This window comes from Triticum aestivum, chromosome 3D (assembly GCF_018294505.1).
Source record: "Triticum aestivum cultivar Chinese Spring chromosome 3D, IWGSC CS RefSeq v2.1, whole genome shotgun sequence".
Classification (NCBI taxonomy): Eukaryota; Viridiplantae; Streptophyta; class Magnoliopsida; order Poales; family Poaceae; genus Triticum; species Triticum aestivum.
In genome coordinates, this window is record NC_057802.1 from 384,298,280 (window position 1) to 384,370,368 (window position 72,089).

Sequence of the window (72,089 nt, forward strand, 5' to 3'; positions counted from 1 at the left end):
CCTTTACATTCTCGCAAATTGCATGCTTTACTTTCCGCTGCTCATATACTCTTGTCATGCTTGCTTGATATGTATTGTGAATGTTTAAACTTGTGCTAAAACTCCACCTCAACTTGAAGAAAATAAAAACTGCAACTTTTCTTTGCTAAGAGTCTATTCACCCCCCCCCCCTCTAGACACCTCTTCTCGATCCTTTCACATAGGGAATGACTTTAATTCTCTTTCTATTTTCTGCCGTGGTCGTGTTTTGAGTCTTACTCAAATTTACACCTTGCAATACACGCAAGAACTCCTTCTTTGACTGTTCCATTTTGAACTACTTCAAAAATCTTGTCAAGGTATGTACTCATTGTAAAAATCTTATCAAGCGTCTTGATCTATCTCTATAGATCTGGATGCCCAATATGTAAGCAGCTTCACCGAGGTCTTTCTTTGAAAAACTCCTTTCAAACACTACTTTATGCTTTCCAGAAAATTCTACATTATTTTCGATCAACAATATGTCATTCACATATACTTATCAGAAATGTTGTAGTGCTCCCACTCACTTTCTTGTAAATACAGGCTTCACCGCAAATCTGTATAAAACCATATGCTTTGATCACCTTATCAAAGCGTATATTCCAACTCCGAGATGCTTGCACCAGTGCATAGATGGATTGCTGGAGCTTGCACACTTCGTTAGCACCTTTAGGATTGACAAAACCTTCTTGTTGCATCATATACAACTCTTCTTTAAGACATCCATCAAGGAATGTAGTTTTTGACATCCATTTGCTAGATTTCATGAAATGTGGCAATTGCTAATATGATTCGGATAGACTTTAAGCATCGATACGAGTAAGAAAATCTCATCGCAGTTCAACATCTTGAACTTGTCAAAAACCCTTTTTGACAAGTCGAGCTTTGTAGATAGTAATACTACTATGAACGTCCGTCTTCCTCTTGAAGATCCATTTTATTCTCTATGGTTTGCCGATCATCGGGAAAGTCAACCAAAGTCCATACTTTGTTCTCATACATGGATCCTATCTCAGATCCCATGGCCTCAAGCCATTTTGTGGAATCTGGGCTCATCATCGCTTCCTCATAGTTCGTAGGTTCGTCATGGTCAAGTAACATGACCTCCAGAACAGGATTGCCGTACCACTCTGGTGCGGACCTTACTCTGGTTGACCTACGAGGTTCGGTAGTAACTTGATCTGAACTTTCATGATCATCATCATTAGCTTCCTCACCAATTGGTGTAGGCATCACCAGAACTGATTTCTGTGATGAACTACTTTCCAACTCGAGAGATGGTACAATTACCTCATCAAGTTCTACTTCCCCCCCCCCCCACTCACTTCTTTCGGGAGAAACTCCTTCTCTAGAAAGGATCCATTCTTAGCAAAAGATCTTGCCTTCGGATCTGTGATAGAAGCTGTACCCAACAGTCTCCTTTGGGTATCCTATGAAGATGCATTTCTTCGATTTGGGTTTGAGCTTATCAGGTTGAAGCTTTTTCACATAAGCATCGCAGCCCCAAACTTTAAGAAACGACAGCTTAGGTTTCTTGCCAAACCACAGTTCATACGGTGTCGTCTCAACGAATTTTTAGATGGTGCCCTATTTAACATGAATGCAGCTATCTCTAATGCATTACCCCAAAATGATAGTGGTAATTCGGTAAGAGACATCATAGATTGCACCATATCTAATAAAGTACGGTTATGACGTTCGGACACACCATTACGCTGTGGTGTTCAAGGTGGCGTGAGTTTCGAAACTATTCCACATTGTTTCAAATGAAGACCAAACTCGTAACTCAAATATTCGTTTCCGCAATCAGATCGTAGAAACTTTATATTCTTGTTATGATGATTTTCCACTTCACTCTAAAATTCTTTGAACTTTTCAAATGTTTCATCAAGTAGATATACCCATATCTGCTCAAATCATCTATGGAGGTCAGAAAATAACGATACCCGCCACGAGCCTCAACACTTATCGGATCGCATACATCAGTATGTATTATTTCCAATAAGTCGGTTGCTCACTCCATTGTTCCGGAGAACGGAGTCTTAGTCATCGTGCCCATGAGGCATGGTTCGCAAGCATCAAGTGATTCGTAATCAAGTGATTCCAAAAGTCCATCAGCATGAAGTTTCTTCATGCGCTTTACACCAATATGACTTAAACAGCAGTGCCACAAATATGTTGCACTATCATTATCAACTTTGCATCTTTTGGCATCAATATTATGAATATGTGTATCACTATGATCGAGAGTCAATAAACCATTCACCTTGGGTGTATGACCACAGAAGGTTTTATTCATGTAAACAGAATAACAATTATTCTTTGACTTAAATGAATAACCGTATTGCAATAAACATGAGCGACGAAGGGACTGAGGAGTAAAAAGAATCCTACTCTCCGATATATATAATCCTAAGACTCAAAACATTTTTGTTCTAGACTCAACAACGCTAGCGATTCGATCAAGCAGGGGGCTCCTAAGTCGGGGATGGCTCTGATTACCAACTTGTAACGCCCACGATGCGGCTATATCTCCCACGTGTCGAGGCACGACTTAGAGGCATAACCGCATAGTGGTTTTGTCGCAAGAAGGGTCATCTTCACACAATCCCATGTAATGAACAAGAATGGGATAAAGAGTTGGCTTACAATCGCCACTTCACACAATACATAAATATAAATCATACATCATCCAAAATACAAACATATAGACCGACTACGGCCAAAATCCAGATGAAAATAAGACAACCCCAAATGCTAGGTCCCCGATCGTCCCAACTGGGCTCCACTACTGATCATCAGGAGAAGACACATAGTAACGACCACGTTCCTCGTCGAACTCCCACTTGAGATCGACCCCATCATCTGCACTGGCATCGTCGGCACCTGCAACTGTTTTGGTAGAATCTGTGAGTCACGAGGACTCAGCAATCTCACACCCGCGAGATCAAGACTATTTAAGCTTATAGGAAAGGAAGGTGTAATAAGGTGGAGCTGCAGCGGCAATAAGCATATATGGTGGCTAACATACGCAAATGAGAGCGAGAAGAGAAGCAACGGAGCGGTCGTCAACTGGCAATGACCAAGAAGTGATCCTGAACACCTACTTACGTCAATCATAACTCAAACCGTGTTCACTTCCCGGGCTCCGCCGAGAAGAGACCATCACGGCTACACACGCAGTTGATGTATTTTAATTGGGTCAAGAGACAAGTTCTCTACAACCGGACATTAACAAATTTCCAGCTGCCTCATAACCGCGGGCACGGCTTTCGAAAGATAATACCCTGCAGGGGTGTCCCAACTTAGCCCTTCATAAGCTCTCACGGTCAACGAAGGATAAACCTTCTCCCGGAAAGACCCGATCAGTCTCGGAATCCCGATCTACAAGACATCTCGACAATGGTAAAACAAGACCAGCAAAGCCCCCGAATGTGCCGACAAATCCCGATAGGAGCTGCACATATCTCGTTCTCAGGGCACAACGGATGAGCCAGACGTCGGGTTGGCATAGACCCTAGTTGCCCAGGGGGCGCCGGACATCGCTCGGTTTGGGCCAGCACTCGAAGGAGCACTGGTCCGGGGGTTTAAAATAAAGATGACCCTCGGGCTCGCGAAAACCCGGGGGAAAAGGCTTAGGTGGCAAATGGTAAAACCAAGGTTGGGCCTTGCTGGAGGAGTTTTATTCAAGGCGAACTGTCAAGGGGGTCCCATAAATCACCCGACCGCGTAAGGAACGCAAACTCAAGGAACATAATCCCGGTATATCAGTAACTAGGGCGGCAAGAGTGGAACAAAACACCAGGCATAAGGCTGAGCCTTCCACCCTTTACCATATATATATAGATGCATTAATTAAATAAGAGATATTGTGATATCCCAACATATCCATGTTTCGACATGGAACAAACGTCAACTTCACCTGCAACTAGCAACGCTATAAGAGGGGCTGAGCAAAAGCGGTAACATAGCCAAACAACGGTTTGCTAGGAAAGGATGGTTAGGGGCTGACATGGCAAAATGGGTGTCATGATATATCAAATGATAGGTAGCGGAGCATGGCAATAGAGCGAACAACTAGCAAAGCAAAGATAGAAGTGATTTCGAGGGGTGGTCATCTTGCCTGCAAGATTCTCAGAGTTGTCGAAAGCTTGATCCTCGTAAGCGTACTCAACAGGTCCCTCGTTCACGAACTCGTCTCCCGGCTCTACCCAAGACAAGAACACAAACAAACGGAACCACAATCAACCACGAGAAATGCACAAGCAACATGATGCAAAACATGTATGATATGCAAGATATGATATGTGATGCGTATGCGTGCTCCGGAAGGAAAATGATGAACAATGTAGTAACTTGGCAAACCAAGCATGCCACTGGAAAGAGGAGATGATTTCGGTCGAAATCGATATAAAGATCACCGGAAACGGATGCACGGTTTGCAAATGGCAAGCAAAACAAGAATGACACGAATCTGCGATTAACAGCATGATAGCACTTAAAATGCAACAAGCAGCAATGCTACAGCACTCCAACATAGCAACAAAGCATATGACAGTAATCTACAGGAGATGCTTGACAAAAGAGGAACACTGAGCCACGGCTAGATCATAACATATCAAGCTCAAACAAGCATGGCAAAAGTGCAAAAGATAACAGGTTCACAGTCTTAGTGAAAAACTGGACATGGCAGAAAACAGTATCAGGTAGCAATGTTCAGAGCACGAAATCAACATGCTAAAGGAATTTAACATAGCAAAACAAGGCATGGCAGTATTCTAATAAATGCATATGACAAAAGTCCCTTACTGACCATAAGACAAAAAGGATCAGAAGATATGATGGCAAGCATGTAAACATAGCAAGTTTCGTTATCAGGTTTCAGACTTAGCAGAAAACAGAGCATGGCAGAAACAATAATATGTAGGCATGTTTGTGAGCTTGATGCACTCACTACAGAGCAATGCATGACAAACCAAGCACACCTACAGCATGATGACATGTTTATGAAGCTATCCATGGCAAGAACAATTGCATAGCATGTATGGATCAACTACAATAAGCTTGGCAAAATTGCATAGCATGTTAAGAATCTGACAGAAATATTTTATAGCAAAAGTAGAGCAAGATTGAGTCATGCTATGGCACTCCATAATTGAAAAAAAGGGCAGGAATGGATCAATTACAACTATAGCTACAAAACATCCTTACTGAATATCCCCAAAATATGCATGGATCTCTCTGTAGCATCAAGTTTACATGGCAACAAAATAACAGCAGACAAAGACTTGGAGAAATCACCAAGTCCCTGAAATCAGAAACATTACATGGCCTAGTTTGCATGCTTGTGCTAGTCACCACAGAGATCACAAAAATACATGGGCTACACCACTGGAAAGATGGCATGGCATACTTCAAAACACATGTAGAGATCATGCTCATAAGATGCACAGATTTAAAGATACAAAAATGACAAATCCCCAAGTTCAGATGAGAACCAGAGAATAACAGCAACTAGCCCTCTTCCAACAGAGATTTGGGCATCAAGATGACCTCTAATGAACATGGTGTAATTGAACAAAATGAAGAGCATCACGAGGCGAACAATTTGACATATTACACGCGCGAATCGGAGCTACATACAAGAAGTTATGGAGCTGTGAACAGAGGTATATGCTATGAAAAATAAGGACTTAGAGAAATTAGGGGGGAATTAGGGGGGTGTCGTGGAATTGTCACGGCAGATGTCCTTAGTGTGAGGACTTAGTCGCGAGGCCAACGCATCTATGTGGTAGCTTGAGAGGGGTTGGGCGGAATCGAGAGACGCAACACAAGACAAGGATTTAGACAGCTTCGGGCCCGGGAAACATCATCCGGTAATAGCCCTACATGCTGTTTGTGGCTAGGTCTCATTATGATCACGGGAGAGTCGCCGGGAACCGGCTCTCGGTGTCTAGCCATAGAGATTGCTTCTTCTTGCTTGTCCCTCTTTGGGGTGCCCTGCCCCTCCTTATATAAGTTAGAGGGGCGGGTTACATGTGGAGTCCTAGTAGGACTAGGACTAGTCTATCTTTTCTTACAAGTTGAATACAAGTCCGGGTCTCGCTTCCTTGGTAGGAGAATATTCTTTATGCCTTTCTTCATAAACCGGCCCACCATAACATGAGCCGGCCTTCTGGGCTTTGGGCCTACTCTTCTGTCTGACCCGCCGTCGGGGTCATCATTAAGTCGCCAGGCTCGTGAGTCGTCACACCAGTGAACCGCCAGACCTATGAGTCGCCAAACCTCCGGCGGGTCACGATGAAGCGCCAGGTCCAGCCGGGTCATACTTCCGGCCGGGTCATACCGCGGGGTATATCCCCGACATTAGCCCCCAGTTTAATTTGGATTTGTCCATGTTAAACTGATCCTGTAAAATAAACACAAGAACAAACTTGACAGGTTGTGTTCCGGGTTAAATATTTTCGTGAACTGGCACCTGATCATCTTTAAGTCCTTGTCATTTCCTCCTGGATGCATACTCAAGATCTTATAGCAAATCTCTTTTAACAGATATGTCCAAACCTTGCTAATGCAAAAAATCCGAGCACTTCTTTTGAAAAATCCAGGTCAATAGGCCAGCTTCAGAGTCAATTTGCTGGCATTGGTCTCTTGTAGAGAAATATTGTAAGAAATCATCCACTTGAGTCAGCTTCCAAAGCGCCGGCTTAAAAATATAGGTCTTAAAATACTCATCTGGTTTTCAACCGGCTTAAAGATATAGATCTTGCCGAGTTATAATTTCTAAAATCTCCGGGTTATAAAAGACTGATGATGCCGGGTCATAATTGTTGCCAATGCCGGTTCATGTTTATTGATGACGCCGGGTTGTAGTCACAGGGTCATAATGATTGGTGACGCCGGGTCAATCTGGTTTGCTCAAAACAAAGAATTTGAAAATATTTCTTCGATAATAATATAATACCTGTAGCCCCCAAGGGCCGGGTCATTATGCAATAATGAGTAGGGACTTTGTAAATATGATCATTGATAATAACACTATATGATGTAATCTCCACCATGGGGCTTGAACCCACGTCCACAAGGTTAATAGCTCTGTGCTTTACCAACTGAGCAGTGGATCCTTCAATATAATGTAATAAGGCTTGTGTATCTTGAATTTTAACAGGAGCAATTGGTAGCCCCCAAGGGCCGGCTCATTACGATGTGATGAGTCGGGTCTTCAATAAGTTGAGCAAAAAATGTCCTTACATTAGCCCCCAAGTGCCATGGTGCATGCTGGCAGTGACATGGGACTTGCATATTTGATGTGATCTCAATGTAAATAATGTAGCCCCCAAGTGCCGGGTCGTAAGCCTGCAGCGACTCGGGACTATTCTTTCCATTGTAGAATAAATCATATCCATTCATAAAATAATAGCCATTGCGCCAAAGCGACTTTGAATACCTCATCTGCTGATAGGTCAATCCGGAGTTTAAATACCCGGCGGCTCTTGGCCGATGGCGATTTAATACGCCTCCATTGTAAGCCGGAATTTGTACAACCCGGCGGCTTATAGCCTTTGAGAAAATAAAGAATTGATAACCCTTTTGAGACACCAATTTCCATCTGTGATGATGGGCTTGAATTTAATCATTTATGTAAGTCATAGCTCTGTAAATCCTGCAAAGTTTAAACAACATATGCCCTGGCGACTTAACGTCAAAAAACAGGGCGGGTAACCACCCAAATGTAGTCTTATCCTGCACGCAAGTAGATCACAAGAACCCTTGGCGGTTTACAGCAGGGCGGGTCATAATATTTTACATATGACCACTGATGTGTAAAAAAGGAGTCACAGATAAGCCTGTTATGAATCATAACTTTGAAACATAACTATAATATCATACTTGTGATATTGAATTTGCATTTGTCGGTTTATATGACCTGCACGATAAGGGTGACAACCCAATCTTTGATACACGCATGATTCCAATGGCGCAATTCAAAACATACCGGCGGCTTAAAGTCCATAGCCAGGGCTAGTTTAAACATAATCATGTATAAACAATATCATACCTGTGATATTGAATTGTACTGCCGGCTTATGATACCTGTGCAGTAAGTGTGATAACCCAATCCTTAGAAGCCAATGCTTCCACATAGATGATGATTGTCATAAGCCGGCGACTTATCATCGAAAATCAAGCCGGGTTTAAACAAAAACCACTCATATACACTTTAGATGTGTTCAAAAGAGGTTAAAATAAAATCCCAAAAATTATTTGCAAAAAGAGACTTCAATTTTTTTGAGGCTTCTGATTCGAATACGATCAGAAAACTGTCCCAAAGGGGTTAAGCTAAGATTCGGATACGATCATATAGCCCCCAGTGGCTTTGGCGTTGCCGATCAAGAGGGTACCGATAGCTATGTTCTCTTTGGTTCGAATACGACCTATGTTTGAACAGGAAGCCCCCAAATGACCTTGAGAGTTGTTTAACGACGCTGATTCGAATACGATCCACGTCGGTTCCCAAGAGGGGTTGAGCTATGATTCGAATACGATAAAGAAGCCCCCTAGTGAGCTCGGCAGTGTGCCAATCAAGAGGGTACCGACAGCTATGTTCTCTTTGGTTCGAATACGACCTATGTTTGAACAGGAAGCCCCCAAATGACCTTGAGAGTTTTAACGACTCTGATTCGAATACGATCAGCGTCACACCAAAAGGGTTAAGCTAAATTCGAATACGATCAGCTCCCAATGGTCATTAAAGCAGGGTACCTATATTTGAGTTGTGCTTTGTAACAGACTCTCTTTGGTCCCTTTAATTTTTCCTGAGAACTCAAACTTTTGCGAGAGATAAATTCTTTTTGAACCGGAAAAAACCGGATATTGAGAGTTTCAAAGTTTTATGATAAACAAATTTACCTTGAACCGGATTTTGAACCGGATTTGAGAGCTTCAAAACTTTGTGGCAGATAAATTTCCCTTGAACCAGATCTCAAACCGGCTATTTTAAGAGCTTCAGTGCTTTGTGGGAGATATCAAGTCTCTTGAGCCGGATATAAACCGGAATCCTTCTTTTTAAGCCGGAAATTTTCTGACGGCTTTTAAACTTTTTACCAATATGGCGGTAGCCTTCGGGACCGGGTTATTTTTCCCTCCAATGACCCGGAGTTCTTGAATGCATTGAAACCGACCAATGTTGCCGAGTCATATCATTGTAGCCCCCGAGTCTCAAGATGACTCGAGAAGTTGGCTTTGAGATTCTCTATATTGACCATAGCATAAGGTGTATATCATTGGTGTTGATAGCGCGATGTGAATCCACAGAAGGTTGAGGTGACTGTGGCGGGTTATAAATGATCCCATATGAGCCGTGTCAACAACTCGGCCAATGGCTCCTTCCAACTGCTTGTTCGAAGTTAACCAAACTGTAGTGGCGGCGACTCGTGCGCCTGCCCATTGAACCATCCAGTGCAGACGACGGCTGATAATATATGATAATTTGCCTCTAGTTTGTTGGAAGAAAACCGGGCTTCCCAAGTAGTGACTTGCTCATAATCAATAAACAACTCATCCAGACAAGTGCGGCCTGGTATGTTGATGTAGACCAGGCCGCGAGAGACGGCCTCGGCGTTGTAAGTCGGCGTGGTCGCGAGAGACGGCCACGGCGTTGTAAGTCGGCGTGGTCGCGAGAGACGGCCACGGCGTTGCAAGCCGGCGTGATCGCGAGAGACGGCCACGGCGTTGTAAGCCGGCGCAGTCACGAGAGACGGCCACGGCGTTGTAAACCGGCGCAGTTGCGAGAGACGGCCACGGCGTTGTAAGCTGGCGCGGTCGCGAGAGATGGCCACGGCGTTGTAAACCGGCGCGTGCGGGTCAACCATGTTTGTTTTGATGTAGCGAACAATTGTCCTGCATCAACAATAGTGCAGACCAAGGCAAAGATAAACTACTCTTTGACAAAAATAATACGCGTCAATAAAATATATCTTAGATGGATATCACCTGATGTGCCAGGCCGGAAAGTAACCCGCCATGAATTTTATGATCACAACGTGACGTTGAAATCACTCACAGGCGAGTCAGCCGCGGGTGCAGGTAGACGAGTCGGCCGCGGTGTTGCAAGCCGGTGCGGACGAGGAAGTTGTCCTCCGCGTTGTAAGCCGGCGCGGATGCGTGAACCGGCCATCCGTTCATCGGGTAATGCGACACAAAGGAAAACACCATTGTAAAACGTTGCCATTTCGTGCTTTATACCCGCAGTATAACAATAATTTTATCTGTATATAAAAACACCAATAGGGCAGTGTAATAGTGCTCAGAGGAACTAAAATATACTGATAAAATATATAGGAGGGATAACACCTGATGTGTTTAGGCCGGAAGTAATCCGCCATGAAGTTAATCACGGGTGAGTCAACCGCAGCACTGTAAACCGGTGCGGATGAGAGAGTCGGCCGCGGCGTTGTAAGCCGGTGTGGACGCGAGAGACGGCCGCAACATTTTAAACCGGTGTGAACCTCATGTCCATGGCATGACGTCACTTTTGTAGTAGACTTTGTCCTGCGTAAAATATTTTAAAAGACAGAGTAATTGTTCTCAGAAGTATTAATATGTGCTAAAAATACTGAGAACAGATAGCACCTAATTTATTTTCCGGATGAATGCGGATATCAACACTGGATAATGTTGGACGTATTCTGGTGCAGCCTTTAGTATGTAAACAGGACCAACAGACAGCCTCCGTATCAGTATGTTGATGATTTCCTGTTCTGACGTGACTAGACCACTTGAAGAAGCTTCACATGAGATGAATTCTGTTGTCATGATCAACCTAGAAGCTTCATGTGATATTAAAAAACTGATTTGATCTTTCTCCATGCATCCGAGTGCTAGCTGAAGTCTTCGGTCTTCACGCGTGAGGCGTAAATAACATAGCACTAGATGTTGGCTTCGATCTTCTTATATGGAAGTAAATCATAGGCGGAGGAGCAGTAACAACTAGACGGTCAGGCACCCGCATGACACTGTGTACGCCCACAATCACTGTAGCAAAAGAACAGGCCTGCTCAGAGAAACCTGTGATGAGGCGGAGCAAAACGAGCGGCGGGCGGCGGCTCAGGGCCGGCCACAGCGGACGGCGGCTTGGAGTGACTCGGAGTGCGGTAGCAACTTGCGAAGGCAGAGACCTCCGGAGCTAGCCCGGCAGTCGAGGCGCGGTTGGCAAGGCTCCAGTTCGCGTGAGGCGGCTTGGAACGAAGTGAAAGCAGAGTCCGGGTTGTAATTGGCTTGACATCGTCTATTTGCCAAACTAGAAGTACTAGTCCATGGCATTAACTTGTCTGACCCTAGTATGTAGTCCTTGGTAATTCTCTGACCGTAGGAAAATCGGTTTTGATAATTTGTAATTTGATGGCCAGGTGAGCAACGACTACGACAAAAATTTTCTGTAGATCTTCCATTGATGAACAAGAACATGAACCGGCTGGTGGCTGCATCTGAGGCCACTTTGTGTTGACTGTTCCTTATTTTAACCGTGCCTGCATGCGTCATGTGCATCCTCTGACTTATGGGTTGTGATGAGTAGTTTCCTGGCTTGTGGTTCGAGTCCTTCACGTGTACAGGTAGCATCGGGAGCCAAAAAAACTGTAGTTTAGTAGCACTTTGTTTACTCGGCCGTCATCTCTGAGAAGTAGTAACAGCGGCCATAACAACTTGGCAGACTTGATGCATGGGCTGCCAGTTTTGCTTTTGCTGCCGTAATTACCCTCGGGAGAAGCAGTCTCTCCGAGTTTGATCTGAACACGGACGACGGAATCGCCAAATCCTGTCGGTCTTGGCGACTTGAACGTGACGATTTGATCTGGCGTACGTCTTTGACTTGCGGTATCGGCAGTGCCGTACTCGATACACCTCAAATTCTTTTGATCCTTGTACTAACAGCTCCAAAGTAAATCACAATTCCTATTACCAAGAATAAATCTGTCGGCTCTTTTTCCTCCGACGAAATCACGACCTTCTCGAAACCCTAGTTAAGATCCCTTCAAGAACTCATCACCACCATGCGCGGGCCCCACGATGGCCGCCAACTGTCATGGAATTGTCACGGCAGATGTCCTGAGTGTGAGGACTTAGTCGCGAGGCCAACGCATCTATGTGGTAGCTTGAGAGGGGTTGGGCGGAATCGAGAGACGCAACACAAGACAAGGATTTAGACAGCTTCGGGCCCGGGAAACATCATCCGGTAATAGCCCTACATGCTGTTTGTGGCTAGGTCTCATTATGATCACGGGAGAGTCACCGGGAACCGGCTCTCGGTGTCTAGCCCTAGAGATTGCTTCTTCTTGCTTGTCCCTCTTTGGGGTGCCCTGCCCCTCCTTATATAAGTTAGAGGGGCGGGTTACATGTGGAGTCCTAGTAGGACTAGGACTAGTCTATCTTTTCTTACAAGTTGAATACAAGTCCGGGTCTCGCTTCCTTGGTAGGAGAATATTCTTTATGCCTTTCTTCATAAACCGGCCCACCATAACATGAGCCGGCCTTCTGGGCTTTGGGCCTACTCTTCTGTCTGACCCGCCGTCGGGGTCATCATTAAGTCGCCAGGCTCATGAGTCGTCACACCAGTGAACCGCCAGACCTATGAGTCGCCAAACCTCCGGCGGGTCACGATGAAGCGCCAGGTCCTGCCGGGTCATACTTCCGGCCGGGTCATACCGCGGGGTATATCCCCGACAGGGGGCGAGAAAGTCAACGCGAGCTACAGGAACTACCAGATCGGATCGGGCCGGGCTCCTCGAGCTCGTCTCCGGCGACGGGAGGAAGAGGAGGCGGCGAGGTCGGCGGGGCCGGCGCCGGAGGAGGAGAGGGAGGCCGGCCGGGGCTCCGGTGGAGGGGGGCGTGGCCCGAGGCGGCAGTGGCCGCGGCGGCGGCGGCGGCCGGTGGCGATGGCGACGGCGGTGGCCGGAGGCGAGGGCGGCGGCGGCGCGTTGGGCGGCGGCGGCGGCCGGTGGCCGGAGGCGAGGGCGGCGGCGGCGCGTCGACGCGTTGGGCGGCGGCGGTAGGGTTCGGGCCGGCGGGCCCGCGGCGGGTCGGGCGGGCCGGCGCGGTGGAGATCCGGCGGCGACAGGTGGCGGTGCGCGATTCGCCGGGCGGCGCGGGCGGACTTTGTCCGGCGGCGCGAGGTGGACGGAGCTAGGGTTGGACTGAGTTTGTTTTTCGGGATGCTCACATATTTATAGGTAGAGGGAGCTAGGAGGCTCCAAATGAGGTGCGGTTTTCGCCCACACGATCGTGATCGAACGAACTAGAGCATGGAAGAGAGTTTGGTGGGGTTTGGGCTGGTTTTGAGGGGGGGGGGTTTGCTGGACACTCAAATGGACTTTGCGGATGCCCGGTTAACCGTTGGAGTACCAAACGACCTCCAAATGGAACGAAACTTGACCGGTGGACTCCGGGTGGTATAATAGGGCCACTTGACAAGCCTTGGTCCATTCCGAGAAAGTTTGACACCTGCACACGAAAGAAAACAAGAGGGGTGCACCGGAGGAGATAGGAGCGCCGGATTGCAAAACGGACAACGGGGAAAATGCTCGGATGCATGAGGCGAACACGTATGCAAATGCAATGCACATGATGACATGATATGAAATGCATGACATGAGAAAATACAAAACAACAAATAAAACCCGACCACGAAGGGAATATCATAACACATAGCCGAGAATGGCAAGGGTCGGAGTTACAAATATGGCAAGTTACATGCGGGGTGTTACAACACTCCACCACTACGAGAGGATCTCGTCCCGAGATCTAGGACTGAAAGAACTCCGGATATTCGGAACGGAGATGGTCCTCGCGTTCCCAGGTGGCTTCCCAGTCAGAATGGTGCGACCACTTCACTTTCAGGAATTTGATTGACTTGTTGCGAGTCTTGCGCTCAGTTTCTTCAAGAATAGCAACGGTGTGCTCATGATAAGACAAATCTTCTTGGAGGTCAATCTCTTCGAAGTTGATAGTGCGCTCAGGCGTCTTGAAGCACTTGCGGAGCTGTGACACGTGGAACACATCGTGCACGTTCGCGAAGTTGGAAGGAAGCTCAAGTTGATAGGCAAGGTCGCCTCTTTTGCCAATGATCTTGAAAGGACCCACGTATCTAGGGGCAAGCTTCCCTTTGATACCGAAGCGACGAGTGCCTTTCATTGGAGAGACGCGGAGATAGACATGGTCTCCGATCTCGAAAGCCAAATCACGGTGCTTACTATCATAGTAACTCTTCTGGCGCGATTGCGCGGCTTTGAGATTATCACGGATGACTTTACAAATTTCTTCAGCTTCAGTGATTAAGTCATTGCCAAGAAGTTGGCGTTCACCAGTCTCTGATCAATTAAGAGGAGTACGGCACTTTCTGCCATAGAGAATCTCGAATGGGGCCTTGCCCGAACTCGCTTGGAAGCTGTTGTTGTAGGAGAATTCAGCATATGGAAGGCAATCTTCCCATTTCATGCCAAAGGAAATGACACAAGCCCTGAGCATATCTTCAAGAATTTGATTGACTCGCTCGACTTGGGCACTAGTTTGAGGATGGAAAGCTGTGCTGAAGCGAATGTTTGTGCCCATGGCCTTCTGGAAGGAGTCCCAGAACTTAGAGGTAAAGATGCTTCCACGATCTGAAGAAATAAATTGTGGAATGCCATGCAAGGAGACAACTTTTGAGGTGTAAAGCTCTGCCAGCTGAGCTGCTGTGATAGATTCTTTGATTGGAAGGAAATGAGCCACTTTAGAAAGCTTGTCGATGACAACGAAGATAGCATCATTTCCGTGCTTGGACTTTGGAAAACCAGTCACGATGTCCATTTCGATATGATCAAACTTCCACTCTGGGATAGCAAGAGGTTGGAGGAGACTAGCTGGTCGTTGGTGTTCTGATTTCACTCTTCGACAGACATCACATTCATTCACGAATTGAGCAATTTCTCGCTTCATTCGAGTCCACCAATACGACTGCTTGAGGTCATGATACATCTTCGTACTTCCAGGATGGATGGAAAGGAGAGAATTGTGCGCCTTGTTCATTATGACTTTCCTTAGATCACCTTTAGGAACCACAAACCGGTCCTCGAAGAATAAAGTGTCTCTGTCATCAATGCGATAGCACTTGTATTTGGAAAGACCCTTGTCGATACCACGTTTCACCTTCTTCACCATGGCATCAAGGAGTTGTGCCTCACGAATTTGATCTTCCAAAGTAGGAGAGACTATGAGGTTGGCAAGAAAGCCTTGAGGGACAACTTGGAGATTCAGCTTGCGGAAAGCTTCACAAAGATCCGGTTGGAAAGGCTTGAGAATTAAGCTGTTGCAATAAGCCTTCCTGCTTATAGCATCTGCAATGACATTGGCCTTGCCTGGAGTATATTCAATACTCGGATTGTACTCTTGAATCATTTTGACCCATCGAGTCTGCCTGAGGTTGAGGTTGGGCTGAGTGAAGATATACTTGAGACTCTTGTGATCAGTGAAAATGTCCACTTGTCTTCCCAACAAGAGATGTCTCCACGTTATTAATGCATGGACAACTGCCGCCAACTCAAGATCGTGAGTGGGGTAGTTCTTCTCGTTGGGCTTCAACTGACGAGAGGTATAGGCCACAACTTTCTTCTCTTGCATTAACACAGCACCGAGACCTTGGAGAGAAGTATCACAGAAAACTTCATATGGCTTGGATTCATCAGGAGGAGTCAAGACAGGAGCTGTGACTAGTTTCTCTTTGAGAGTGTTGAAAGCAACGTCACACTCAGGAGACCAGACATATTTCACCTGCTTCTGAAGGAGGTTGGAAAGAGGCTTTGCAATCTTGGAGAAATTCTCAACGAATCTTCGGCAATAGCTTGCAAGACCAAGAAAACTGCGGAGCTGCTTGACATTTTGAGGAGGTTCCCAATTCACAATTGCGGACACCTTCTCGGGGTTAACAGCGATGCCCTTGGCAGAGATGATGTGACCAAGGAAAAGAATTTCATCGAGCCAAAACTCACATTTAGAGAACTTCGCATAGAATTGATACTCTCTGAGCTTGTCGAGCACCAATCGCAAATGTTTGGCATGATCCTGCTTATTCTTGGAGAAGACCAAGATATCATCGAGATACACCAGAACGAATTCATTGGTATAGGGGTTGAAGATGAAATTCATCATCCGAGAGAAAACTGGAGGAGCATTGACAAGACCGAAAGACACGACAGTATATTCATAAGAACCAAAGCTTGTTCTGAATGCTGTCTTGGGAATATCTTCTTCACGAATGCGAATCTGATGATAACCCATACGCAGGTCAAGCTTCGAGAATACTTTAGCGCCCTTGAGTTGTTCAAATAGCTCATTGATGTTGGGAAGTGGGTACTTGTACTTGATTGTCTTCTTGTTCAGTGGACGGTAGTCGACACAAAGTCGGTCCGTGCCATCCTTCTTCTTTACAAAAAGAACACCACAACCCCATGGAGAAGAACTCGGTCTGATCAAACCCAGACGCTCTTGTTCATCGAGCTGTTTCTTCAATTCCTTCAGCTCCTTGGGTCCAAGCTTGTATGGACGCTTGCAAACGGGTTCAGTGCCAGGCTCTAGCTCGATAACGAACTCAACTGGCCGATGAGGAGGCATACCCGGAAGCTCTTCTGGAAAGACATCTTGATACTCACAAACGACTGGAATTTGAGAGATGGCATTCAATTCGCCCTTCTCATTGAGAGAGAAAAACCGAATGGTTTCATCACGAGCGGCATAAATAATCACATCCTCAGACGAGTGTGTCAATTGAATTTCCCTGGCAGCACAATCAAGTTGAGCCTTGTGCTTAGAAAGCCAGTCCATCCCGAGAATTAGATCAATATCCGAGTCACCAAGAACAATTGGAGAAGACTGAAATTTATAGTTTCCCATCTTGATGGAAACATTCGGAACCATAGAGCTTGCATTCATGAATTTACCCGGAGAGACTACTGATAACGGTCTAGGCAAATCTTGATAAACCAACTCATGCTTAAATGCAAATGGTCTTGATATGAAAGAAAGCGATGCACCAGTATCAAAAAGAACTTTTGCAGGAATATCATTAACTGAGAGATTACCCGTTATCACATCAGTAGATTCCTCCGCTTGAGCTGCATTCATCATGTTCACCTTTGCAGACTTTGGATTATGCTTGACCACTGCATTGCTGGAAGATCTGACAGGAGGAGGAGGAGGAAGACGCCTTTGGTTGAAGCACTTTGGAGCTTGATTCTGAGACTTGTTCTGATAGCCAGAGTTGGAAGAGTTGGAAGAACCATGGCCACCTTTGTTCTTCTGCTGGTAAGGCTGACGAAACGGAGGAGGAGGAGGCAACCAGAACTTCTGTTGCTTAGCTGTCACAAGTGAGGAAGAAGAAGACTGAACTGCGTCTCTGACTCTCTTATTAGAAGCCTCACACTTGAGCTGAGCAGCCTCTTGCTTCAGTGCCATATTGTAGAATTGATCAAACTGAGTAGGCTCAACAAGAACGAGAGCTAACTGCAGATCCTCTTTAAGGCCACCTCTGAAGTGATAGATCATGCTCTTTTCATCAGGAACGTCTTGTTTAGCAAAGCGAGCAAGTTTCTGAAACTGGATGTTGTATTGATACACAGACATGTTGCCTTGCTTGAGATTGCGGAACTCCTCACGCTTGCTCTCAACAACACTTTGTGGAATGTGGTGCGCTTTGAAGTCCCGACAGAAGTCAGTCCAAGTGATCACACGACCTCCTCTGGAATCTTTGTATTGCTGAAACCAATCAACAGCTTGGTCCTTGAGCTGGAAAGAAGCGAACTTGACATAGTCCTCAGGCCTGACATTGCTACATTCAAAATGCTTGTTGATGTCCACGAGCCAATCATCGGCATCCGTGGCCTCGGCACAGTAGCTGAAAGACTTGGGCTGATTTGCGAGAAACTGGTTGAGAGTGGCAAAGTGAAAACTGATTGTTGCCTTGACCTTGATTGCCTTGCCCTTGAGTACGTTCTTGCAAGAGTTGCAGAATCATCTGAGCATTGGCGTTGGTGGCTGCCATGATAGCTTGCCATGCCTCCGGAGGTGGAGGTGGTGGCGGAGGGTTCGCTTGACTCCCTTCATTGCGATCCGGATTCTGACGCGTTGGCGGAGCCATCCTGAAGAGGGTGACATCCGTTAGCATCTTGATAGACAAATAGATAAGTAGAATCAACGGATAGAAATTGCAACATATAGTCTTCACAATAAACATTCGAATGAAGATGAACGAATGAATTCCGTAGTAAATCATCACACTTCCATTAGTTGAGAAGCCACTTGACAAAGATATGGAATCAACATATGAATTCGAAGCAACTCGAATACCACAATTCAAAACAAAACAAAGTATTGGCTTGCAGAATAAGCCGGAACAAACATATGATAGAGATTTCGTCCGAAGTTTTTGTGGTGGGGCCCACACGGGCTCAATCGTACAGCACCATCATGTACAAGGCTGTGCACATGACATACGAAGCATCCCCGAGTCGGCATAGCCATGGACTCTTTAAGACACTACGAGACCACTGTAAAATCAACCGTGTACAGGCGGACCACTTGACGTCGAACCCCAATCTCATATCATGCGTCTGTCGGAAAGATATCCTAAGGCTACTTGACTTCCCACTTATAAACTCCCGAAACTTTCTGGTTATGCAATCTGGTGTTGGGGTTACAGGGGACACAAAATATATCACCCAAACTAACAATCCCTAGATCCAGCTGTATCCATCCGTCAACACATAACCAAGAAACCTTCGAAAATCGTTTACCTCAACCTTCGAAAAACATCCGTTATACAAGTTATGGCAATACTCCCGAACTCCCGCCCAGTACTGGGTGGCGTCGAGGTGATCTCACCAACAACTGCATAAAAGAGATTTCGATGTCGGCGAAACTCAGGTATTCCAGAACTGCAACGATAAAATTGTGACGACAACACCTCGGAGCTCAACTCCCCGGGACACTGCCACAACCCCTAAATGTCAGGAGGCACCAAGAACAATGTTCTCGTCACAAAACCATCGGAACGATTCCAAGATACCCGCGTGATCCTAAAAATTTTTTAGTGAAATTTGAGGAGAGAATAGTCAAAACTTCTACGTCAGGAGACCTCACCAGAGCGACGAAGGGACTGAGGAGTAAAAAGAATCCTACTCTCCGATATATATAATCCTAAGACTCAAAACATTTTTGTTCTAGACTCAACAACGCCAGCGATTCGATCAAGCAGGGGGCTCCTAAGTCGGGGATGGCTCTGATTACCAACTTGTAACGCCCACGATGCGGCTATATCTCCCACGTGTCGAGGCACGACTTAGAGGCATAACCGCATAGTGGTTTTGTCGCAAGAAGGGTCATCTTCACACAATCCCATGTAATGAACAAGAATGGGATAAAGAGTTGGCTTACAATCGCCACTTCACACAATACATAAATATAATCATACATCATCCAAAATACAAACATATAGACCGACTACGGCCAAAATCCAGATGAAAATAAGACAACCCCAAATGCTAGGTCCCCGATCATCCCAACTAGGCTCCACTACTGATCAACAGGAAAAGACACATAGTAACGACCACGTTCCTCGTCGAACTCCCACTTGAGATCGACCCCATCATCTGCACTGGCATCGTCGGCACCTGCAACTGTTTTGGTAGAATCTGTGAGTCACGAGGACTCAGCAATCTCACACCCGCGAGATCAAGACTATTTAAGCTTATAGGAAAGGAAGGTGTAATAAGGTGGAGCTGCAGCGGCAATAAGCATATATGGTGGCTAACATACGCAAATGAGAGCGAGAAGAGAAGCAACGGAGCGGTCGTCAACTGGCAATGACCAAGAAGTGATCCTGAACACCTACTTACGTCAATCATAACTCAAACCGTGTTCACTTCCCGGGCTCCGCCGAGAAGAGACCATCACGGCTACACACGCAGTTGATGTATTTTAATTGGGTCAAGTGACAAGTTCTCTACAACCGGACATTAACAAATTCCCATCTGCCTCATAACCGCAGGCACGGCTTTCGAAAGATAATACCCTGCAGGGGTGTCCCAACTTAGCCCTTCATAAGCTCTCACGGTCAACGAAGGATAAACCTTCTCCCGAAAAGACCCGATCAGTCTCGGAATCCCGGTCTACAAAACATCTCGACAATGGTAAAACAAGACCAGCAAAGCCCCCGAATGTGCCGACAAATCCCGATAGGAGCTGCACATATCTCGTTCTCAGGGCACAACGGAAGAGCCAGAAGTCGGGTTGGCATAGACCCTGGTTGCCCAGGGCGCGCCGGACATCGCTCGGTTTGGGCCAGCACTCGAAGGAGCACTGGTCCGGGGGTTTAAAATAAAGATGACCCTCGGGCTCGTGAAAATCCGGGGGAAAAGGCTTAGGTGGCAAATGGTAAAACCAAGGTTGGGCCTTGCTGGAGGAGTTTTATTCAAGGCGAACTGTCAAGGGGGTCCCATAAATCACCCGACCGCGTAAGGAACGCAAACTCAAGGAACATAATCCCGGTATATCAGTAACTAGGGCGGCAAGAGTGGAACAAAACACCAGGCATAAGGCCGAGCCTTCCACCCTTTACCAAATATATAGATGCATTAATTAAATAAGAGATATTGTGATATCCCAACATATCCATGTTCCGACATGGAACAAACTTCAACTTCACCTGCAACTAGCAACGCTATAAGAGGGGCTGAGCAAAAGCGGTAACATAGCCAAACAACGGTTTGCTAGGAAAGGATGGTTAGGGCTGACATGGCAAAATGGGAGCATGATATAGCAAGTGATAGGTAGCGGAGCATGGCAATAGAGCGAACAACTAGCAAAGCAAAGATAGAAGTGATTTCGAGGGGTGGTCATCTTGCCTGCAAGGTTCTCAGAGTTGTCGAAAGCTTGATCCTCGTAAGCGTACTCAACAGGTTCCTCGTTCACGAACTCGTCTCCCGGCTCTACCCAAGACAAGAACACAAACAAACGGAACCACAATCAACTACGAGAAATGCACAAGCAACATGATGCAAAACATGTATGATATGCAAGATATGATATGCGATGCGTATGCGTGCTCCGGAAGGAAAATGATGAACAATGTAGTAACTTGGCAAACCAAGCATGCCACTGGAAAGAGGAGATGATTTCGGTCGAAATCGATATAAAGATCACCGGAAACGGATGCACGGTTTGCAAATGGCAAGCAAAACAAGAATGACACGAATCTGCGATTAACAGCATGATAGCACTTAAAATGCAACAAGCAGCAATGCTACAGCACTCCAACATAGCAAAAAAGCATATGACAGTAATCTACAGGAGATGCTTGACAAAAGATGAACACTGAGCCACGGCTAGATCACAACATATCAAGCTCAAACAAGCATGGCAAAAGTGTAAAAGATAACAGGTTCACAGTCTTGGTGAAAAACTGGACATGGCAGAAAACAGTATCAGGTAGCAATGTTCAGAGCACGAAATCAACATGGTACAGGAATTTAACATAGCAAAACAAGGCATGGCAGTATTCTACTAAATGCATATGACAAAAGTCCCTTAGTGACCATAAGACAAAAAGGATCAGAAGATATGATGGCAAGCATGTAAACATAGAAAGTTCCGTTATCAGGTTTCAGACTAAGCAGAAAACAGAGCATGGCAGAAACAATAATATGTAGGCATGTTTGTGAGCTTGATGCACTCACTACAGAGCAATGCATGACAAACCAAGCACACCTACAGCATGATGGCATGTTTATGAAGCTATCCATGACAGGAACAATTGCATAGCATATATGGATCAACTACAATAAGCTTGGCAAAATTGCATAGCATGTTAAGAATCTGACAGAAATATTTTATAGCAAAAGTAGAGCAAGATTGAGTCATGCTATGGCACTTCATAATTGAAAACAAGGGCATGAATGGATCAATTACAACTATAGCTACAAAACATCCTTACTGAATATCCCCAAAATATGCATGGATCTCTCTGTAGCATCAAGTTTACATGGCACCAAAATAACAGCAGAAAAAGACTTGGAGAAATCACTAAGTCCCTGAAATCAGAAACATTACGGGGCCTAGTTTGCATGCTTGTGCTAGTCACCACAGAGATCACAAAAATACATGGACTACACCACTGGAAAGACGGCATGGCATACTTCAAAACACATGTAGAGCTCATGCTTATAAGATGCACAGATTTAAAGATACAAAAATGACAAATCCCCAAGTTCTGATGAGAACCAGAGAATAACAGCAACTAGCCCTCTTCCAACAGAGATTTGGGCATCAAGATGATCTCTAATGAAAATTGTGCAATTGAACAAAATGAAGAGCATCACGAGGCGAACAATTTGACATATTACACGCGCGAATCGGAGCTACATGCAAGAAGTTATGGAGCTGTGAACATAGGCATATGCTGTGAAAAATAAGGACTTAGAGAAATTAGGGGGGGCGAGAAAGTCGACGCGATCTACAGGAACTACCAGATCGGATCGGGCCGGGCTCCTCGAGCTCGTCTCCGGCGACAGGAGGAAGAGGAGGCGGCGAGGTCGGCGGGGCCGGCGCCGGAGGAGGAGAGGGAGGCCGGCCGGGGCTCCGGTGGAGGGGGGCGCGGCCCGAGGCGGCGGTGGCCGCGGCGGCGGCGGCGGCCGGTGGCGATGGCGGCGGCGGTGGCCGGAGGCCGGAGGCGAGGGCGGCGGCGGCGCGTCGACGCGTTGGGCGGCGGCGGTAGGGTTCGGGCCGGCGGGCCCGCGGCGGGTCGGGCGGGCCGGCGCGGTGGAGATCCGGCGGCGACAGGTGGCGGCGCGCAATTCGCCGGGCGGCGCGGGCGGACGTGTCCGGCGCGGGCGGACTTTGTCCGGCGGCGCGAGGTGGACGGAGCTAGGGTTGGACTGAGTTCGTTTTTCGGGATGCTCACATATTTATAGGTAGAGGGAGCTAGGAGGCTCCAAATGAGGTGCGGTTTTTGCCCACACGATCGTGATCGAACGACCTAGAACATGGAAGAGAGTTTGGTGGGTTTTGGGCTGGTTTTGAGGGGTTTTTTGCTGGACACTCAAATGGACTTTGCGGATGCCCGGTTAACCGTTGGAGTACCAAACGACCTTCAAATGGAACGGAACTTGAACGGTGGACTCCGGGTGGTATAATAGGGCCACTTGACAAGCCTCGGTCCATTCCGAGAAAGTTTGACACCCGCACACGAAAGAAAACAAGAGGGGTGCACCGGAGGAGATAGGAGCGCCGGATTGCAAAACGGACAACGGGGAAAATGCTCGGATGCATGAGGCGAACACGTATGCAAATGCAATGTACATGATGACATGATATGAAATGCATGACATGACAAAATACAAAACGACAAATAAAACCCGACCACGGAGGGAATATCATAACACATAGCCGAGAATGGCAAGGGTCGGAGTTACAAATATGGCAAGTTACATGCGGGGTGTTACAACACTCCACCACTACGAGAGGATCTCGTCCCGAGATCTAGGACTGAAAGAACTCCGGATATTCGGAATAGAGATGGTCCTCGCGTTCCCAGGTGGCCTCCCGGTCGGAATGGTGCGACCACTTCACTTTCAGGAATTTGATTGACTTGTTGCGAGTCTTGCGCTCAGTTTCTTCAAGAATAGCAACGGGGTGCTCATGATAAGACAAATCTTCTTGGAGGTCAATCTCTTCGAAGTTGATAGTGCGCTCAGGCGTCTTGAAGAACTTGCAGAGCTGTGACACGTGGAACACATCGTGCACGTTCGCGAAGTTGGAAGGAAGCTCAAGTTGATAGGCAAGGTCGCCTCTTTTGCCAATGATCTTAAAAGGACCCACGTATCTAGGGGCAAGCTTCCCTTTGATACCGAAGCGACGAGTGCCTTTCATTGGAGAGACGCGGAGATAGACATGGTCTCCGACCTCGAAAGCCAAATCACGGTGCTTATTATCATAGTAACTCTTCTGGCGCGATTGCGCGGCTTTGAGATTATCACGGATGACTTTACACATTTCTTCAGCTTCAGTGATTAAGTCATTGCCAAGAAGTTGGCGTTCACCAGTCTCTGACAAATTAAGAGGAGTACGGCACTTTCTGCCATAGAGAATCTCGAATGGGGCCTTGCCCGAACTCGCTTGGAAGCTGTTGTTGTAGGAGAATTCAGCATATGGAAGGCAATCTTCCCATTTCATGCCAAAGGAAATGACACAAGCCCTGAGCATATCTTCAAGAATTTGATTGACTCGCTCGACTTGGCCACTAGTTTGAGGATGGAAAGCTGTGCTGAAGGTCATGTTACTTGACTATGACAAATCTACGAACTATGAGGAAGCGATGATGAGCCCAGATTCCGCAAAATAGCTTGAGGCCATAAAATCTGAGATAGAATCCATGTATGAGAACAAAGTGCATACTTTGGTGGACTCGCTCGTTGATCAGCAAGCCACTGAGAATAAATGGATCTTCAAGAGGAAGACAGACGCTGATACTAGTGTTACTATCTACAAAGCTCGAATCGTCGCAAAAAGTTTTCGACAGGTTCAAGGTGTTGACTATGATGGGATTTTCTCACTCGTAGCGATGCTTAAGTCTATCCAAATCATGTTAGCAATTGCCATATTTTATGAAATCTGGCAAATGGATGTCAAAACTGCATTCCTTAATGGATTTCTTAAAGAAGAGTTGTATATGATACAACAAGAAGGTTTTGTCAATCCTAAAGGTGCTAACAAAGTGTGCAAGCTCCAGCGATCCATCTATGGACTGGTGCAAGCATCTCGGAGTTGGAATATACGCTTTGATATTGTGATCAAATCATATGGTTTTATACAGACTTTTGAGAATCCTGTATTTACAAGAAAGTGAGTGGGAGCACTACAACATTTCTAATAAGTATTTGTGAATGACATATTGTTGATCGGAAATAATATAGAATTTTCTGGAAAGGATAAAGGAGTGTTTGAAAGGAGTTTTTCAAAGAAAGACCTCGGTGAAGCTGCTTACATATTGAGCATCAAGATCTATAGAGATAGAACAAGACGCTTGATAAGTTTTTTCAATGAGTACATACCTTGACAAGATTTTGAAGTAGTTCAAAATGGAACAGTCGAAGAAGGAGTTCTTGCCTTTGTTGCAAGGTGTGAAGTTGAGTCAGACTCAATGCCCGACCACTGCAGAAAATAGAAAGAGAATGAAAATTCATTCCCTATGCTTCAGTCATAGGTTCTATAAAGTATGCCATGATGTGTACCAGTCCTATTGTGAACCTCACCATGAGTTTGGCAAGAGGGTACGATAGTGATCCAGGAGTGGATCACTGGACAGCGGTCAAAATTATCCTTAGTGAAATAAGGAGATATTTCTCGGTTATGGAGGTGATAAAGAGTTTGTCGCAAAGAGTTACGCCGATGCAAGCTTTGACACTGATCCGGATGACTCTAAGTCTTAATCTAGATACATATTGAAAATGGGAGCAATTAGCTAGAGTAGCTCCGTGCAGAGCATTGTAGACATATAAATTTGCAAAATACATACGACTCTGAATGTGACAGACCCATTGGCTAAGCTTCTCTCACAAGCAAAACATGATCACACTCTTTGGGTGTTAATCACATAGCGATGTGAACTAGATTATTGACTCTAGTAAAACCCTTTGTGTTGAGGATATAGACCTTAGAGTCACCAGCCAGGAGGGGCCGGGTTACTCGTATGGTCGTTGCCAGAAGCCCGGAGACAAGCTTGAAGACGATGGGCCAGAGATGGGCTAAGACCCGGATACGGCTTAAAGCCCGTAGTTACAATCATTATTATGGTAGAACTTGTAGTGTAAGGCAAGTACGATTGAGAGTCCGAGCCGGACACTCTTATGAGCCGGCCGGGACTCTAAGGGCTGCTGGGCGTTTTCCTCCCTATATAAAGGGATGACCCGGCAGCGGTTTAGGGACAAGAACAATCTCATCGAGAGCCGGGCATAGCAAGTTTAGCTCCCTGGTGATCGTAACCCTAATCAATACCAACTCAACTGGACGTAGGCTTTTACCTTCACCGTAAGGGGCCGAACCAGTATAAACCCTCGTGTCCCTTGTCCCACATTAACCCTTTCAAACTTCCTAGTTGCGATGGCTCCACGACTAAGTCCTAGCTCGAGGACATCTGCCGTGACAATTCCACGACAGTTGGCGCCCACCGTGGGGCTGGCGCACGGTGGATTTGAGTTCTTGAAGGGCAGCTTCGAAGGGCTCAAGGGATACGCCGTGGGCCGGATGACCAAGAGTCGTCGCGGCAAGCTCTACATCGACGATGCAGACTGGGGCCCCGACGCCGGCTCAATTGAGTACGGGTACCGGGTCCCCTTCGGCGGAATTCATGTTTTCATTGGCAAGATTGGTGAGCCGGGCCCTGAGCCGGATCTCTGCGCCGATCTCATCGAAACGGCTCAGCGCGCACAACCCGCCCGGGCCCGGCCTGCCTTAAGGCGCGCTTTTGTGGGATGCATCCATGGAGGGCCCTCTGATCCATCCGGGTCTGGTGATGAGGCGGCCGCCGGCTCTGACGGCGAGTCGGCCACCGATGAGTCAAACTCGTTGTACCAACTTCAAGATGGCAGGCTCATGGGATATTCCGGACCCGTTTGAGCCGCCGAGTCAGGTTGGAGTCTTTATGGCCGGTGCGCAGCCTGTTCAGAACCCCGCTGCTGGAGCGGGAAACCCGGTGCCTCTCCGGCTCAGGTGCTGATGGATCTCACGGACAAGATGACGGCCCTGCTAACCGCCACGGTTGATCCGGCGGATCAAGCTCAGCACGATGCCGAGGTGGCACAGTTAAAATTGGATCTAATAAAAGCTAAAGAGGATCTTGCGGCGGAAGGGATCAGGCTGGCTGCGGAGCGGGCGGCTCTCGATGCCCAGACTCAGCTGATTCAGGCGCAGTCCTTCCAACTCACGATGGATCAGAACGCGGCCAATGAGGTCATGAGAAGGAGGCATCAAAAGGCCCAATCTCGACTCCCTCCGGTTTACGATCCACGCAACCTCTTCAACACGCCAGGTGCAGGGTCTAGTAACCCGCCAGGGGTCATAGCGCCCGGGTCTGGACCCCTTATTCAGCCACGAGTGATGGGGCCTCCCCAGGTGCCCCCTGCCCCGCCTCAGTACGTGCCAATACCCCCGGGTCATTATAATAACCCGCTGGAGAACATGGTCGCTGCGGCAGCACGGCTGGCGGCTCTACCAGTTGACGGCGACTCTCCGACGGCTATTGAGACCCGCCGGGTCAGGGAACTCCTTCAGACAGCACTGGCGCAGCAAGAGGCGTACTCCTACAGCCGGGACAGGATCCACTCGACCCCTCGTCCAGGCCAGAGCCCGAGTTACAGCCGGCACATGGTCTCAGCAACCGGCTCAAGTAACGTCCGACGCCATGACCCGCCCCCTGGCCATGGCCCGGCTCATAATGGAGCCTTTTACGCAGCAGACCAAGCGCGGCAAGAGGCGGAGCAAGTACCTCAGCTGACGGCTTACCAGACCCCCCCGGCTTATCCGACGACTTCCGTTGATGTGGGTATCCCTACCAGGACCGGGGGTGTCCCTTGTTTAGTGCCAGCTATCCGTAATGAACGTCTACCTAAGGACTTCAAGGGCCCTAGGAAGGTGCCTAACTACACAGCTGACTTGCAACCCGCAGCCTGGATCGAGAGTTATGAGATGGCTATGGAGCTACTGGAGGTCAGTGAGGCGGCCATGGCCAAGTATTTCACCATGATGTTAGATGGGACTGCCCGCACTTGGTTGAAAGGGCTACCACCGAATTCCATTGGGTCTTGGGCTGAGCTGAAAGCCCGGTTCATCCAAAACTTCAAAGATACCTGTAGGCAGTCTATGTCAATTGTGGATTTGACTAACTGTAAGCAGCAGGAGGGTGAATCCACGACACATTGGGTTCGCCGGGTCAAGGAGATCATACATTCATCAGATAAGATGGATGCCGGCTCTGCAGTTTTAATGTTGGAACAGAATTGTCGCTTTGTGCCCCTGAAGATGAAACTCGGGCGGCTTAAGCGCGACTGCAGTGACATGGGTACACTAATGGCGGCTCTTGTCAAGTACGCCGATTCTGATGGTACCAAGGATCCCCCTTCAGATGATGAAAGGACAGGGAAGGGAAAGAAGAACGGCAATGGCAAGGGTCCTCAGTTTAACCCGGGGAACCAAGGAGGAGGCAAGCGCAAGGCAGATGGCAGCCTAGAGTTTGTGCCAACGCCAGCGCGCAAGGCAATAACCAGCGACGCAAGGGGAGGCCCCCTCCCCGAGGCGGCGGGTCAGGACCTTCACTGGAGCAGCTGTTGAATGAGCCTTGTCCGAGGCACGGCTCTAGAGAGAAGCCAGCGACTCATCTATGGAAGGATTGTGCAATCATGAAGGCCTTTAAGAACTACAATGGCCCGGGCGGCGGCTCAGGCGCCGGCGGCTTTCATGGCCCGGGGGCGGCTCAAATTCCGGTCCTCAGAACGGTCAAGGGGGCTTTAATCAACAGTCTGGCCAGGGTCATCAACAGCAGCAGGGGGGTTATCAGACCAATCCAAAGCAGCTTAGCGGTGGACAGTATCATGTGTTTACCACTAGTTTGTGCAAGCGAGATCAGAAGCTTCACAAGAGGGCTGTGAATGCTGTTGAGCCGGCGGTCCCACGCTACTTGCGGTGGTCTGAGCAGCCTATAGTGTGGAGTAGGGAGGATCACCCTCCCCGGGTGGATAACCCGGGCCACTTGGCCTTAGTGGTGGCTCCTCAAGTGGGAGGATATAAGTTCACAAAGGTGCTCATGGATGGAGGCAGCAGCATCAACATCCTCTATTATGAGACTTTTCGCCGTATGGGGTTGGTTGATAAGAACCTCAGCCAGTCAAACACTATCTTCCATGGTGTGGTACCTGGTAAGTCGGCTTATCCAGTCGGCAAGATCGAATTGGAAGTGGCCTTTGGTGATGAAAACAACTACAGGGTGGAGAAATTGACCTTTGAGGTGGTCAAGATAAGAAGTCCATACCATGCTATATTTGGACGGCCGGCTTACGCCAAGTTCATGGCACGGCCGTGTTATGTGTACTTACAGCTCAAGATGCCGGGTCACAATGGGACCATTACGGTTCACGGCAGCCGGAAAGTGGCTCTGGAGTGTGAGGAAGGCGATGCGGCTTATGCAGAATCTGTTTGTGCTACAGAGGAGTTGAAGTTTTACAAGGACAATGTTGACCCAACAGATATGACCTCTCTGAAAAAGCCAACTACAGAACAAGAGCTGGCAATGAAATTTAAATCGGCTGATGAGACTAAACTTGTTGATTTTGTTCCAGGTGACTCATCTCAGCAGTTTAGCATCAGTGCAAATCTGGATCCAAAATAGGAAAGCGCGCTCATCGAGTTCATCCGTGAGAATAGGGACATCTTCGCATGGAAACCTTCTGACATGCCAGGTGTACCTAGAGAACTCGCTGAGCATACTCTCAATGTTGATCCTAAATTTAAGCCGGTCAGACAGTTCCTTCGGCGGTTTAATGAAGAGAGGCGGAAAGCTATTGGTGAAGAGGTGGCCCGGCTCTTGGCGGCCGGGTTTATTGTTGAAGTCTTCACCCAGAGTGGTTAGCCAACCCGGTGCTCGTACTCAAGAAGAACGGCACCTGGCGAATGTGTGTGGACTACACGGACTTAAATAAGGCGTGTCCGGCTGATCCTTTTGCCCTTCCCCGTATTGATCAAATCATTGATGCTACGGCAGGTTGTGCACGCTTAAGTTTCCTGGATGCTTATTCCGGATATCATCAGATTAAGATGGCAGTTAAGGACCAGGAGAAGACGGCGTTCATCACTCCCTTTGGAGCCTTCTGCTATGTGTCCATGCCCTTTGGGCTCAAGTGTGCACAGGCGACTTATCAGCGTTGTGTACAGAACTGTCTTCATAAACAGATTGGGCGCAATGTTCACGCTTACGTGGACGATATTGTGGTTAAATCCATAAAAGAGGAAACCCTGATAGATGATTTAAGGGAAACCTTTGATAATCTCCGGGTCTATAAGATGATGCTTAACCCGGCCAAGTGTGTCTTTGGTGTTCCTGCAGGCAAACTCTTGGGCTTCTTGGTTTCTGACAGAGGCATTGAGGCTAACCCGGAGAAGATCAAGGCCATCACCTCCCTGGCTAAGCCGGCGTGTATAAATGATGTTCAGCGTTTGGCGGGTCGCATCGCTGCTTTAAGCCGGTTCATAAGCCGTTTGGGTGAGAAGGCCATGCCCTTATATCAGTTGATGAAGAAAACTGATAACTTCGTCTGGAATGATGCAGCTAATACCGCCTTTGAGGATTTGAAGAAGCAGCTGGCAGAGCCCCCAGTCCTTGCTGCTCCGGTTGACAAGGAGCCCTTACTACTGTACGTGGCGGCAAACGCACGAGCCGTCAGTGTGGCTATTGTAGTGGAGCGCAAGGAGGAGGGTAAGGAGCATCCGGTTCAGCGGCCGGTTTATTATGTCAGCGAAGTACTCATTGAGTCCAAGCAGCGGTACCCGCATTGGCAGAAGCTGGTATATGGTGTGTTCATGGCAAGCCGGAAGCTTAAGCATTATTTTCAGGGTCATCCCATCACTGTGGTCAGTTCTGCCCCTCTTGGTGATATCATTCAAAACAGAGAGGCCACAGGGAGAATTGCTAAGTGGGCTATAGAACTTGGACCTCATGGTCTCAAATATGTGCCACGCACTGCTGTTAAGTCTCAGGCCTTGGTGGATTTCATCAATGATTGGACAGAGTCACAAGTGCCCGAGCAAAAGCCGGATAACACGTATTGGACTATTCACTTCGATGGGTCCAGGCAGTTGGAGGGCTCGGGGGCTGGCGTTGTATTGGCTTCCCCTAAAGGTGACAAGTTCCATTATGTGCTACAGTTGATGTTTCCTTGCACTAACAATGCGGCTGAGTACGAGGCCTTGCTCCACGGTCTTCGGATGGCTAAGGAGATGAGCTTGAGCCGGGTAAGGTGCTTTGGTGACTCAGACTTGGTGGCTCAACAAGTATCAGGCAAGTGGGATTCTAAAGATCCTCTCATGGCGGCTTATCGCCGCGAGGTTGATGCCATTGCTGGGCACTTTCAGGGCTACCAAGTGGAGCACATTGATCGCAGGAAGAACGAGGCGGCTGATGCTCTAAGCCGGCTGGGCTCTCAGCGAAAGCCGGTGCCGCCTAACACTTTCCTGGACGTCCTGTATAACCCTTCGGTTAAGTTGCCTACAGAGGAAGACTTGGCTGTCCCTGACCCGGAGGCACGACTGGTGGCGGCTCTTCATGTCATACCAGACTGGACAATGCCATATCTGGCTTATATAACCCGGGGAGAGTTGCCTGAGGATGAAACTTTGGCCAGGCAAATAACCCGGCGGGCTAAGTCAATGATCGTTATCGATGGCGAGTTGCATCATCGCAGTGTTACAGGAGCATTTCAGCGTTGTGTCTCCCCTGAGGAAGGTCAAGAGATCTTGCGTGAGATCCATGAAGGGGATTGTGGCCATCACGCCGGCTCAAAGTCCCTTGTGGCCAAGGCTTTTCGTCATGGTTTTTATTGGTTGACGGCTCATGCTGATGCAGAGGACTTGGTCAGTAAATGTGATGGTTGCCAGAGGTTCTCACGACGGGCTCATGTGCCGGCTCAGGAGCTGAGGATGATCCCAATCACTTGGCCCTTTGCGGTCTGGGGGCTTGATATGGTTGGGCCTTTTAAAAGGTCCAAGGATAAGAAGACCCACCTCTTGGTGGCAGTTGATAAGTTCACAAAGTGGGTGGAAGCTGAGCCAGTTAGCAAGTGCGATGCAGCCACGGCGGTTCAATTTATGAAAAAGGTGATTTTCCGCTTTGGCTTTCCGCACAGCATCATAACTGACAATGGCACCAATCTCTCCAAAGGCGCCATGGAAGAGTTTTGTCAACGAGAGCATATCCGACTTGATGTTTCCTCAGTGGCTCATCCTCAATCCAATGGTCAAGCTGAGAGAGCTAACCAGGAGATTCTGAAGGGCATCAAGCCCCGGCTTTTGGTCCCTTTGCAACAGACGCCGGGTTGTTGGGTGGAGGAGTTGCCCTCCGTCTTATGGAGCATCAACACTACTCCTAACAGGTCTACAGGCTTCACGCCTTTCTTCATGGTTTATGGAGCAGAAGCAGTCCTCCCAGTGACATCCGTCACGACTCACCTCGCGTGGCGGCTTATGTTGAGACGGATAATGAATAGGCGCGCCAAGATGCTCTTGACTTGTTGGACGAACAGCGTGATGTGGCAGCAGCCCGTTCAGCGATTTACCAACAAGACCTGCGCCGTTATCATAGCCGCCGGGTCAAATCCCGGGTCTTCCAGGAAGGCGACCTTGTGCTCCGGCTCATCCAGGATCAAACAGATGCACACAAGTTATCCCCACCTTGGGAAGGGCCCTTTGTGGTCAGCAAGAACTTGCACAACGGGTCATATTACCTCATTGACATTCGGGAGCACAAAGATTCACGTAAGTCGGAGGAGGAGACCCGTCGGCCGTGGAACATAGCTCAGCTTCGGCCTTACTACACTTGAGCCACCGGCTCTCGTGGTGTACATATTTCTCTCAGCCATGTATATATTATGATAAGCAATAAAGCAGGACCTCTGTCCTTTTTCTCCTCCAAATATGCACGTGTTGTTTTATTACAAGATTACATGATGACTTAAAGGAGGATCCGGCTTATGATCGTATTCGAATCTAGCCGTAAGCAGTAAAGTCACTTGGGGGCTTCCTGTTCAAACATGGGTCGTATTCGAACCAAAGAGAACATAGCTGTCGATACCCATTTGATTGGCAAAGTGCCGAGCTCATTGGGAGGTTATCTTTGGTCATATTTGAATCATAGTTTAACCCCTCTGAGAACCGACGTGGATCGTATTTGAATCAGCGTCGTTAAACAATTCTTGAAGTCACTTGGGGGCTTCCTGTTCAAACATGGGTCGTATGCGAACCAAAGAGAACATAGCTGTCGGTACCCTCTTGATTGGCATCGCCACACCCACTGGGGGCTATATGATCGTATCCGAATCATGGCTTAACCCCTTTTGGGCCGGGTTTCTGGTCGTATTCGAACCGGAAGCCCCTAAAGTTCCTCTGCTTTATCACAAGCTTACTCTGATTATGTCAAGGTGTGTATGGCCGGGTCTCACTTTACCGTCTTAACTTTGAACGCCATGGGTGTCATTACGACAGGTAAGTCGGAGTTAAGATACCAACCTTGTTACACGGGTTATCTAAACCGGAAGTATGCTCACAGACTGCTAAGTGCATTATTACGGCTGTGTTAAGGATGTAATGGAGGACCAGTCTTTTTTAATTCATATTCCGGGTTATCTATCCAAAACACCTGATTCTCAGGGCGGTAAGCCGCCTCGAGACTTGTGATCTGCCTTTCTATGCAGGATACTTAAAGGCACCTCTTTAAGGTTGAGAAAAACGAAGGGATGATTATGACCCGGAGAAACATCAAAGAGACAATTTCAAAGGACTTTCGCATTCAATACGTGCACGATGGCACGGCAGAGATGAACTGTTGCACCTACTCTATTACAAAACTCATCAAATCTAACAAGGGTGGAGCATTGTTTGGTAAACCGACAGCCGAGTTACGATGCCCCCTGAGTGGAAGTCTCCGGCTCGTTCCTGTCCTCTCCTCCGGCTGATCCCAAGACTTGGAAGGTTGATGACTTCCAGTCGATGCCGCTGAGAGCCTCGAACTGGGCTTCCTCGTCAATTAACCCGGCCGGGTCAATCTCCGGGGCGAAGGTGTGCTGACGAGCCGGCGGGATCAGGTTGAGGGCTTCATAGCGAGGGGTTGGAATCCTCTGATTCTCCGCGTCATAACCCGGCTGGTACTTGGTCAGATCTGTGTCATTCCCGATGAGGGTGGCCACCGGGCGTACCGCCTTCACGCACGCCGCGAAGTCCTTCTGATCAAAAGCTGAGCCGTCTTCCTTCAGGCTTGGATAACCCAGGGCGATGTCTGCCGGGTCTAGCTCCGGCAGGAATGCCTTGGCCCGGCTCAGCGCGGCGATTGCTCCGGCTCTCGCGGAGGCCCGTCGCAGCTCTTGGATCCGCTGAGGCAGAACGGCGAGCCGGCGCAGGACTTCGGCCAGATGAGTTGGCACCTCGTTGGATAGGGCCACCACAGCTAAGGCACGCTGTGACCCGGTGTAGAGCTGTTCCACCAGGGTATACACGGCCTTTAGCTTGGTGACCACGCTCTGGTTGAGGTTGGCACTTCTGGGGCCTGTTTAACAGAATCAGATAAGCCGGCGGCAAGGATGAATACTGAGATATAAGCATTCCGACATTGATGAAAGTCGGTGAGGCGACTTACCGAAGATGGCGGCCACCATTTGGGAAACCTGGCGCTTTAGGCCGGAGAGCTCGGCGGTCTTCTCAGAGAGAGCCTTCTCCGCCTGTTCCGCCCGGGTTACCAGTGCGGCCTTCTCTTCAGCCCAGGCCTTCCGCTCAGCATCAAATTCTGTCTTCAGCTTCTCTTGAGCGGCGATGCTGGAGACAAACTTGGCGTTTGCCTTCCGGGTCTCCATCTCCTGCGTCTTCAGCCGGCTCTTGAGATCCGCAAGGTCCGACTCTAGCTTCTTGCCAACAGCCTGAATAAATTTCCGGGTTATTAACAAGTCATTATATAAGTCCCAAGCGCTTTCCAAGCAAAGACACTTGGCACTTGGGGGCTAATGCATATTGAACGTATCTATCTACATACTGCCGGCTCAATTGAGTAAGCCGGAACCTAAGTCTACAACATATTCAAATCATAAGTCGTCGACTTGGGGGCTAGCATGGCAAAGGTAACTATGCAGTAAGTAAGAAGATGGCAGAAGGATACCTCAGATTTTTGTTGGATCTGGTTTACCATGGCGACCTCCGCGTCCCGGCTCTTGTGCACCTGGCTGATGTAGCCAGAGACGAGCTCTCCAATGCTCAAGTTGGTGTAGTCGGAGAGGTCCAGGTTCACCCGGTGGGGCTGCAGCAACTCCCCCTTCGCGGAGCATTTGGCCAGCACGGTCGGTCTCCCCGGCTCAACGAACTCCGTCCGGGTGATTACCACGTCCGGGTCGTCTGCTGGCGGAGCTGAGCCGGAGGCCTCCGGGTTAACCGAAGCTTCGGTCGTTGCCTTGGTAGTTGGAGCAGTGGCTTCAGGTGCCGTGTCCATCGGAGTGGTGGCTTCGGGGGCGGAGGCAGCTGGCGGCTCTTGAGCCGTCACCTCCGGTTCAGGTAAGTCCGGCACTCCGGCTGACCTGGTCTTCTTCGCTCTTTTGGTGAGCTTTGCCTGGGCGCTGAAAGGACAGAAACATTCAGCACAAAGAGAGTAAGTACAGACAAGTATAATGTGAGATGGTTGTCATTACCCGGGCGCGGTCTTGAAAGTCGGAAGACTCGACTGCATAGAGTCGCCCGAAGAAGGGGAGGTCTCCTGGTAATTGGAGTCAGAAGAATTGAGTGGCTGACGGATAACACCCGCCAACGGGTGAAAAGGGTACAAGTGAGAAAAAACCTCAGTTCGACGCTTCCTTGTTGCGTCGGGTAACCCGGCGGAGAGGTCGGTGTCCTTGTTGGTCCGGGTGTGACGCCGGCTTTCGTGAACCTGTCGCTTCAAAAGAAATTGAGGGTCTTGATGAGCTAAAGGATGTGAAAAGCTTACTTTCCGGGTTACCCTTCGGACTTTCAGCTGTGGCAAGGGCTCCGAGTCGGAGGAAAGTGACATTACCTCTTCAACCACCGGGTTACTGGCGCCGGTGTCATCCTGTCAATGAGCAAGTGTTGATAAGGCGGAACAGCAACAAACAACAAGTACAGCAAGAATTTAAAGGCTTAGGGGTTACCTCTGACTCGGAGCTGTCGCTTAATTGCATCAGCTCCGAAGCAGTAGGCCTGCTTCCTTTTTTGCGAGGGGCGGCTTTCTTGGCGGCTTTCTTCGCCTTCCTGGCCTTCTTGGCCGCCTCATGGTCATACTTGACCCGCCAGAACTTATCATCAGCCTGAAAAATACAATGAGGAATTCTTAAAACGGTTCAGATGAAGGTTATATGCAGACGAAGATAAAAGTTAAAGTCAGCGGCTTACCGCTGGGGCTGGATTGGTCTTGCAGAAGGGGGCTAACCCGGTCCTTCCGCAGTCTGCCAGGCTCTCGTTTAAAAGAGCCTTGGTCTCCTCCTCTGCAACGTCTTCTGGAAGATCATTGCGGCTGTGCCTCTGAGGGTCATCCTTTCGCCCGGTGTACTCACACATTAAGCCGGGGCGGCGGCTCAATGGGATCACCCGCCATGAGATCCAGACCCGGACCAGGTCGATTCCGTTCAGACCGTTGCCCAGGAGGGCCTTGATTTTATTGATAGTAGGAAGCAGAGGCTGGCGCTCCGCTGGAGTCAGCTTGTCCGACAGTGGGTGAGTCGGCTCTAGACGTGTTGGGCGAAAGCCGGGCAGCGGGCTTTCGTCAGCCGGGGACGTATCTTGGCAGTAGAACCAAGTCATGTTCCAGTCCTTGGGGTGGCTCGGCGGCTCTGCATAAGGGAACAGACAATCCCTACGCCGCTGGATGGAAATGCCACCTAACTCCAGACTCGGCCCATTGGCACACTCATTCTGGCGGTTTAAGTAAAACAGCTCTCTGAAGAGCAGCAGACTTGGCTCTTCTCCAAGGTAAACCTCGCAGAAGACTTGAAAATTGCAGATGTTGGATACGGAGTTGGGTCCTATATCTTGAGGCCGCAAGTCGAAGAAGTTGAGCACATCTCTAAAAAACTTTGAGCCGGGCGGTGCGAAGCCCCGGCTCATATGATCTGCGAAGATCACTACCTCCCCGTCCCTTGGCTGTGGTCTCTCTTCTGACGGGTCAGGGGCACGGTAGGACATGACTTCTTTCTTAGGGAGATATCCGGACTTAACAAAATTGGCTAGGGTCTCGTTGGTGACGTTGGACCTCATCCAGTTGCAAGTGATGGGAGCCTTGGGAGGCATAGTGAAAGTTGGCAGTCTATGACAAAAGGAAAATGTCCGGGTTAATTATAAGCCGGAGATCTACAGTTCAAAACTAAGGTGGCGGCTTATGAAGGGGACTAATGATATATACTCAGGTACAGTGGGTTATTTAAGCCGCAGGGGCATTCAGATTAAGTTGGTTATCTACGGCCTTACTACAGTTAAGCCGGAGGATTCTACGAAGCATGGCTTTCTTTAAACCGGAGGATTCTACAGCACGTGGGTACTTTAACCCGGAATCATAAGCCGCCAATATTCAATGGTTGCAGTTTTTACTAAGTGTGGTAAAACAGGTTTCACATATTGCAGTAACTTTTTTGGATCAAAATGGTCGGGTGAAATGAAAATTTTCTAGACCTAGAAACAGACGAGCGGATGTTCTTGAGCTCGAACGAAGCATCTATACAGTGGAAAAAGATCTACTGGCATTTGAAATGAGGCCTAAGCAACTGCCGCACTAGTTCTATACAAGGCTAAAGATCAAACAAGGGCAGTGACTACGAGAACTACTGAAGCTTGTGGCAATGGCGATGAACACGAAGAACACGGCGAACCCTGCTGCAGATCTACTCTACGGGGTGGTGAGAACTTACCGGAGCTGAAGAGGTGCGGGAGTCGCCGCCGTTTATCTGGTCCGAGTCAGGGTGATGCAGCGGCCAAGGTTGACGAAGACCGGAGGCGAGACGGCGGCGGCGGAGTGCGAGCTCAGTGAGAAAGGCAGCGGCGCGAGGAGGAAGAAGGAAGCGTGAGAAGATCCTGTCGGGCCGGCTTATTTATAAGGCAAGGTCATAAGTGGGCGCGAGATTCAAGGAGACCACGACGTGGGTATCTCCCCCCACGACGCCTCGATTTTCGAAATGACAGTAAAAGCAAAGATCCGTTGCGGATCTGGCAGAGTAAAAAACGGACTTAATGGAGGATGACGTCACGGCGGATTATCCGGAGTCCAGAGGATGACGTCACTCCGGGTTACGGCCTTCACATGAATGGTAAGCCGGAGATTTTTTCTGTCAGAAGCGTTGAAGATTGACATGAGCCGGCTCAAATCAATCTGGGGCCTAATGTTGAGGATATAGACCTTAGAGTCACCCGCCAGGAGGGGCCGGGTTACTCGTATGGTCGTTGCCAGAAGCCCGGAGACAAGCTTGAAGACGATGGGCCAGAGATGGGCTAAGACCCGGATACGGCTTAAAGCCCGTAGTTACAATCATTATTATGGTAGAACTTGTAGTGTAAGGCAAGTATGATTGAGAGTCCGAGCCGGACACTCTTATGAGCCGGCCGGGACTCTAAGGGCTGCTGGGCGTTTTCCTCCCTATATAAAGGGACGACCCGGCAGCGGTTTAGGGACAAGAACAATCTCATCGAGAGCCGGGCATAGCAAGTTTAGCTCCGTGGTGATCGTAACCCTAATCAATACCAACTCAACTGGACGTAGGCTTTTACCTTCACCGTAAGGGGCCGAACCAGTATAAACCCTCGTGTCCCTTGTCCCACATTAACCCTTTCAAGCTTCCTAGTTGCGATGGCTCCACGACTAAGTCCTAGCTCGAGGACATCTGCCGTGACAATTCCACGACACTTTGGGTATTAGTCACATGGCGACGTGAACTAATCACATGGTGATGTGAACTATTGGCGTTAAATCACATGGCGATGTGAACTAGATTATTGACTCTAGTGCAAGTGGGAGACTGAAGGAAATATGCCCTAGAGGCAATAATAAAGTTGTTATTTATATTTCCCTATAATCATGATAAATGTTTATTATTCATGCTAGAATTGTAATAACCGGAAACTTAGTACATGTGTGAATACATAGACAAACAGAGTGTCACTAGTATGCCTCGACTTAACTAGCTCGTTAATCAAAGATGGTTAAGTTTCCTAGCCATGGACAAAGAGTTGTCATTTGATGAACGGGATACATCATTAGAGAATGATGTGATTGACTTGACCCATCCGTTAGCTTAGCACTATGATCGTTTAGTTTATTGCTATTGCTTTCTTCATAACTTATACATGTTCCTATGACTATGAGATTATGCAACTCCCGAATACCGGAGAACACTTACTGTGCTATCAAACGTCACAACATAACTGGGTGACTATAAAGATGCTCTACAGGTGTCTCCGATGGTGTTTGTTGAGCTGGCATAGATCGAGATTAGGATTTGTCACTCCGATTGTCGGAGAGGTATCTCAGGGCCCTCTCGGTAATGCACATCACTATAAGCCTTGCAAGCAATGTGACTAATGAGTTAGTTGCGGGATGATGCATTACGGAACGAGTAAAGAGACTTGCCGGTAACGAGATTGAACTAGGTATTGAGATACCGACGATCGAATCTCGGGCAAGTAACATACCAATGACAAAGGGAACAACGTATGTTGTTATGCGGTTTGACCGATAAAGATCTTCGTAGAATATGTAGGAACCAATATGAGCATCCAGGTTCCGCTATTGGTTATTGACCGGAGATGAGTCTCGGTCATGTCTACATAGTTCTCGAACCCGTAGGGTCCGCACGCTTAACGTTCGGTGCCGATCGGTATTATGAGTTTATGTGTTTCGATGTACCGAAGGTAGTTCGGAGTCCCGGATATGATCACGGACATGACGAGGAGTCTCGAAATGGCCGAGACATAAAGATCGATATATTGGAAGGCTATGTTTGGACATTGGAAGGGTTCCGAGTGAGTTCGAGCATTTACCGGAGTAACGAGGGGTTACCGGAACACCCCGGGGAGTTATTGGGCCCTAATGGGCTTTAGTGGAGAGAGAGAGGGGCGGCCAGGGCAGTCCGCGCGCCCCCTCCCCCTTGGGTCCGAATTGGACTAGGGAAGGGGGGGCGGCGCCCCCCTTTCCTTCTCCCTCTCTCCTCCTTCCCTCTTCTCCTACTCCAACAAGGGAAAAGGGGAATCCTACTCCCACCGGGAGTAGGACTCCCCCCTTGGGCGCGCCATAGAGGGCCGCCCCCTCCTCCACTCCTTTATATACGGGGGAGGGGGCACCCCATAGACACACAAGTTGATTGTTTAGCCGTGTGCGGTGCCCCCCTCCACCGATTTCCACCTCGGTCATATCGTTGCAGTGCTTAGGCGAAGCCCTGTGTCGGTAGCTTCATCATCACCGTCATCACGCCGCCGTGCTGACGAAACTCTCCCTCGACCTCAGCTGGACCTAGAGTTCGTGGGACGTCACCAAGCTGAACGTGTGCAGATCGCGGAGGTGCCGTACCTTCGGTGCTAGGATCGGTGGGATCGTGAAGACGTACGACTACATCAACCGCGTTGTCATAACGATTCCGCTTTCGGTCTACGAGGGTACATGGACAACACTCTACCCTCTCGTTGCTATGCATCACCTAGATGATTTTTTTTTGAAATTACTGCGTTCCCGAACAGCCTGCTCCTCTAGGCCCTGAGTGTCGTCGTCGTCGTTAGACGTTAATTACCGCACAAAAGAAGGGGAGAAAGATGGGCGGGGTGTGCGACATGGTGGTGTACATGCAAAGTTGGTGCAAGCTTGTGGTGCGGAGGAGGCGGTGTGGGCCGGGCGCCCGTGGAACCGTGTGGTACGGAGGAGGCGGTGATGGAGTGGCGGTGCCCTTGCAACCATATGACGCGAAGGAGCAGGCGATGGGCTAGGTGCCTACGCAACCATGTGGTGCGGAGGAGACGATGGCTCGGGGCGTACCGCCATGAGAGAAGAGGAGAAATATGGAGAGATGGGCGGGGCATGCGCGTGGTGGTGGACTGAAGGCGCCCATGCAACCATGTGACTCAGGGGAGGCGGTGATGGGCCAAGCTGGTGGTGACTGCGCGATGGTACATCACTTTAATAGGCGTGGATATAGTTGGCTGCATCATTAATTTCCCTCATACCAGATGTAAATGAGGGACATGTAACCTTTTTTTCCGCAAAAAGTAGTTCATCTGATCAAGTGCTGGACACACGTAGTTGGATGGTTGACCCAAACAGTAAACAATACCTACTGTTGGATGGTTAGGAGGAACATTTGTATCCTCTGCCCACCAGAGTTCAAGTCCCAGACTTGCATTGGTGCTCACATTTTTCTGCATATATTTCAGGCCTTTTGGCGATGTACGTTCAGTGAGAGGAGACGTTTCCATCGACTACGAAAACGTCTGTGGTGAATTCATCAATCTTAAGAGGATGTGCCGGTTCAATCTCTTAGAGGTGCTCATAAGAATAAGGTGTATATACATATATTCATATGGGTAAGTGTATGCTCGTGTATGTAAGCGACTTTGGCTGTACTGTGTTCAGAAAAACAATACCTACTCACCTAGTAAGAGAGTAAGAGACCGTGGTGCTCCTAAATAAAACTATGTGGTTCTCCTAAAAAAATAAGAGACGTGGTCACTTGAGTCTTTGATCCTCTCGGCCCCAGAGCGCTTATAGCGCTTAAATTCGAGGGAGCTTAGATATTGTAGTGATACACAATGTTCAAAAGAGGATATTATCAAATCCAACCTTCAGCAACAAATGACTCTTCGTGTTGTGCTTCAACTTACATCTAGATTGCCGATACTTCCCTGGAAGCAAGATACATAACCCGCCACGTCTGCGACAAGGTCGCGGAGAGAGGCGCGCGCTTGGCTGGGCAGGGACAGAGCGCCGACTGACGGCAGTCCGAAGCAAACGACTGTCGTTGCTATCGATGGCGGTCTCTACGAGCACTAAGTTCACCTCCCATGTGGAAGCGACGCTTGCAGAGCTGCTCGGAGAGGCGGCCGCCTCGTCCGTCGTCGTCTTAGTTTTTCTAAACTGAAAATGGTACCTCCACCATGAGCAGCTAGCAGGGGATGTAAGTTTAGACTAGTAATCCTCTCCTACGGTATGCAAACTTACACGGTCTATACCGCTTCATAATTTCCCTGCTTCCAGCTGTTGTCCTAACTGGTACAGTATGCCAGTGCAATCAAGATGCAGTGGTTGGCTCCATAATTCAGACAATGCCGTCGAAGTCGCTCTTCTCCTCGCTGTCGGAGTTCGAAAGCTGCTTCCGGCGGCTGCCGCGCTGCGGCAGCAAGAGCGGAGCCGCCTCGTACTCACGGCCAGGCTCTGCCTTGCCCTTCTGGTGCGTCTGCTCGCAGCACCTGAGCAGGATCTGCAGCACGTCCTTCATGGTCGGCCGCGACGACGGCGACGCGCTCGTGCACATCACGCCGAGCCTGAACACGACCTCGATCTCCTCCGAGCACCCCGCGTATCTGATGCGATTATCCGTGGCGTCGGTGATGCTTCCTCCTGATTGGTACAGGTGCCGCGCCCATTCCGCCAGCGACCCGTCCTCGCCGCCGTCGTTGGCCGCCCGCCCGGTGGTGAGCTCCAGGAGCACCACGCCGAAGCTGTACACGTCAACCTTCTCCGTCACCTTCCTCGTGTAGCCGCACTCTGCACACAAGCGTACGACGACAGTGTCAGATATATGAATCCACTAGAAATTTAGCCACCGACGTCAGATGGTTGATTCCTTACCAGGAGCCATGTAGCCGAACGACCCGGCAACGGCGGACATGGTGTCGGGCGTGCCGGCCTGCACCAGCATCCTGGCCAGCCCGAAGTCCGCGACCTTGGCCCGGAACTCGGAGTCCAGCAAGATGTTGCTGGTCTTGACGTCCCGGTGAACGATGGGCGGGGAGCACTCGTGGTGCATGTAGCAGAGCCCCTGCGCGGCGCCCACGGCGACTCTGATCCTCGCGGGCCAGTCCAAACCAGCCTTGCGCCGGCCTGACCGGGCCCTCGCCACGGACGACACGGAGTGCCTGGCGCCGTCGGTGAGAGCGTGGCCGTGGAGCCACCCGTCGAGGCTGCCGTTGTCCATGTAGTCGTACACGAGGAGCTTGCCGGCAGAGTCGTCGCGGGAGAGGCAGCACAACACCCTGACGATGTTCTTGTGCCGGACGCCGCCGAGGATGCCGGCCTCCGACTCGAACTCGCGCTCCAGCTTCTCGTCCACCTTCCCGGCGCTCCGTATTTGCTTCACGGCCACGGCGCCGGCGCTGCCGTTGTACCGGTTAGTGTACGCGGCGCGGTACACGCGCCCCGACCCGCCGCTGCCGACGAGATTCTCCTCGGTCAGCGCCCGGAGTATGGCTGCCTCCCCGAAGCCCAAATCGGTCTGGAAAGGCGTGATCTTCCAGCCACCGTCCCGTGCCGCGCGCTTCCTTTTCCTGATGTCGCGGACGATGAAGAAGGCGAAGACCACGATGAGGACAAGGAGCGCGCCGGCAGCGGCCAGGAGGCCAGTGCGGAGCGCCGGCGAGACGCCACCGGAGGAGGAGGCAGCTTGTGATCCCGCAGCGCAGGAGCGCACGCCGGTGAGATAGCCGGGCCCCAGACCAGCATGGCAGAGGCCGGGGTTGCCGAGGAAGCTCCGATCGTAAGCGGCGGTGGCGAGCCCTGCCGGTACCTGGCCGTCGAGCTGGTTGGATGACAGGTTGAGCGAGCTTAGCGGTAACCCGGCAAGCGGCGGCGGTATGTCGCCGGATAGCTTGTTCGACGACAGGTCAAGTACGTTGAGCACCCGCATGGCGCCCAATTCAGCCGGTATCTCGCCGGCGAGTTGATTCCTGCTCAGGTCCAGCTGCGTCAGTGAGCCGAGCTTGGCTATGCTCTTCGGGATCCCGCCAGAGAGCTTGTTACCGGACAAGTCCATTGCCTGCAGCAGCGGCATGCCGTTACCAAGACTTGCTGGCATCTCCCCTGAAAAATTGTTGTTCCCGGCGGTGAACTTCTGGAGCCCAACGGCCACCTCTGGGATGTTGCCACCAAACTGATTGTTCTCTATGTGTAAACTGGAGAGGTTGCTGAACATCTTGACCGGCAGACTGCCGCTGAGCCGGTTATTCCGCAGCAACACCTGTTCAAGTTTTGCCGTCTTCCACAGCGCTTCAGGGACCTCGCCGGAGAGCTGGTTATTGTCGAGCATAAGGTTGTTGAGCGTGGCGCAACCGGCGAGGCCTGCCGGGATGGACCCGTTCAAGCGGTTGTTCCTGGCGATGAGCGACTGGAACTTGCCGTTGGCGCAAAGCCCCTCCGGAATCGCGCCGGTGATGTCGTTGTCCTGAACATCAATATACATCAACCCTGCCGACGAGTTCTTGCCGAGGTCCGGAGGGAGCCTGCCGGTGAGACGATTGCTGAACAAGCTCAAGGTCACCAATGAAGGCAACCGGCCGATGCTCGCGGGTATCTCACCGGAGAAGTTGTTGAAGTACAAGTTCAGTGTTTCAAGGTTCGGCAAGTGCCCGAACGCTTCCGGAATCGGCCCACTTAGCCTGTGATTCGAGGTCAGATCGATCGTCACCAAATTCACCGCGCCGAAAGCACCGTCGGCGACAACGACCTCGCCGGTGAAGTTGTTTGCATACAGAGCCACAGTTTTCAACTTGGTGAGGCTCCAAATCGCCGGAGGTATACTTCCGGTCAAGGCGTTAACCGAGAGGTCGAGCACCTCCAAGTCCCGCATCTCCGCCACATAGCTGGGAAAGCCGCCGGTGAGGTTGCAGATCGCCACCCAAAAGGTTTTCAGCTGGGTCAGGTTCTTGAACGACGCCGGCAGCTCGCCAACGCTGAACGAGTTGTTGGCGAGCGTCAGCGTCTGAAGGCCCGTGAGGTCGCCGAGCTCTGCCGGGATGGTGCCGGCGAGGAAGTTGTTGTCCAGCTCGAGCGACTGCAGGTTCTTTAACCGGGACAAAGAGGAAGGGATGGTACCGTTGAAGTAGTTGCCGTTGAGCATCAGAGAGGTGAGGTTCTCCCCGAGCGCGCGGCCGATGTCGGCGGGGAGCTCGCCGTCGAGGTAGTTACCGGACAAATCGAGGCTAGTGAGGCCGGAGAGGCCGCCGATGGCGTTCGGGAACGGTCCGGCGACGCCGGTGTTGCCGAGGGAGAGGCTCGTGACGCGCCCGGAGGCATCGCAGGTGACGTAGGGCCAGGTGCAGTGGTCGCCCGAGCCGTTCCATGCCGCGAGCACGGGCGGGTCGCGCCACACGCGCTTGATCCGGATGAGCAGCTGCCTATCGTCGGCGGCCGCACGGTGCAGGAGGCAGCAAGGTAGCACGAGCAGCAGGAGGAGGAGGGGCGCGCGACATGGTAAGGTCGCCATGGTTTGGGGGGCGTTTTCGGGCTGGTCTTCTTCGTGTGTTGGCCGCCGCGGTGTGGACGCGGGAAGAGGAGCTGGTTTTGTATAAGCACATGCACAAGGTAAGCAAAGGCGGCGGGAACGTGACCATTCACTAGTGCTCCGTGTGCTCTAGGTGCTTGCTAGGAAGCTTCGACGTGCTTGCGACCTCACGGTTTGCTCCATGCTCTTCACTGTTGGGCATCGCCGTTTCGGATTAAAGTCGGAAACCGGAAGGAGAATGCGTGTAGTGCACATAACGCCCTCCTACGAGATAATGTTTCTTGACTTGACTCCACCGGTCCAAGTAGTCGCTCTCCTCCACTGATCGTCGCTCTAACAACGGCCTGCTTCGTCACCGTAGACCGACCGCAAAGGCAAAGCTAGCTGCGTTCAAACACGAGTGGCCCACGATGGAGTGGCTTTCTCTAGCTCTCTGGATGGTCAAACTGGTCAAACGGAGAAAAATCCTGGATACGGCAGTATACAGGAGCGTAGTGGCGGGACTAGTCCAACTTCTAGTTGGTCAACGGTCATAGCTCAAGGATGGCGCAGCGAAAACGACGGCAACTGCGAGGCGTGTGGGTTTTTTTTAGTAAATACACCGTGGTGCTTCAACTTGCCACGGATGTTCAGTTTAGTGCCTGAACTTGAAAAATACACCGAACTGGTTCTAAAACTTGGCACGGATGCGCATATACGGTGCTAATCACACTCCTAGACGTAAAGTGCATCGAGGTGGCACCGTATATGCTGATGTGGCACAGACATGGCGTGAGGCCCACTTATAACTACGAAATATAATTACTTGTAACCACTTGGCATGAGTCGTAAGCTATATAAAAAAAATAGAGGTGTACCGTATACAATAAAATAAATTACTAAACAATATTCCTGTAATATTTAGAAATATGAACTTATTGTTTACAAAATACTCCCTCCGTCCCGTAATGTAAGACATTTTTTTAAACTAGTGTAGTGTCAAAAAAGTCTTACATTATAGGGCAGGGGGAATACTATTTTTAGAAAATAATTATTATTCATAAAAACTATTTTAAATGTTAATATCTACAAACATTTTTAAACACTCATGGATTATATTTAGATAGTATTTTAAAATAATAAGTTAATATTTCTAAAAATTACAGGAAATTTTTTAGGTAAGATAGTTTATTACATACCTCTCTATATTTATTGCGTGCACATGGATATTTGTGTAACATGAAGTAATTATTAATTACACATGAATATCAAATCTAGATTTTATTATTGACATACTTTTCACATTAAAAAAATAAAGTGCGGTAAATGGGCCACAGGCTGCAACCCATTTATGTATACAGGAGTTTTCGATTCAAATACATTAAGTACGAGGGGCTGACGTTGACATGGAAATATGTTTGGTGGAGTGATGAGCGAAATTTTCCCCAAGCGTCAGGTCGCAGGTTCGATGCATGTCCAGTACATTTTTATGTTAATTTTCTTACTAATTAATGACAGGCGGGCCCACTAGTCATAGGGTTACCTACAAGTGGGCCCCATACCATGTCAGTGCCACGTCGACACACTTTACGTCTGCAGGCAGGATTAGCATCGTATTTGCATGTTCGTGTCAAGTCTTAGAACCAGTTCGGCGTATTTTTCAAGTTCAGACACTAAAGTGAACATAGATAACAAGTTCAGGCACCATTGGTGTATTTACCTCTTTTTTTTCACGTGTGGCCACGGACAGGGGAGTGTTTGACAAAAAAACTACCGCTTTAGGGGTTCGCGTCCTACAGAACTACCTTTTTTTAAATGATAGAAAACTACAAAAAAACTTAATTCCGTGACTAAAAACTACCAAGTTGACGGAATGGTCGTTTTGACCGATTTAACCGCGATCCACACAGCAGTGGCCCACGTGCTAGGCTGGCGGGCGGCCTAACGGCTAACGGCGCGCGCGTGCAGCCGATAGAGCCGCCGCTCGGTCGCACCTGGTCGGACCAGGTCAAACCTGGCCGGCCGGCTCCCCGTCCCCACCCTCTCTCACTCTCCCCCGAGCTCCTCCCTAGCCGTCGCCAACCATGGCGGCTGTCGATGCAAACTCCGGCAGCGATTCAGGCATACCTCCGGACGTGGTCGGCAGTGCGGCGCAGTAGCCTTCTCAGTCTGAATCTCATCTTCGCGGAGGTTGGGTTGGTCGGCGCCGGCGCGACCACCGTCGACGACAAGAAGCACAGGTCAAGGTCGGCGGAAGCTTCCTCGTTCTGCGGGCGGCAGCAGGTACGGCATCTCATCTATTAGACTCAGAGATTTTAAATTGTGTAATAAACTAAAAAAACAGTTTGACAGAAACTCAATATTGTGCATACTTAGGTTCAGTTATCCAGTTTTCAGTTAATAAAGGTTATTCATTAAATAATTTTCAGAATTGATGACCCAAAGTGGGCAATTTGGTTTCATTTCAATGCCAGAGAATCTGTGGTTCGAACTTTGTACCAGTCAGACATATTATATTTGACAATGCTTTCTCTTATTGGGAGTGAGGGCTTTGCGGCTGATGATTATATGTACTATGTATTTGATGAGGAGAAAGGATTAGAAGGTTTAGATCAAATATGCTGTGAAGATGATGTGCAGCAGATGTTGATCCACTCTCATAATGAAAAGATTCTGAACATAAGAGTAGTGGGAGCTCTTGAGGCATGTAATGCAGATGAAAACATAGATAGTTATTTTGCTGAACATTGCATTAACACTCAACAAAGTTGCACTAAGATGGTGTATATAAGCATGGACAGAAAGGAAGAGCTGAAGAAAAGCATGGTGCAGAGAGAAGCTGACCTTAACCATTTTGAAGGTGACACTGATGTGTCTGAATTTGTTTCTGATGATGAAGCTGCAAATTCAGGTTTAGACGGGAACAATGTGGATTTTCAGTTACAGTATTCCTTTGAAGATGAAGCTGCAAAACAAGATACATCAGTGGTACAGAAACTGAAGGTAGTGAGAAAACCTGGTCCAACCAGTAGATCCCAGCATGAGGTTGAGAAAAAGGAGAAAGCGGATTGGTTCCCTGAAGCAGATGAAAAATGTTTCCCTGGTGATTATGGCATCAGTGATGAAGAAGATGAGCCTGAAGGATCCTATAAACTACCAAGTGGTAGGAAGAGAAGGAGTAAGAAGTTGAAAGATAGGATATGGTATGATCACAAACTTCAAGGACCAGTAGAACATTTCTGTAAGGGCTTGTGCTTCACCACTGTGTATGAATTCATAGATGCACTTAGGGATTTTCACATTAGGACTTTGAGAAATTTTCATTACCACAGGAATGCCCCAGATAGGATTGTTGTTTGGTGCTCAGTGTCGGAGTAAATGGCCACGGGTAGCCTAACCGACTGCCCCTGGCTCTTCCAAAAAATTATCAGGCCTTTGGGCCTTCAAGCATTTCAAGCATTGGGCCGCCTTCCCCGGTCGGCTATTTCTAAAGCCGACTCCCAGAAGGCGACCCAGCCTCGGCAACCTCCCCCCCAAGATAACCACGGGATGACCGACTCTAGGAAGCCGGCCATAGAGGATGCCGACTTCCCAGAGCCGGCCATGAAGAACGCCGACTCCCCAGAGTCGGCCACGAAGAGCGCCGACTCCAAGGAGCCGGCCAAGACCGCACCCACCAAAACTACATCCATATAACGGTGACAAGACGGGGTGTGGCCACAGTGCGGCCCACTACCCTCGAAGCCCGAGGCAGGCATGGCCACAGGACGCCGTACGGGACGGCCATCTCCCGTCCGGCTCTGCACTGTAGCCATGCTGGCCTCAACGTCACCCACGACAGACGCCAATACGGCCCACGGGCGGCGGGCCCCTTCAGCCAGAGAGAGGCGCGAAGGCGGCCCGGCCTCCCCCAGTCGGCCAAGGGCGTAGCCGGCTCCCAGAAGCCGGCTACCCCCTCCCTCGAAGCATGTGCCACATTAAGGAGACAAGACGAGGTAAGGCTACAGTGAGAGCCCTCGAGGTGGCACACTGTAGCCACGCTTACCTCGACGGAGCCCTCGTCATCAGGGGCGAGGCTACAGTAAGCAGCCGCCGACAAGACCCTAGGCGGTGGGGTCGGCCTGTCGACCAAGAGGCCGGCAGCCGGCGGGACCCACCAGTCGGCGGGCCCCAACGGCCCGCGGAGAAGCCGGCGAGCGTAGACACTGACGGCTGGGACCAGCGCCCAGCCGGATTACAATTGTACCCCCGGGGGGTAGGCCTATATAAACCCCCCGGGACACCCATGCAAAGGGTTGGCTTCTTAGAGTTACACACACCATAAAGAGAGGGAAGTGAGAGCTAGCCTTGCTCTTCTTCTCCCTTGATCACAACAGCTCTAGGAGCATTTGTAGCTACTCTTTCTGATCTAGTGATCATGCGGAGACCCCGCAGAGCAGGACTAGGGGTGTTATCTCCTCGAAGAGCCCCGAACCTGGGTAAGATTCGCCGGCATGCATGTCTTCGCCTCATCCCGTTTCCAGGCACCGGCGACGTCTTACTGGCACCCACTATGATAAGCCACCCGTTGGCATATGTCGCACCTACCACCCGACATTTGGCGCCCACCGTGGGGCCAGGTGCACCGTCGTCCGGAGACCTGTTTTGGACGGGAACCCTCTTCCTCCCCCGCGAGCGCAGCCAGCCTGCTGCGCCCGAGGGCGTTTGCCTCGATGCGCTGCAAGGCGTCGACGACGCCTGCGCAGCGAGCTGCCTCGCCGATCTTCTCGGCGAGACTCGCATCTCCGACGAGCCTGCGTCCGACGCAGGCACAGACTACCCCGAGAGCCGCCTCGTCAGCCTCCTCGACCAGCTTCACGTCTCTAGCGAGCCTGCTGCAGATGTGGAGTCGGTCGGCTCCACCGACCCGATGCTCGTCGACTCCGACACGGCATCGCTCGATGCCTACCCCTCCGACGTGGTGGTCTTCGACGATCCTCTCCCTCGAGCTGACAGTGGCAGCAGCGCTATCACCGAAGTGTTGGTCATTAGCCACGTCGCCAACTCGGGCGAGAACGCCCACGACGCCCTGCAAGCGGCGATGCACGACCTCTCCGTCCCCATCCCGGCCGACGCCGACGCCGAGACCCTGGAGGCACGTCGCCTCGCCCTCGTCGCGGAGGGCCAGAAGATAGCCTCCATGAGACGCCTCACCGAGGCCCACCAGCGCGAAGTCGACCGCGCCGCCTTCGGTACGCCGCCGCCTAGCGGCCCGAGCCGAGCCGGCTTCGTCCAGAAGCGCGGCGCGGCTATCGCTAGCATGTTGGGGGCAGATCGCCCCGTCTACGCCACCCCGCTCGAGAATCTGCGAGCCGCTCAGGCGGCCGCAGAAGAGCTCAATGGGCTGGGAGCCGATGAGCTCCCCTACATGACAAGACGGATCCAACAGCTGATCGACGCGGCTGCAGAACGGCACGAAGCCGGCGCCCGTGCTGATAGTCATCCCCCGCGCCGGGAGCACGCCGCGACGTCCCGCTCGCTGACTGCGAGTGGCGCCCGCCAGAAGAAAGACAAGGAGCCGGCTGCCAACCGCAGCCGGACTCGTGTCACCATCGAGCGCGACGCGGAAGGCCGCCCTCGAGCGGTGGAACGCCAAGGAAATCTGCCTCCTCCCCCGCCTCGAAGAGAGAGACGTCTCACTCCGCCGCCTATCATGCACCCGACTTTTGGCGACCGACTAGGCCGCCGAGAAGGAGTCGGTGAGAACGACGCCCGCCATCGGATCGACCGCCTTGCTTGATCCCTGGCTCTAGAAGAAGAAGACGATGTCGGCCCGCCATGCTTCGGCCCCCGCATCCGCGACGAGCCCTTCCCCAAAGGGTTCTCGCTCCCCAGAGACACGCCCAAGTATAACGGCTTAGTGAAGCCGGAAGATTGGCTCATCGACTACTCCACTGCTGTCAGCATAGCCAACGGCAATCGGCGTGTAGCCGTGAAGTACGTCCCCCTTATGCTGCAAGGCACGGCGCGCACCTGGCTCAACAGTCTCAAGCCTTACAGCATCAACAGCTGGCTGGACTTCACGGAAGTCTTCGTCCGCAACTTCACCAGCACGTACAAGCGGCCTCCCAAGCCTCGCCAGCTCTCCCTGTGCGTCCAAGGACCCAATGAGTCGACCCGTGACTACCTCACGCGGTGGGCCGAGCTCCGCAACTCCTGCGTGGGGGTGCACGAGGTTCAGGCCATCGAGTACTTCACCGCCGGGTGCCGAGAGGGCACCCTCCTCAAGCACCGACTCCTCTGCGATGAGCCGGCTACCCTCGACGAGTTGCTGGTCATCGCGGACAAGTACGCCACGGCCGACTCCTCGATGAAGACCGAGTTCCGAGTGGACACCTCTGGGAAGGTGATTGCTCCGGCTCCCAAGACGCCGGCTGGCGACTCCAATCGGCGCCCCTACCAGAACGATCACAAGCACAAGGCCCCCATGCCGACTTCCACCAGTCGGCAGGTGGCCATAGTTGAAGATGAGCAGCCCGAAGAACGGCCCGCTCCCAAGAAGAAGGGTGGCAGGCCGGCTTGGTAGCCGGCTTTCTCCTACGAGCAGACTCTCGACGCCCCCTGCAAGTTCCACAGCGGCGCGAAGCCGTCCAACCACACGACCCGAAAATGCCACTGGCTCACACGCATCTCCAAGGGCGAAGGGTTGTTGCCGCCTCCGCCTCCAGCCCCTCAGCAGCCGGCGGCTCGGCCGGCAGTCGGAGCCATCCAAGACGAATTCCATGAAGAGCACGCCGCCTACGCCGTCTTCACCAGTCAAGCCGACGACAAGCGTAGTCGGCGTCGTCAGCATCAAGAAGTCAATGCAGTCGCCTCTAGCGCCCTCGAGTTCATGCACTAGTCAGAGAAGCCAATCAGCTGGAGCCAGGCCGACCACCCAGAGGTGATGCCATCCCCTGGCTCCTATGCACTGGTCTTGGATGTTACCCTCGCGACGGAGAGGCGAGCTGCCCGATTCTCCCGCGTCCTGATAGATGGCGGAAGCAGTATCAATATACTGTACCGCGATACCATGGAGAAGCTGAATATCAAGGCGAAGCAGCTTATGCCAAGCCGAACCGTGTTCCATGGTATCGTCCCCGGCTTGTCTTGCTCCCCAATCGGCAAGATTAAAATGGATGTTCTCTTCGGAGACAAAGATCATTTTCGCCGAGAAGCGATCTGGTTCGAGGTAGTGGATTTGGAGAGCCCCTATCATGCTCTGCTTGGCCGACCTGCTTTGGCCAAGTTCATGGTTGTGCCCCACTACGCCTACCTGAATATGAAGATGCCGAGCTCGAAGGGGATCATCACGGTAGCCGGCGATTACAAGAAGTCCATCGAGTGTGCCATGGCCAGTAGCCGGCTGGCCGAGTCTCTCGTAGTGGCAGAAGAGAAGAAGATGCTGGAGCGGGTTGTGGCCATGTCCAGCAAGCAGCCGGCCCTGTCCCCCAACCCCAAAGATTGTGATGCACAAGGCTCGTTCCAGCTAGCCAAAGAGACAAAGAAGATACCTCTGGACCCGGAGAACCCGGAGAGGTTTGCCGTCATTGGGGTAAACTTGGACAGTAAATAGGAAGGCGAGCTCGTCGACTTCCTCCGTGAGAATCGAGACATTTTTGCATGGTCCCCAAAGGACATGCCGGGTGTCCCGAAGGATTTTGCCGAGCACAAATTACATGTCCGAGCCGACACGAAGCCGGTCAAACAGCCCCTCCGCCGACTGTCATAAGAGAAGCGAAGAATCGTAGGAGAAGAGATAGCCCGGCTCCTTGCCGCTGGCTTTATCATGGAAGTGTTTTTTCCAGAGTGGCTTGCCAACCCAGCTCTGGTATTGAAGAAGAATAACAAGTGGCGTATGTGTATAGACTACACCAGCCTGAACAAGGCCTGCCCCAAGGATCCGTTTGCCTTGCCACGGATCGACCAAGTGATAGACTCCACAGCCGGATGCGAGTTGTTGAGGTTTTTGGATGCCTACTCAGGGTACCATCAGATCAAGTTGGACCCAGCTGACCGCCTGAAGACTACCTTCATTACACCATTTGGAGCTTTCTGCTACCTGACTATGACATTCGGCTTGAGGAATGCCGGTGCCACTTTTCAGCGTTGCATGCAGAAATGCCTCCTGAAACAACTCGGCAGAAATGCCCACGTCTATGTAGACGACATTGTGGTGAAGACAGAGAAGCGCGGCACCCTGCTGGAAGATCTCAAAGAAACATTCGCCAACTTGCGCCGATTCCAAATCAAGCTCAACCCCGAGAAGTGCGTGTTCGGAGTACCAGCCGGCCAGCTGCTAGGCTTCCTGGTCTCCGAACGCGGCATCGAGTGCAACCCTGTGAAGATCAAGGCCATCGAGAGGATGGAGATTCCCACCAAACTGCGAGATGTGCAGAAGTTCACCGGCTGCTTGGCCTCCCTGAATCGCTTTATCAGCCGACTAGGAGAGAAGGCTCTCCCCCTATACCGACTCATGAAGAAGTCCACTCACTTCGAGTGGAATGACCAAGCCGACCAAGCCTCCCATGAGTTGAAGAAGATGCTGACCACTCCGCCTGTCCTGGCAGCGCCGACTGAGAAGGAGCCCATGCTCCTCTACATTGCCGCGACCAGCCGAGTAGTCAGTACTGTTGTTGTGGTCCAGCGCCCGGAAGAAGGTCGAGCCCAGCTAGTCCAGAGGTCGGTGTACTATCTAAGCGAAGTGCTATCCAGCTCAAAGCAGAACTACCCGCACTACCAGAAGATGTGCTATGGGGTATACTTCGCCGCCAAGAAACTGAAGCCCTACTTCCAAGAGCATCCCATCACGGTCGTATGCACCACCCCGCTCGCCGAGACCATAGGCAGCCGGGATGCATCCGGCCGGGTGGCTAAATGGGCCATTGCACTGGCGCCCTACACGATCTTCTACCAACCCCGCACCGCCATCAAGTCCCAAGCATTGGCCGACTTCCTCGTCGACTGGGCCGGGACCCAGTACCTACCGCCGGCTCCCGATTCTACCCATTGGCGGATGCACTTTGACGGGTCCAAGATGCACACCGGCTTGGGAGCCGGCATCGTCCTCACCTCTCCCAAAGGCGACAAGCTCAAGTACATGCTGCAGATCCACTTCGCCGCCTCCAACAACGTGGCCGAGTACGAGGCGCTCGTACACGGGCTCCGGCTAGCCAAAGAGCTCGGCATACGCCGGATCCTGTGTTACGGCGACTCAGACTTGGTGGTCCAGCAGTCGTCTGGCGATTGGGACGCCAAGGACGCGAACATGGCGAGCTATCGATTCCTCGTCCAGCAGATCAGCGGATACTTCGAAGGGTGCGAGTTCCTTCACGTGCCAAGGGCCGACAACGACCAAGCAGATGCCCTAGCACCGATCGGCTCCACCCGACAAGCCATACCGACTGGCGTCTCCCTCCAGCGCCTCCTCAAGCCGTCCATCAAACCGTCTCCAGAGTCGGATTCTATCTTCGTACCGCCTGCGCCAGATGCAGCCGGATCCGACTGGACGAACCCTGCAGGCGGCACGGTGACTTCGGCAACTGGCTCGGGGACTGCCGTAGTTGCACCCGGCCCGGGGACATCAGAACCCGGCCCGGGGACTGCAGCAGTCGGCCCGGGGACTGCAGCAGTCGGCCCGGGGACTGCAACGACACAAGAAGTGGTGGCCGACTCCGACTCCACGCCACCCAACCCACCCACCCAAGTCATGGTGGCTACGCTAACAGAAGAAGAAGTCACAGCTCCATCATGGGCCCAGCCCATCCTCAAGTTCCTGGTCAGCAGAGAACTGCCGGCTGATGAGATCTCAGCAAGACTAGTGCAACGACGAGCCGGAGCATATGCAATAATCAACAGAGAGCTTGTGAGAAGCGCAGCGTCACTGGAGTCTTCCAGCGTTGTGTCGAGCCAGAAAAAGGAGTGGCAATCCTCAAGGATATCCACCAAGGCGAATGCGGCCACCATGCAGCCTCAAGATCACTTGTGGCCAAGGCTTTCCGCCATGGTTTCTTTTGGCCGACTGCCTGGGAAGATGCCAAAGAGATAGTCAAGAGCTGCAGAGGATGCCAAGTTTTCAGTTCCAAGCAACACCTGCCGGCTTCTGCACTCAAGACCATTCCCCTTACCTGGCCCTTTGCCGTCTGAGGACTGGACATGGTGGGCCCTTTCAAAACAGCCCACGGCGGCTTGACACATCTACTTGTCGCCGTGGACAAGTTCACCAAGTGGATCGAAGTGAAGCCGATCAAGAAGCTAAACGGGCCGACTGCCGTAACATTCATCACCGACATCACTACTCGGTACGGCGTGCCGCACAGCATCATCACCGACAACGGCACGAACTTTGCCAAAGGAGCACTGGCACGTTTCTGCGTGACGCAGGGCATCCGACTGGACTTAGCGTCCGTTGCCCACCTGCAGTCAAACGGCCAGGTCGAGCGAGCAAATGGACTCATCCTCTCCGGCATCAAGCCTCGACTGGTTGTACCACTGGAGCGATCAGCCGGCTGCTGGCTCGATGAGCCGCCGGCTGTCCTCTGGAGTCTGCGCACTACACCCAACAAGTCAACCGGCTTCACTCCGTTCTTCCTTGTATATGGTGCCGAGGCTGTCATCCCAACCGATATCGAGTTCGACTCGCCTCGGATCACCATGTACACGGAGGCGGAGGCCAAGGAAGCAAGAGAAGACGGCGTCGACCTACTGGAAGAAGGCCGGCTGTTAGCACTCAGTCGGTCCGCCATCTACCAGCAAGGGTTGCACCACTACCACAACCGCAAGGTCAAGCCAAGATCCTTCCAAGAGGGCGACCTTGTGCTTCGGCTGATCCAGCGAACAGCCGGCCAGCACAAGCTCTCGGCCCCTTGGGAAGGCCCCTTCGTCATCAGCAAGGCACTAGGCAACGACTCCTACTACTTGATCGACGCGCAAAAACCAAGAGCACGCAAGAGAGATGACTCCGGCAAGGAGTCGGAGCGACCATGGAATGCGAACCTCCTGAGAAGATTTTACAGTTGAAAGCAGTATGTATCATGCTACCCTTTTGTATTAAGTACGAACCAACAGGCCCCCCGAACAGTACTCGGCGACTGCCTTTATTTATCTATGACGAGTGTCATATCCATGAATGTATTATTACATTTGATTTCTTGTCTGGCACCGGGTCCGACTAGTCGGCCCGGGGACTGGCCGCCTTGAGCTATATTAAAAGTTCTACCTAAAGTCAGACAAGTAGTGTGCCGGCTCCCGAGTCCTCTCTTGTTGAAAGTCGCAGCTCGAGGAACCGACTGTCCGACTAGCAAGAGACAAGGCAGAAAGGATGCCCACACGAAAAACGGCTAAGGACCAACGAACTTATATAGCAAAAAGGCGGCCTCCAACCACGCTTGCCGGCTGTCAGAACAGCGGCTGGCCGGCTTCCTAAAAACACTTAGCTCTAATCCAACAAAGCTAGAGTACTTGCCCTCCCAACTGGCCAAGCACTTCTCCAGCAACAGATTGCAGAGCAACTGTCTGCCTGGGGAGGCGGCAACCAAGGGAAGGCGGCAAAGGAAACAGCAGAAGGATGAAAAGCAAAGAACGAGGAAAAGCCAAATGCATGCATAAGTTATATATACATATAAAGCCCCCAACAGGCCGGCAATAGACATAAGTTCGAATACACCCCCAGTGGGTGGAATTGTGCAGACTTAACAGAATATTGTTCCAAAAGTGACAAGACAGGAAAACAAAAGATAGCAGACTAGACTAAGGCGCGGTGCGGGAGCCAGGCTGGTCGGTGGAGACGGCGTCGCCGGCTGAAGGAGTGGCCGGCTGACGGGTCTCGGCTTGGTCACCACCGGTGGCAGGCAACGCACCCGCGCGTGATGTGGTGCTGGTGGCACGGTCAGGCTGAGGCCGGTCGGCCGCTCCACCCCCCGGCTCGGTGTCTTCACCCTGCTCCTCCTCCTCGCCCTCGTCGCTGGAGTCGATCTCCTCCGCCGAGTCTTCACCGTCTGTCGGGTTCAGCCCGAACCACTCCTCCGGCTGGGCGACACCGTTGTCATCTACCTCAGGGGCGAAGACGCTGGTGTCGGTGTAGTCGGCGATCGCCGAAGCCTGCCGGATGATAGCCGGCCGCACCGGCTCCAGCTCCGTGTCGGCTTGCTGCCGCCAGGTAGCTAGCTGATCCAGGCTCAGGCCGGGGTACCAGGCCTTGACGAACTCCAGCGCCCGCCTGGCGCCGGACCGAGCTGCCGAGGCCTTCCAGGCGTTGACGCGACCGACCGCCACCTCCAGCCAGTCGGCAGTCCGACTGGGGGTGCGGGGAACCACTTTGCCGGGCCAGAGGGCGGCCAATACTTGCGCCCCGGCACGCTGAAGCCGGCGGAGTAGTCGGTGAGCCGGCTGGAGATGGGCCTGGATCGCCAAGAGCTGCTCCTCCAGCGAACGGCCAGCGCTTGGGGCAATCTCGAAGCCAGCCTGCCTTCGCGCTTGGCGGCGGGCCTCGATGATCTGGTTGGCGGCGGTAGAATAGCCAGGGAAGTACTCTGTGCAACAAAGAAAGAGAAAGAAGAGAAAACACCAAGTCAGAAAACGAGCCAAAAACCGGCAGACGGCAAGAAAGGACGAAGAAGTAGGCGGCTTACCGTCAACCAGATCTTCGATCTGACCATAGCCAGTGATCAGAGTTTGCCTCGCTTCAGCCCAGCCAGCCGCTTCTGTCTCGTACTCGGCCTGGAGGGCGGCTTCGCGGTCCTGCACCGCCTTCAGAGCCGCCTTGTGGCCCTCCTCCTGGTCGGCCAACTTCTTGGCCAGGCGGCCGCGTTCCTGCACCAAGGCGGCAAGCTCGGCCTCCTTGGCACGAAGGGCAGTCTGAGACTCTCCCAGCTGTGCCCTCAGACCGGCGTTGGCCGCTGCGGGGATGGCAGAAAAAGAAAAAACAATAAGAGGAAGTCGTCAAGGAAGATCTGACCCGACTGCTCAGCAGTCGGCCCGAATCTCGGGGACTACACCCAGTGGGTGCGCTGACGCGCCCCCACGTGAGATCAAGAACAAAGCACTTACCCCGGCTCTCAGTTAGGTCGGCAGTCTTCTGGGTCAGCTCCCGAGCCTGGGAGTTGAAGGCAGCCGCGCGAAGATTGTGGTAGTCCTGCAAGACAGGCAGAAGATCGGAGTAAGAACAAGAATAGCAAAACCAAATCCACTAAGAAGTTCCAAGCCGCCTGCTCAGCAGCCGACTCGGAACTCGGGGACTACACCCAGTGGGTGCGCTGACGCGCCCCCACGGAAGAAACCAAGATCAAGAAGAAGCAAGATAAGAAGACTAACCCGGATGGCCGCCCGCGTCGCAACGAATTCGTCGGTGTACTGCCTCAGCGCCGTAGCCTGGGCCTGGAGCCGGGTCCGGACGTCCTGCGCGGCCACGTTCATCACGGCCGTCCCTCCGCCCGGCGTCCACCCCGAGGTGGCGCTGGCCACCTCCACGTCCTGGGCCGATGAGCTGGAGCCCGCGGCCGGCTGCGGCTCCGACGCAGCCTTCTGTGGCTCTGACGCAGCCTTCCCCGCGCGCCGGCTCGGCGGCATCCGGACCGCCAGCTCAGTCCTCGCGGACGGCTCGCCCCCCGGCGACTGCGCAGGCGGCAGATCAGGCCGGCCGCCTTGAGCCGTCCCAGTTGGCGGGGTCGGCACCGGCGCCCTCTCCAGGATGACGACGTCGTCATCCCTCTCCAGCCCTGGCTGGTCGCTGCCGACTTCTTCTGGCGGGGGCTCCGGGGCCCCAGGCGCTGCGACGCGCAGTGGGGTGACCAACAAGGCCCCCTCCACCGTCGCCGCAGCTGCAGCCTCCGCTTGGGACTTGGCTGCGGCGTCGGCGCGCGCCTTCGCCGCCTCCTCCTCCTGCGCTGCCTTGGCGGCGGCCGCCTTCCGTGCCTCCGCCTCCCGCGCCTTCCGCTCCTCCCGCGCCTCCCGCGCGTTCCGTTCCGTCGCCGCCTGAAGGTCGGCACGGGGGTCCACGTGGCGAGTGGTGCTCCCAGATCCCCTTGGCGACTCAACGACGGAGGCGGCAGCCGCCCGCTCGAGCGACAATGGAGCTCTGGTTGTTTGGAGAAAAAGACAAGGATTCAGGAACCACCAGAGAAAAGAAAGAAAAAAGAGTACACGAAAGAGTGTGAACTTACGCCGACACCGTCTGTGGTTGCTTCACCATCTTGCGGAAGCGAGCCGCCTTCGCGGCCGCCTCCTCCCGCCTAGTCGCCGCTGCCCCGCCTCGGGGCTTCTACGTCCGACTGCCGAACAAACCCTGTGCGGCGCGACGCTTTTGCCCGCCGCCCCGAGCAGGCGGTGCAGCGGAGGAACCCGCGCCGCGGCCAGATGCCGGCTGACGGCGCGGGACAACTTCGGCCTCGTCATCGTCCGGCCAGTCGTCGTAGGTGACTCCATGCCCGGAGCCGCCTGCTTCGCCGCCGGTTGGCCACCACCCGGCTCGGTGTTGTCGTCCATAGCGGCCGCCCCCAAGTCGGGGTCCTCCAGATCGTGCTCCGTCCGGTGGGGGGCGAGTCGGCGCTCCGCGCCCGACCCGCCTGCAGGCCGAAGAAGAGGGCTCTGTCGAAAACAAGCCGACTAGTCAGAGTCGGCCAAAAAGAACTCGGCAACAAAACTGAGAAAGAGAAAGAGACAAGGAGAACATACCGTGGGCGGCGGATTGGTGCGGCTATATGGATCCTTGCCGAACTGCCACTCTTCGGAGAGTTTGCAGTTCGCGAGGTAGTTCACCATATAGGCCACCTCCTCGTGCGGCATGTCCTTGGTACACATCCGGCTCGGATCGAGCTGGCCGCTCATCTGACAGATCAGATGAGGGCGGCTCTGGAGTGGGAGTACCCGGCGCGTGACGAAGGCGGCTAGCAGGTCGGGCCCCGACAAGCCCTCCGATTGGGTCATCGCTCGCACTCGGGCGACGGCTGCGGATCCAGCCAGCGTCAGCGTCACGGCCCGGTAGGACCACTGGGGCCGCCTGCCCGCCGGTGGGCCGGCTACGTAAGCCGGCAGGTTGACGTAGTCACCCTGCGGGGCGACGTTCCTGACGTAGAAGTACGACTTTTGCCATAACTTCACCGACTGTATCAGCGTGATGACGGGGAAGGGGTTGTCGGCAGCCACCCTCCGCATCGCGATGAAGGCGCCAGTCTGAGCCGGCACTCCCTGCATGCGCGTGCCCAGCTTGGACTGGAAGAACTCCCCCTAGAGCTCGAGGGTAGGGAGGACGCCGAGGTAGCCTTCGCACAGGGTGACGAAGGCAGACAGCAGCACCACCGCGTTCGGGGTGAGGTGGTGCGGCTGGAGCTGGTAGAACTCGAGCCAAGAGCGGAAGAAGGCGCTCACGGGCAGGCCAATGCTGCGCAAGAAATGCGAGCGGAAGACCACCCGCTCGCTCTCCCGCGGCTCCGGCGTAAGCTCCTTCGCTGGCGCAAGACGGACCTCCACCTTGTCCGCGCCGGGCAGCCGCCGCGTCTTGCGGAGGAATTCGTCGTGATCCTCGTGGACGTTGGAGCCGTCCCAATCCCCGTCGTACTGCTCTGTGGCGGGAGGCATGGTGAAAACGAGCGCGGTGGCGGAGGAACGAGTGGTGGAAGAGCGCGGCGGCGAGGCGCTGTTGCAAGAAAGGGCAGGAGGAAGAAGATGGTGGAAAGAGGAGGAGCGTGCGAGAGCCTGCCGCTCTCCCCCTCCCCCTACTTATAGCTTCGCAAGGTGAAGCCGGGGAGGCCGGACGTGGGGTGAGACGTGGGATTAACTGCACCCACTCCCCCCACGCCTCGCGGTTATTACGCCCTAAAGGCGTGCCGAAACTGCCGCAGTGAGATGTGCGGGCGGTTTCGGGCTGCAGAGGATCCACGCCTGGGCCGGGGCGTGGACGTGGCGGGCCCCCGCCCTGCGGCGACGTCCCGTCGCGCGCGTGGGCTGGCAGGCTTTTTGGCCGAGAGAGGCCACGTGGTTCGCAGGTGGCAAGTGGCCGGCCCGCGGCCCGGTGCACGCGCTGGCGAGCTCCCGCCCTCCGACTCCAGAATTTTTGGCCAAGACAGCGCGCCTAACCAAGGCCGGCTCCCAGCTGCCGGCTTGTCAAGATAGGAAGCTGACCGAGCTTCTCGACTCCTACCCAACCTCGAAGCCCAATCAGCTTTGGGGACTACTGTCGGAGTAAATGGCCACGGGTAGCCTAACCGACTGCCCCTGGCTCTTCCAAAAAATTATCAGGCCTTTGGGACTTCAAGCATTTCAAGCATTGGGCCGCCTCCCCGGTCGGCTATTTCTAAAGCCGACTCCCAGAAGGCGACCCAGCCTCGGCAACCTCCCCCCAAGATAACCACGGGATGGCCGACTCTAGGAAGCCGGCCATGAAGAATGCCGACTTCCCAGAGCCGGCCATGAAGAACGCCGACTCCCCAGAGTCGGCCACGAAGAGCGCCGACTCCAAGGAGCCGGCCAAGACCGCACCCACCAAAACTACATCCACATAACGGTGACAAGACGGGGTGTGGCCACAGTGCGGCCCACTACCCCCGAAGCCCGAGGCAGGCATGGCCACAGGACGCCATACGGGACGGCCATCTCCCGTCCGGCTCGGCACTGTAGCCATGCTGGCCTCAACGTCACCCACGACAGACGCCAATACGGCCCACGGGCGGCGGGCCCCTTCAGCCAGAGAGAGGCGCGAAGGCGGCCCGGCCTCCCCCAGTCGGCCAAGGGCGTAGCCGGCTCCCAGAAGCGGCTACCCCCTCCCTCGAAGCATGTGCCACATTAAGGAGACAATACGAGGTAAGGCTACAGTGAGAGCCCTTGAGGCGGCACACTGTAGCCACGCTTACCTCGACGGAGCCCTCGTCATCAGAGGCGAGGCTACAGTAAGCAGCCGCCGACAAGACCCTAGGCGGTGGGGTCGGCCTGTCGACCAAGAGGCCGGCAGCCGGCGGGACCCACCAGTCGGCGGGCCCCAACGGCCCGCGGAGAAGCCGGCGAGCGTAGACACTGACGGCTGGGACCAGCGCCCAGCCGGATTACAATTGTACCCCCGGGGGGTACGCCTATATAACCCCCCGGGACACCCATGCAAAGGGTTGGCTTCTTAGAGTTACACACACACCATAAAGAGAGGGAAGTGAGAGCTAGCCTTGCTCTTCTTCTCCCTTGATCACAACAGCTCTAGGAGCATTTGTAGCTACTCTTTCTGATCTAGTGATCATGCGGAGACCCCGCAGAGCAGGACTAGGGGTGTTATCTCCTCGGAGAGCCCCGAACCTGGGTAAGATTCGCCGGCATGCATGTCTTCGCCTCATCCCGTTTCCAGGCACCGGCGACGTCTTACTGGCACCCACTATGATAAGCCACCCGTTGGCATATGTCGCACCTACCACCCGAAACTCAGAGAGAGCCCAGGGCTGTGATTTTTATATATGTGCCTCTAAGTTAGCTCATGAAAAAACATTCTGCATCAAGAAGTGTGATATGTTGCACACTTGTGGAGCATGTGCAGAGTCCACAAAGGTTACTACTAAGTGGATGTCAAGGTACATGCAGCATTGAGAGAAGACATTAGATCTCCTATGGATGCATTAATTAAGAAGACCAAGACTAAGTTTTCAGTGGATGTATGAAGTGTGGCATATAGGGCAAGGAGGAAGGCTGTTGATGTAGTTCAAGGTGACCACAAGCAGCGGTACTTGAGGCTCAGGGATTATCTTCAAGCAGTTCTTGACACAAACCCAGGTAGCAGGTGTATAGTCAGAACATTTGAAGATCCAGAGAACCCAGCACCTACTCCTAGATTCAAGTATATGTTCTACTGTTTAGCAGCTTCAAAGAAAGGTTTCCTTAATGGTTGCAGACCATTTATAGGTCTTGATGGATGCTTCATCAAGTTAACCACTAGACAACAAATTCTTGCAGCCACAGGAAGGGATGGAAACAACAATATTTATCCTATAGCGTTTGGTGTGGTTCACACGGAAGATGGTGATAGTTGGAATTGGTTTTTAACTCAATTGAGATGTTGCATTGGCAGTGGCAACAAATTTGGAACATACACTATCATATCTGACAGGCAAAAAGTTGGGAAGAATTTCATTGAGCAATTTACTTGTTATTACTTTTTGAATTATTTCATTATGTTCAATTGTACTAATAATTTGTGAATGTACAGGGCTTGCTTAAGGAAATAAATGAGGTATTCCCTGATTCACCTCAAAGGTATTGTCTTAGGCACATATATGCAAACTTTCAATCTACTGGGTTTAGAGGCCAGGAACTAAAGAAGTGTATTGACAAGGCTAGCTACTCCTACACTAAACATGGGCATGAACTAGGGATGGCAGAGCTGAAAGCACAGTCTGAGGTGCTTGGAAATGGCTGGAAAAAAATTGAGGTCTCTACTTGGGCTAGGTTTGCTATGGATCATACTTGCAAAACATATTTAGTTGTGAATAATCTTAGTGAAGTCTTCAACAAGATGATACTGGATGTTAGGGCCAAACCAATAAGGACAATGTTTGAAGGGATTAGGACCAAGCAAATGATCAAGATGCAACAAACTAGGGAGAAGTTACAGATTAGCAGGTGGACAATCACACCTACCTACTCAGAGATTTTAGAAGAGAACAAGCAGTATGCTAAGTATTGCCAGGCCCAACAAGTTGGCAAGTTACTAGCAAAGAAAAATAGTATTGTGTGGACATGGGAGGGTATACATGTGACTGCAAGAGATGGAACATGACTGTCCTAAACCTAGCCCCCGCGTCGCTCCTCCCGCGGGCGACACAGGCGGCACCACCACCCCTTGCCGCTAGCCCTCCTCCTCCCCTTCCCCGCCGCCGCCGGGGCAAAGCCCCCCGCAGTGGCTGGCGGCGGGGGCCTTCTCCCCTTCTCGCGTTTGTGGTATGCGGGAGCGGCCAGGCCAAGCGGAGGCGCCAGGGCGCGCGGATCCTAGCGGCGCGGCTGTCGGTGTCAAAACCGGCGGATCTCGGGTAGGGGGTCCCGAACTGTGCGTCTAAGGTCGATGGTAACAGGAGACAGGGGACACGATGTTTACCTAGGTTCGGGCCCTCTCTATGGAGGTAATACCCTACTTCCTGCTTGATTGATCTTGATGAATATGAGTATTACAAGAGTTGATCTACCTCGAGATCGTAATGGCTAAAACCCTAAAAGTCTAGACTATATGACAATGGTAATGAGCATCTGTCCTCCGGACTGAGTCCTCTGGTTTATATAGACACCAGGAGGATCTAGGGTTACACAAGGTCGGTTACAAAGGAAAGGAATCTACATATTTGGTCGCCAAGCTTGCCTTTCACGCCAAGGAGAGTCCCATCCAGACACGGGTGCAGCCTTCGGTCTTCGCATCTTCACAGCCCATCAGTCCGGCCCATGGCTAACAGGCCGGACGCCCGAGGACCCCTTAGTCCAGGACTCCCTCAGTAGCCCCTGAACCTGGCTTTAATGACAAGGTATCCGGCGCGTAGATTTGTCTTCGACATTGCAAGGCGGGTTCCTCCTTCCGAACTCCAAGATAGTCTTCGGACGTATTGAATGTGTCTGGACCTGTAACACGCACCGCCCAGCCATATAGAGAATATAATATTCCACGATTCTAACCCGCTGACAACTTTTTGTAACATGACATCACGTCTGCCCGGTCACTATATCGAACCGCTTTGTCTGACATCCCGTGTTTCGAGATGCGATTTCCATTGGCACGTCTTGTCAAAGCAGAGGTCGTGTCCCCTTATCGCGGGATTTTCATCAATTCGGGCGCGGGTAACCCAACCGTGCCTGTTTACACAACCCTTGGGAATAGGCGAGTTTTAAGGTGAGTGGGGAGGCGTTCGATATTCACTGCCTTTATAAGGGGATAAGGATTCCCCCTTCTTCTCCCATGCCTTCTATTTTCCTTCGCCCTTCCACTCTTGAGCTCCAGCGCCCAATTTCTCATCTTCTTCCCACTCAAGCCAGCGCTCAACCATGTCCGGATCCGGAGGCCAAGGCAAGTGGATGGCCTCCTCCGTCAAGGAGAAGGACATTACTGAGCTTCGGGCAGCCGGGTACTTGGCGAAGGAAATCGCCCACCGCCTTCCTGCCCAGGGACAAGTCGCCCCCATGCCGAAGCCCAACGAGAGGGTGGTATTCATCCCTCATTTCTTCCGCGGGCTAGGGTTTCCACTCCACCCTTTCGTCCGCGGGCTGATGTACTATTACGGGATTGACTTCCATGATCTATCCCCGAACTCCTTCCTCAACATTTCGGCGTTCATCATCGTGTGTGAGGCCTTCCTCCGTATCCAACCCCACTTCGGGCTATGGCTCAAAGTCTTCAACGTGAAGCCGAAGGTGGTGGATGGCCAGCACGCGGAGTGCGGAGGAGCCATGGTGAGTAAGCTGTCCAATGTCTCCTGGCCGAAAGGCACTTTCGTGAAGACTGTCAAGGAGTGGCAGAAACAATGGTTCTACATTACAGAACCCCGCGGCACCAACTGGGTCGTAGCTGCCAAATTCAACCCCGGTGCTCCAATGCGGCTCACCTCCTGGGTCGAGAAGAGCCCGAACTGGTGTTCGCCAGACGAGCTGACAGCGCTGCAGACGCGCGTTCAGAGCATGGTGGACAAGAATGTCAAACTTGTCGATGTAATCCAGGTGATGCTAGTTCGGCGGATTCTCCCGTGCCAAAGCCGAAGCCTCCCGCTATGGAAGTTCAATCCGAAGAAGCACCATACCCTGACGAGGCTCTTCGAGACTTCTCACAAAGATGTCTGGAGGTTGCTCTTCAAGGGCAACGAGATACCACCAGCCACATATTCGGACCGTGGGCATGATGTTAACCACCCCGCCAGCGAGGTATGTTGTTTTTACCGCATCCCCTACTTGCTCGTTTCAAGGATGATGCCTAAGCTTTTATCGTCATCGTTTCTTCAGGACTGGATGGAGAGGGCGAAGCGGATCCAATGTCTGGCTCCGCTGCCTGAAGAACCAGTCATCCCGCGTTTAGCAAAGATGCTGGTGCCGTCGCCCTACAAGGCGCCGGAGAAGAAGGCAACAGGGAAGGCCAAGGGGGGCCGGAGTGGCCCCCGCCGCAAGGGCGCTTCGGACGCGACGTCCGAAGACAAGACTCATTCCTCCGCCGCCGAAGACAATGACGATGAGGAGGAGGAGGAAAACAACCCTTCCCCTGATGAGGGGAAGAAGAAGAGGGCGGCGTCCACCATTCTGGAGGCGGAGGCGCCCAAGAAGGGGAAAGGCCCACTCGTGGGCAGCTCCGCATGGGACGTCGAAAGTAGTCCGGAGCAACGCCCCCGCACTACTAGAAAAAGGCTTACTAGTGGCGCACCAGTTTTGCCTACTAATGGCGCACTACTGGTGCGCCACTAGCACCACGCCACTAGTATTTTTTACTAATGGCGCACCACTGGTGCGCCATTAGTATCTGGTATACTAATGGCGCACCAGGCAGTGCGCCATTAGTATAGGCCATGGTGCGCCATTAGTATGCCTCCCAGTGGGCATGTGCTTTGCCATACTAATGGCGCACTGCTGGGTGATGCGCCATTAGTATCCTTTGGCATACTAATGGCGCACATTTGGGTGATGCGCCATTAGTATGTATATTAGGGATTTTTTTCTTTTCTAATATCTGCACAGATTACAAAATATATTATTGGACAGAATATAAACAGCACCACACAGCAACAGCAGATTCATCGAATACAATAGAAGATTAGTCTCCAAATACAATTCATCATATAAGTCTCTGAATTCAAAAGACCGAACAAAGATAGAACATTACAAGTCTCGAGACCGCGAGTAGCGAGTTTGTCGAAAGTAATACTAATCCTAACAAGTCCTACTAATCATCATCATACAACTTCTACTCGTTCTTAAGGACCTAAAATACCCTATTTAAGGTAAAATAGCATAAAACAATATAGACCCTGACTCTCCATTATGGAGAATGGAGATCATCCTGTCTCCAATTCTTGCGCGGCGCTTCCTTTTGCTTCCAAGAACCTCCTTACGACTGTCCATACATTTTTTTCCATTCTCTGATTAGCATGTCTCCAGTTCTTCTAGAAATCCGGTATGGACAGTTGAGATTCGTAGGATGACCTGGATATAAGTTCAAAACTTGAAGGCTGCCATTCTGATACATCAAATGAGGCACACAATCCTCTGGGATTCTCTGTTGAAAAACATAGTAATAACTTCATAGTTAGCAATGATGTACTAGTTTTAGAAGTATGCAAAAGATGCACGGATGTCGTAATAGTAAAAAATCTTACCAGGGTATCTCCATGGTAGTTACCGTAGTTCAACACGTGCACTAGTGGCACGTATTGACCATAATGTTGAGGAGTTTGATTGTAGATATTGTAATTCTCAAGATCAGTACAAAATCCGACCAGGTGATTTTTCTCCTGATAAGTTAACTCGGAGACAAAACCCAGCAAACTAGCACCACAATGTGCCTCTACTTTCATATGGATGAAAAGGCCACAGACCATATGGTCCTCTACTAGCATATCTTCAACACCAATTTCTTTCAATTTTGGCAGTTTATGTGCCTTTGGTAAGCATTATATTACAAAAAAACAAGATATGCAGTACTATACAATATCCATAACCAGAAAACAAGACATGCATAGGCTATATTTGAAACAAGATATTCTGCCACATCACAAAATACTACTACTACTGCTGCATATGATTCATGCCCTAAGCACAATATACTACTACTACTGCTGCATCATATCATAGGAAATAATTGCCACTGATATCATTCCAGCCTCTCAAGTGGAAGATGACCCAGCTAACTGAATTTAGTTTCAGTAAGGTTTTCAGTAAAGCCAAATTAATTGCCACTGATATCATTCCAGCCTCTCAAGAGGCTTGACTATATGTCTGTGTTCAGTCTACTCCATTGTCTCTAGCTAACCCTGGCACCTACACTGATGACTGATTTGCTAAGCTTTTGGGAGACTGTGTGTATAGAGCTTCTACTAAAAAGAAGAACCATGCTCAGTGTTATGGCCTTGCAGACCATCTGAATTTGTGTGAGGAGCGAACTGCTCCGATCTGCAGTGACACCACCCTTCACTTCTACATTAATATTGCTTGAGATAATGAGAAATGAGACTTGCTTGAGATACCATATGAAAGTGCTGAACTTGACAGTTGACACAGATGCAACCTCATATAAAATATGTGTTGGAAACACTTGAGCTTTATTACAAAGTAGAAGATTTTGCAACATAACCACTTATATTCACTGAAATAACCACCACTTATATTCATCAACATAACCACTGCCAATCAGAGATGGGGGACAGGGGAGAGGGAGGGCAGACGCCGGCAGCCGGAGGGGCGGGAAGGGGATGAGCATACCTGCGCTGGACGCAGGTGGGTAGGGCTGGAGCTCGCCCCGGTTCTGCTCGATGATGGAGTTCGTCCGATCCTGCAGAGAGAAGGGAAGGTGGAGGAGTCAGGAGGGAATGGAGGGGAGGAGGGAGGTCGAGGTGGACGCCAGCGGGTCAGGAGGGATTTACCTGGCCGCCGCTCGATTTGGCGCGTGGAAGACGAGGTGGGGCGGCGGGTAGACGTGGGGGCGGCGGCGCGGGGGAGCTGCAGTGGTGGGGGGCGAGGGGGCGGCGGCGCGGGGGAGCTGCAATGGTGGGGGAGCGCGGGGGCGGCGGGGGTCGGGGCGGCGGGGTCGTGGGTCAGGCCGGTGAGCGCGCGGGTGGACTGGCGAGGGAGAGGGAGGAATTAGCTAAGGGGGGAAACTTACTAATGGCGCACCCCGAAGCGGTGCGCCATTAGAATGTTTTTTTACATAGCAATGGCGCACCCACGACGCGTGCGCCATTAGTAAAAAAAAATTATGTAGCAATGGCGCACCAGCCAGCGGTGTGCCATAAGTAATTTTATTATTATTATTTTTGTTGCATCTAGTAATTTTTTAGAAATTGAATATGAATATGAAACAGTAATAATTTATTATTTAAAAATATCATCAAATTTATTATTTGAAAATATCATCAAATTTGTTATTTGAAAATATAATCAAATTTGTTTTTTTTGCAATTTTAGTTGCATTCATTTGTGACGGTGGAGCGGGCCCGGGAGGGTGCGGGGGTCGTCGGCGGCGGTGGAGTGGGCCGGGGAGGGTGCGGGGGGTCGGCGGCGGCGGTGGAGCGGGCCGGGGAGGGTGCGGTGGGTCGTCGGCGGCGGTGGAGCAGGGGAGCTAGGGTGCGGTGGGTCGTCGGCGGCGGTGGAGCGGGGGAGGGTGCGGTGGGTCGTCGGCGACGGTGGAGCAGGGAAGGGTGCGGTGGGTCGTCGGCGGCGGTTGGAGCGGGGGAGGGTGCGGGGGGTCGGCGGCGGCGGCCGGTGGAGCGGGGTAGAGGGTGCGGGGGGTGCTCGGCGGCGAGGGGGACCAGATCTGGCGAGGTGGGATAGCGATCGAGATGGAGAGGGATCGAGATCAAAGTGTCCATGAAATATACACTAATGGCGCACCGTCGAACAGTGCGCCATTACTAGCTTAAACTAGTAATGGCGCACTCTCCCCTGGTGCGCCATTAGCAGTTTTGCAAAAAAATAAAAAATAAAAAAATATTGTAGTGGCGCACTGTGTGGCTGGTGCGCCGTTACTAGTTGGAACTAGTAATGGCGCACTGTGCACTGGTGCGCCATTAGTATTTCTGGAAAAATAAAAAAAATAAAAATTTATTACTAATGGCGCACCGTGTGTCTGGTGCGCCATTAGTGTATTTCACACTGTGCTGGTGCGCCACTGCTACATAGCAATGGCGCACCACATGTATGGTGCGCCATTAGTGGCCATTCCATCTATAGCCCTTTTCCTAGTAGTGCCGCACTAAGCCGCGGGCCGCATCGTAAGTGCTAGGACTTATAACCACCCATAAAGTTTCTCCTCCTCATTGTATTGATATGATTGGTTATGTTATTGCAGTCCGGCCCACAATAGCTCCCCGCGATCCTCATCAGGAGGTTCGCTGGATTCCAAGGCGATGGCCAGCGAGTCACCGCCGGCCGCTCAGTCCCCCAAGGCCAAGGACGACGCGGAGGTGCTATCCCGAAGGACCGTTCCAGGTCGAGGAGAGGCTTGGGAGGCGCCAGAAGGCGAAACCCCCGTCGCCGGACACCAGGGGGAGTCAATCCCCATGAGGACTGGTGGGGAGGGTCGTATTCAGTTTGGCCCTTAGCCGGACTCGAGTCCGGAGATCGATGCGGCTCCAGAATCCGGCACGCAACCTCCTTCAAAAGAAGGGGGATGCCTATTCCGCCGGTGACCCCTGTCCAACCAGGGGCATCGGATAATCTGCTGGAAGCGCTGTGAGGTGCTTCCATTGTGGATGAGCACCGTGCCCTTATGGGCACTGTAACTGAAAAGGTTCAGTCCGCCAAGAGCGGACTAACCGAAGCCTGCCGACAGGTTTTGAGGTAAGCGACGCAAAAGAAGAGAAAATCCCAATATAGACAGTAGCCCATGAGACACTGTTCGGTGTTTAGAAAGAAAAAGCCGGACAGATGATCAATCTCCTGTTGCAGGAAACTAACTAAATTTGTCTGAAATGTATGCACAGGCATCGCTGTTGGCCGCAGCCTCGCATGCTGCCGAAGTCCCCGGACTAAAGCGGAGACTGGAGGAGGCCGAGGAGGAGCTTGGCCATGTGAAGAGGCAGCTCCAGGAAAAACAAGGTATGTAATAACCTGTTATGTATTCGAAAAAGGTTAAATGATATGCATTGACCGAAATGCCATGATGTGTACAGAGGCGACGACCGAGGCCCTGAAAAAGGCCCTGGCCGAAGCCGAAGGGAAGGCTGTCAAGGAGTAGGCCGCTCGGAAGAAGCTCAAGGCCCGGGTCAACGAGGTCCAACAAGAGCTCCAAGACGCGGTGAAGAAGTGCGATACCTTGGAGCGCGATGCGTCGGTTCAGGAGACCGAACTCGCCAAGGCTCGTCATAATGCGGAGTCGGCCCGGATTGAAGCCTGATACGTCCATTTTGCATCATGCTTTTATATCGATATTTATTGCATTATGGGCTGTTATTACACATTATGTCACAATAATTATGCCTATTTTCTCTTATTTTACAAGGTTTACATAAGGAGGGAGAATGCCGGCAGCTGGAATTCTAGGCTGGAAAAGGAGCAAATATTACAGACATATTCTGCACAACTCCAAAAGTCCTGAAACTCCACGAAAGTTGTTTTTGGAAATAATAAAAAATATTGAGCGGAAGAAATACGTCAGGGGGGCCTCCACCTGTCCATGAGGGTGGGGGCGCGTCCTACCCCCTGGGCGCGCCCCCCTGCCTCGTGGGCCCCCTGTTGGCCCTCCGGTGCCCATCTTCTGCTATATGAAGTCTTTCGTCCAAAGAAAAATAATAGGCAAGCTTTCGGGACGAGACTCCGCCGCCACGAGGCGGAACCTTGGCGGAACCAATCTAGGGCTTCGGCAGAGCTGTTCTGCCGGGGACACTTCCCTCCGGGAGGGGAAATCATCGCCATCATCATCACAAACGCTCCTCTCATGGGAGAGGGCAATCTCCATCAACATCTTCACCAGCACCATCTCCTCTCAAACCCTAGTTCATCTCTTGTATCCAATTCTTGTCTCTAAGTCTAGGATTTGTACCTGTAGGTTGCTAGTAGTGTTGATTACTCCTTGTAGTTGATGCTAGTTGGTTTATTTGGTGGAAGATCATATGTTCAGATCCTATATGCATATTAATACTC

The 72,089-nt window shown here is 51.5% G+C and overlaps 1 protein-coding gene across 1 annotated transcript; it reads right to left on the reverse strand.

Annotated features, from left to right (window-relative positions):
* Positions 1–41,546: 41,546 nt before the first annotated feature.
* On the reverse strand, positions 41,547–45,418 carry LOC123079062 (receptor-like protein kinase 5). The gene is made up of 2 exons (XM_044501733.1): positions 42,665–45,418; positions 41,547–42,580 (listed from the first exon to the last, which is right to left on the reverse strand). The coding sequence occupies exons 1-2, from the start codon at positions 45,291–45,293 to the stop codon at positions 42,132–42,134; spliced, it is 3,078 nt and encodes a 1,025-aa protein (XP_044357668.1). The 5' UTR covers positions 45,294–45,418; the 3' UTR covers positions 41,547–42,131.
* Positions 45,419–72,089: the final 26,671 nt, after the last annotated feature.

What these genes read in the sequence shown, in the direction of transcription:
- LOC123079062 (XM_044501733.1), bottom strand. Translation starts at nt 45,293, where the DNA reads ATGGCGACCTTACCATGTCGCGCGCCCCTCCTCCTCCTGCTGCTCGTG. An exon ending in GTTCGGCTACATGGCTCCTG is followed by an intron (nt 42,581 to 42,664) that starts GTAAGGAATCAA and finishes GCTTGTGTGCAG; the next exon opens with AGTGCGGCTACACGAGGAAG.